Source organism: Micromys minutus, assembly GCF_963924665.1.
Source record: "Micromys minutus genome assembly, chromosome: 20".
In the NCBI taxonomy this organism is placed as follows: domain Eukaryota; kingdom Metazoa; phylum Chordata; class Mammalia; order Rodentia; family Muridae; genus Micromys; species Micromys minutus.
In genome coordinates, this window is record NC_137955.1 from 27,751,023 (window position 1) to 27,823,111 (window position 72,089).

Below are 72,089 nucleotides of genomic sequence, written 5' to 3' on the forward strand. Positions count from 1 at the left end.
CCACAGCCTCCGTGCTCGCACCACAGCCAACGCTCCCTCCTGAGAACTAGGCTCTGAGATTGCAGGGGTTTGGGAGTCTTTTTCCTCTCCAGACGAGCAAGGATCAGATCCAGTTCATTCACTGCCAGGGCCCACTCTATTCTATTGTTCAGAGTTTTCAGGGCAACGAAGAACACACACACAGATCTTTTCGGTTTTCGGAAAGCAGGGTTTGAATGATTTTTATGCAAGCTAAAGTCAGAACACCGAGGGACGGAATATACTAGAGGAAAAAGGTAACAGTCCTTTGAGTCTGAGAGGTTGGCGGCAGTAGAGAGATTGGCAAAAAAGGGAGATGTACTGGAGCAAGAGTAACAGAACTTGAAGACTTGTCCTAACATTTACACACCGTAGGATATGGTGTGCACATCTGACAAGCAGCAAGAAGCTCAGAGAAGTTCTATCTGTTCAGAGTTATTCAGCTGGAAGTTTCACTTAGAACAGCAACCCGCAGAGCCTTTGAATCCACATCCTAAGCCCAGGGGCTATAGAATGGTCAGCCTTAAAAAAAGACACCATTCATGGACAAAATGTACCACCAGTATGGGCTCCATTGAAGGCATGACGCCAAGTCAGTTGCTGGAGCACATAAAGCATGAAGATTTGAAAATGGAGTGAGGGAGTCTCGAACTATACCTGTGGGGCTGCTGGGAGTGGAAATCACCAACAGGAAGTGGCTTCAATTCTTCCCACTCTGCTTTTCTCACACAGGACAGGTCTCCTAATTTTAGGGCTGGAGAAAGGAGGGTATCTATCCAATAGGGAAGAAGGACACATACGTAAACTGAGTTTTGGTGGAAAGGCCTATAAATGAGAGGAGCCAGGGGCAGGAACTGCTCAGGGGTGAGAACTGCTCAGGGGTGAAATGAGAAGACATCATCTGTGAGATCCAACAGCACTTAAAAGCAGGAGAGGATAGAGGACAGAAAAGTGGCCATCTTTGAAGAAATTGAGTTTGTAAGGTAGGGCCACAGTAACTAAGTGGAGATTTGTCTCATGCCTTCCCTCTACCCCAGAGTCAGGCAGCCCAGACAAGTTCATCAGGCCCATAAAGTAAGTCGCTTGTTTTCAGAATCTCATTGTTGCCCACATGGGTCAAGCATGTGAGGTCCTCCTGCCCCTACACATAGGACTACACGCATGCACAAGCTACTGCACACGGCTGACCCAAAGTCCTGTATTTCATTACTACATTAATTAATACGCGCCTTTCATTTTCACATCCAGTTCAAGACTGCAGGAAGTTTGCCAGACTACTTCCTATGCACATAAGGCAGCAAGTACAGCAGGAAAAGGACAAACTCTTTCGAGTTTCACACACAAGACAGTAAATGTGTAGACTTGACACATCCACTCAAACTACGGATTGTTTTAGTGGTGCAGCAGCCACAAACAATAGCCAAACAGATGAAATTGTGCTATGATGTCACACATGGTATCTAAACTAATAAGCACAATTTGTCTATTATGTCCGAGAATATTAGAAATCAGTGGTTGCTTCTGGTTGATTTCATGCCTAAGGATAATCAAGTAAATATACGTAGAACCTGAGAACACGGAGAAGAAATGAAATGTCATCAGTTCCAATGGTAAATATGTATTATCTTGGTAGAGCTAAAACTGTACCAACAGAGCATGCTTAGGGCATACAAAACTAAGGAGTGTGATGAACTTTTAAAGCTGTACAGAGGCTTCTGCTTTATCTAACCAGCTAGATCAGTCTCCAAGTGCTCCTTGGCACACCAGCTCTTTCAATAAGGAAGCTGACTGTGTAAAAGCAGTCTGACACACCACACTGTAACTCAGTCACACATGAAAAAGAAAGTGAGCCAGTGAATGCCTGAAAGACCCATAGCAATCAACGGTGAAACCATTTGCCCAGCAGGCTCACGACATGCAGTTAGACTGGTCTGGCGGTCAAGCATGCACGGGCCTAGTATTCACCCTTAGCCCTGAACACTAACGTTTTAATAATTAGATTGAACAAAGAACAATCAATAAACAGACCAGAAAATGATGGCTTAACAGAATATAAAAATCTGTCTTAAATGTTTTAAGTTTTGTCAAGACACACAGAAATAAATAACAGGGTAACTGCTAAGGCACTTGGGAGTGTGGCATATGAAAAGCCAAGAGTAAAGATATTTCCTCCTTCATTAGAGGACTAACCTTGTAAAATAGCTTCTCTTTGATGATATAACCGGAACCAACAAACCTTTTAGGGTTGCTATAGGCTTGAACATCTTCATTGACTTCTGAAAATGACTATATAAAATCACACAGGAAATCCCTTTCTCATGTTATTCTCCATAAAATGATTTGCTGGTAGAGAAATTTGTAATTTATATCACAATATAAAGTATTTAACATGGAATAGTCTTTCATACACAGCTATTTCATTGAAGACATAGCCTCAAAAGTTTGTGCATCATTGTTTTAAGTTATTTAAAACCTGTCTTCCCCAAAAGAAATGAAAATGTTACTAACAAGCTAGTACCAGCTCCCATTTTGGTTAGAGAATCAGCACATGCTATGACCTCAGACAGAGACTGAGGGGTACAATCGGACCAGTGCTTCTCTAGAAATGTGAGGATAGAGGTCTTGATACCTACCTATAGGATTAAATTTAAATTTTTAACATCACAATTCAAGTCTCTTTTCTTTAGGCACATTTAAAATTTTTTTATTTTCTAATTGATTGAATTCATACAAAATAACTCAGGTACATAAAACATCCCTTACAATTTCCCAGTTCAGAAAGAAACATTTAACAAACAAAATACTTTTTATCCCCATCTAACAACATTCTCTAAGTCTTGTCCAGATCCAAAGGCTGATTCATGCAGACTCTGCAGAACTACCCCATGCCCATGCCGGAGCCACAGTTCCCAGTGTACAAGGAGACGCGATGGAGCACCGGTCTTCCTTTACACTGAGCCAGCTCGGGCCATGTGCCTGTTAAAACTCCTCCTCTGCCTGCTTGCTGCGTGACTGCTTGAGCTGCTGCAGCCGCTCCACAGCGTCCTCCACAGACCGCTCTCCGTGGACCTTATTGTCTCTCGTGCGGATGTTCACAGTGCCACTGGCTTTCTCTTTTTCACCAACAACTGAAACACAAGGTGCAAAGCTTTGTGAAACTTAAATGGTAGACCTGGATTTGTTCTGAACAGCAGAAATGATCCCAACGGACCCAAAGTTCCTGCAACTTAAGATACACTGAGATGTACAAATGACTGTATATATTGAGACTTATAAAATGTTCTAGTTGTTTTTAAAACACAGCTACTTTAAGTACCTAAAACTTTTGTCCTGAGTAGTTAAGGCAGAGAACCTAATACAAAAATCATCACATAAAAGCAATTCCATGTAGGGAGACACCGAACTGTCCTTCAGCAGTTTTCTCACCCACAAACTGCCTTACCATGTAAACTGAGCACACTCAATATTTAAAATCAATCTCATAGGAACCCAACAAGTGCAATTACTGGGCCCAATTCCCAGGACTAGAAAAGAGTAAGAAAAAAACACAAGAAGGAACTGTGTGGTTTAAATGAGAATGGCCCTAATAGGATCACATTACATTGCTTGCTCCCCAGGTAGTAAAACTGTGTGGGAAGGATTATAAAGTGTAGCCTTGCTAAAGGATGCGTTTTCACTTGGGGTTGGCTTTGAGCTTTCAAAAGCCAAGCTCAGTCTCCCCTCTCTACCACTGACTTGTGGATCAGATGTAAGGTTTCAGCTATTGTTGAAGTACCCTGCCTGCCTGCCTGCCTGCCTGCCTGCCTGCCCTTCCCTGCCCTGATAATCATGGACTAGGCCTCTGAAACAGTAACCAAGCCTCCAGATAAATGCTTTCTTTTCTAAGCTACCCTGGTCATGGTGTATTCTCACAGCAGTGACCAAGAATGGCAACTATGACAGGAACTGAATAGATTCATGACCAAGATTCATCACTCTTGAGTCTCAAAATTTCAGCAGCATTTCCTATGAGGTGAGGGACCTTTGATCCTTACCAAGGATGAAGTTATATTGTGCTAACTGTGCATTTCTGATCTTCTTATTCAAGGTACAACCTGGATCCAGGTCAATGTCTGCCATAAATTTAGCATCATGGAATTGTTGCCGTACCTAGTAACAGTTTATGAGGGTTAAGAGAAAATACAGTATACTTTGTTACATATTTGAACATATTTCATGAATTTAATTATGCAAACATTAAAGTGAATGCTAATATAAATACTGAAGCAGATAACACAACACTGTGACTCGGGTTTGCATGTTGAAAGCTAGTGGCCACACATGTGAAGCTAGGGATGAAACACAGCTCCAACACACACACACACACACACACACACACACACACACACACACACACACACACACACTTGAGCAAGAAGAGGGCATTTTTCTCTTGTGAGGTAAATATTTTAGAAAATCCTCAAAAGTCAGAACTCAGAAAGTCAAGTCAGCTTTTTCAAGAAATAAAACAAAGATAAAGAAGCCCCTTACAATTACATCAAGTAACATGACTGTACAGAAAGCAGCTGCACATGAGCTGTGTGTAAACCTCCCACACGCAGTACAGGGAATGGTTTACTGAGAGCTTCGCTTATCGGCTGATTTCATGGTTACTTGTTTCTTAAATACAGCTGAGATCAGAGTACACGGCCAGGGATGGCGGTGCATGCCTTTGCTCAAAGCCAGTCTGGCCTACATAGTAAAGGTCACAGAGCTACAGAAGAGAGTAAGAAGGAAGGAAGGAAGGAAGGAAGGAAGGAAGGAAGGAAGGAAGGAAGGAAGGAAGGAAGGAAGGAAGGAAGAAAATAGAAAAAAAGAAAGACAAAGGTTAAAGTACAACTCTAATAATGTAGAATCACAGTCTACTTTGATGTCTTATTTAGAAAGTGCACTACTGTTGCTGTATTTAGTCCTGTGCATGCATGGGGACAACTTGTGGCAGTTCTTCTCTTTGTACTGCAGGGGTTCCAGAGACTGAACTCAGGTGGTGGCAGGTGTCCTTAGCTGCCGGGCCTCCTTGCCAGCAACTTCTACAGGGTCTCTCTTGTTTCTGCAGTCTGTGCCCTGGAGACCGAGGCCTGCAAGCTTTGCAGGTAATTCTATCTCTACCCCCCAGCTCACCACAGGAGTGCCGGGATCACATATGTGTGCACCTGGCCTATTTTACGTGTGTTCCAGGGACTGAAATACTTGTTGGGCTTGCTTGGCAAGTATTCTGACTCACTGAGCCATCTTGCCACTGCCTACCCACCCCACCCTTTAAAGACAGAGTCACTGTATAGTCAGGGCTGGCTTCAAACATGCGCACTCCCATTTCACCCACTCAGCTACTGGGATACGGATTTACCACCATGCCCAGCCTTCTTCACTGACTGACAGTTAAAGGTATAATTCTTTAGAATGAAGCAATCACTAAAGCAGAAGAGATTATTCTGGCCTTTAAGTGCAAAGTTCACACTGATGTTAACAGACTTGTTAGAAGGGCAAACTGTTATATTAAGATTAAAAAAAAAAAAAATCAAGCCACTGAAGAAATTTGTATTAACAAATGAATAAATCAGCAAGTATCAGGCACCTCACTGGGATATGCAATGCTAACATAATACTACAGTTTAGGCTATGTTTCCTAACTCATTTGTTTATATAACACCAATTAAAATATGAGTGTATCTGAAACACCAATTGCATACAAGGGTCACAGAACCATACAAAACTCTAAAGATATAACAGTCAGCCTATCAAGACAGAAGTTGTCTTTGATACAGTGAGCCCTTGATCTGACAAGAACTCATGGCTTGTCAATTCAACAGCTTAAACGCAGTTACTAGAATGGTGTGTGGCAGACTGGCAGTCCGGATTATTCAGGGACTAGGACGAGAAGCGACTATACAAAGAGTCCCACTGCACAATGCTTAAGAACAGATTCAAACAATCAGAAAAGCTCCACTTAAGGATTACCTTCTGGGCATATTCATCACACGTCGGTCCCACCGGAACCACCATCACCTGGCGAGGAGACAGCCAAAAGGGCCTAAGGGAGGAATGACAACAGTGAGCGTGGACCTGGGCACACTTGGTAGGAAAGCCTGTGCTCGGCCTGCACTGTCTCTTCCTGAAGCATGTCGGTTACTTCCAGCTGTCATACCCTGGCTTTTACAGGGAAAACTACGAAAGGCAAGACGGCCTGGAAGATGAAAACCAGCCCGAAGTATGCAAGACCTGTGACAAGATTTGTGCTGCTCAGCACTCGGTAAAGCCAAGTAGGACAAGAAGGCCCCGCCGCAGAAGCCCTGTATCACAGCCGAGAGACACAGCAGCTGGCTGCTGTCTCAGCATTCAGGAAAGCCGGAGCGAGCCATAAACTCTTTATTACATGTGGGCTTTTCCCAATTTACCCGAGTTTGGGTTAAAAATGAGCACACAAAGAATGTGCACCAGGGCTCTATTTGATTTGTGTAAACTTTAATTGAAACAGGATTATTTTATTGACAGGTATGAAAGATGTAATTTAGGAGCTAAGAGAACCCACTCACTGAATGACAGCAGCAGGTAAGGTAACTTTACAAAGCCTGAACCACACACTGTTTGTACAGAAGGCTGTGCCACGGATGCTGATAACCATGGGCTCATTTGAACTGCACTGCGCATTCAGATGAAATCACCAAAAACCACCAACTGGCTTGGCTTTTTTTGCTTACTTCTTTTTCAATAAAAAAGCTGCTTGGCCTCTTAAATATGGCAAAATACTTGCTTGTTCTTATCAATAAAACTAAACAAGATAATTCAAAACCTACTCATCCATTCCAGTGAAAAAAACTACAAAGCCAGGAAGTTATCAAAACAAATTATGTATGGCTCTTACTGAATAGTAATTGCTTATTGCCAAGTTTTACAAACTCAGTTTTTAATTTAAAAAGTTTTTAGACTTGTATTAGTGCTTTGTAAACATACCGTACATGTACGCCTGGTGCCTGTGCAGGTCCCATAGCTGTAACCACTGTGTGACGCTAGAAACCCAACCCAAATCCTCTCTAATAACAGCCAATGCTTTTAACTGCTAAGCCACCTCTCCATCCTCTTATGCAATATTCAAACTAATCAAGTTTTGAAATAAAAACTAGTTAGTAATAGCACGTGTTCTGGTATATGTGTGTGCTGAGGTTAATGTGGGGTCCCACTCAGGACCATTAATACTCCAGCCTCAAACATGGAATCTTAATACTATTAATACAGAGGGTTGGATTCTGGCTGCTTTTAGTGAAGACATGCCATTGATTAGAAGTGACCGACTAGAATCACCTCCCTTCCAACTTCCTAAGTGTATTTTAGAAGGGAGACATTTCTTCTACATGATGTGATTGAACGGGAAAATAAACAGAAGGACCTTACCATTTGCCCCCATAGTTTTCCGTGAGGATGGCAATCATCCTTTCCACAGACCCAAGGACGGCTCGGTGAACAATCACTGGCCTTTTCTTATCATCACCATCATGGCTATGGAAGAAAAGGATTTTTTTTTTAGTCGTATGTATGTTGTTTGTGTGTGTGTGTGTGTGTGTGTGTGTGTGTGTGTGTGTGTATGTATGTATGTATATATGTATGTATGTGTGTATCTCCTGAAGAATGCTCAGAGCAGATACCAGAAGCTCACCTGACGTAAGTAAGGTTAAACCTGATGGGCAACTGGAAATCCAGCTGGATGGTCGCACACTGGTGATAACGGCCAATAGCATCTTTTATCTGTATATCAATCTACAAAGCAAGCACTGGGATATGATCAGGTGTTCTTAACTTTATTTTCCTTCCCAATTTAAAGTAATGCTTCTCAGGTACAACTAAAATCACGCTACTTGCTTGTTCCAGGATACTAACCTTTGGACCATAGAAAGCTCCATCACCAGGATTTAGTTCCCACTTCTCACCAAATTCATTCAAACTGTTTTCAAGTTGCTACAGATAAAGCAGAAAGGACTTGAACTTTTGTTCATCTGCAGGGCTCCCTCTCCCACCTGACTTGGATGTCGTGTCTTGGGTACTTCACAGCATCGTCCTAATCAAACCAGCATGCTTGAAAACTACGGCTTAGCAGCTGACCATGTATGGAAACATCTGGTCCACTCTGAAGGCCGGGAAGACCTTGCAGAGAACATTTGCCCACACAACACCAGAAACACTGCCATTTTCCTTTGCTCATGTCTACCTAAGAAGGCGTCCTGGTGCTGTGTAAGTTCTCAAACACACCAAAAACGTCACTTACTTTCTCAGCTTGGTTCCATATTTCAATATCTCCAAGGAATTTTTCTGGGCGAGTAGAAAGATTCAATTTAAAAGAAAATCCAAAGACACTATATACCGTGCGAAGAAAATCCAAACAACCTTTGATTTCATCTTCAATCTTAAAAAAGAAAGAGAAATGGTTATCTCCCTCCACTGCTTAGCCCTCTGTCAGCGTCTTTTGCTCCACACGGCTGTATACCTGCTCCATGGCACAGAATATGTGTGCGTCATCCTGCTGAAATCTTCGGACCCGGGTGAGTCCAGTGAGAGCCCCTGAGAGCTCATTCCTGTGAAGCACACCAAAATCAGCTAACCGCAGGGGCAGCTCGCGCCAGGACCTTGGTCGATGATCGAACATCAGGCTAAAGGAGAAAGCAAACCCAAAAAAAAAAAAAAAAAAAAAAAAAAAAAAAAAGCAATTTTAAAACTTCACAAGAACAAAATTCCTCAAATACTACATGGAATAACTTGAAAGGCTGTCAGAAAGCCACTGATCTAAGCCATAAGCAACATCTTTCAAGTCCCAAGCTTTAGAGCTATAGAAGTTCTTGTGTGAATTACAATGCAACCAACTGTGGCTAAGAGAGGATAAAGCAACGTACTGCCAAGGTCTAAGCCTTGTACTCAGCATCCCATTAATATGAAGACTTAATGAAGATTCTTAAAGAAATATTTTTAGCTGTGCACACATTACTTAACACTGGAAACTAATATCAGGCTTGCTCTAGTCGGGCCCAGGGTGCTTCAGAAACTTAATGCTGTGAAAACTAAGTGAACTGCTCGGTTTCTTGATGTGTACAAACACATTTTTTTTCTCTCTTTATTTTTAAAAAAGAGAGATACATATACAGATTTTTAAAGGCATTTTGGCATAACACCATATGGATATATTTTTGCCAGTACTTAATATCATGCATTGAAATCCCACTAGTTACCATAAGCATAAAGTACATGTAGGACAGAACGTAACATGGAAATGGTCAGTTTTCTTGGTGAGTATAGAATAAGCATAATGATCTTTGAATACCAAAAATTGCCACAAGGCTATATTCTGAGCTCTTGGATTATTAGTGATTTAAGGTCCAGGTAAAGGTACTTCTCCTCTTAGCACCTGGCCGGAATCACCGCCCACGGAGCTGCCACAAACATGAACACTCTCAACTACACCCTTGGACCTCCCTGGGGTCACTTTTCATCCACCTTTCACAGCCCAAGACAGAAGCCACAGGGAAGGATTTTCAAGGACAGTAACTCATCAACAGTGGGTTCTGCTGAAATATATTTCTTACCAAGAAGGAAGAAAAGGTAGTAATATTGGTCTATAGAATTTTCTATGTCCCACTTCAGTGAACTTTGCCTGTTTTCTGCTTTAACCTCAGGATCACTCCTGAATGTCTATAAAGGGTGGGATCAAATCAGTATGAAAGCTATCATGACACCAATCTTGCGTGTAAGTCTTATTCTGATCACTCAGTACTCTGCTGTTGCATATGAACGGGGTGTCTACAACACTTTCAAGTGTAGACAGCACTGTGCTGTGTTCTCCTTCCCCCCACCTCACCACCTTCCTCCGAGCACCAGTTTTCCCCTTCTGCTTTCATGGTGTAGACATCCCACTACCCTTCTTCTCTCTGCAGGTTCCTCAGGCCTCTTCTTTCTCTTAGTCTCCTTTCTACAGTTATATCATATATGTGCACACACACATATGTTATAGGGTTAAGAGCTTTACTCCTCTGCTACAGGTCCCAGGCTCAGTTCCTAGCACCCACGTGGGGCGGCTCACAACCACGCATAACTCTACTTCCAGCACATACTCTGCAGCTCCAGACACGTGGCATATACCCAACATAGACACATACAGGTAGGTTCAATAAACAGAAAGGAAAACACAAAGCTGCTTGATACCAGTGTCCTGGGCAGTTCATGGGCTTAAGGGCAAACTGCTCCTTCTCCACCTCAAAGGAGAACATGTTCTCACTGTAGTGCTGCCAGTGGCCAGAGGTCATCCAGAGCCGGCTATTGAAGATGTTGGGAGTGACGACCTCCTGGAATCCTCTTTTCCTATATTCACTCTGTTAGAACAACACACATACAAGGAGATCAATGCTCACCTCTGTGGATGGAAGAAAAACTTACAGAGCAACTTTACCCTACTTAGTGAAGTCACAGACACACATACCAGGACTTCGGGCATGAAAGGATACAATATGCAGCGAGTGGGCACAGCTGGAGCATGTTAGCCATCATACACACATAAGACCATTCTTGTGAACTGAAGCACACACAAGTACAAAACAAGTTAAAGATAGATATATAGGGAGATGTACGGGACACAGGATGGGAGCCATACCAACCTCGCAACAGTTCCAAAGGGGTCTTTCTTAAAACTACAGTATGTGTTCCTTTTTCTTTTTATAAAACCCATGGACAAACATAGCCCAATGCAAATATATTAAATCTGGAGGCAAGTAAACCTAGCACAGGTTACTCTGTTTTTCTTGAATATATGCTGGAAATAGTTCAAATTTAAGAAGAAAAGACAGAGGGTTCAAAAGACAAGAAACATTCCCAGGTGATAGGTTACAGCTCCCTCACACGCAGTAGCTTCTCTCCCTGCATGTCTCTATAAACATGCAGAAACCCAAGCAGTGGAATGACTCTAAATAATTTGAGATCTTTAACATTAAAACAATTTTATATTTGTGTGAGCTGGTGACTGGATGCTGGGATGGAAAGGCAGGTCTTCTGGAAGAGAAATAATTGTTCTTGACCACTGAGCCACCTCTCTGCCCCAACTTTCTAGAAGCTTATTTTTCTGCATGTGTGTTTACTGGGTGACTGCAATGTGTCTCTGGGGAGGTCTCCTCTGGGGAGGCCACCAAACGTGTCAGATGCTTTAAAGCTGGAGTTATAGGTGGCTGTGAGGCATCTGACGTAGGTGCTGGGGAACTGAACTTGGGTCTTTTGGAAGAACAGCGGTTACTCACAGCCACAATAACCGCTGAACATCTCAGTCACAAACTTCAACTTAAAAAAATAACCTTATATTTCTTTTCCTATCAAATGCGGGCTTATCTTTCTTTCACCAGACCCTGGCTAATAAAATTGTCTTATATGCTAACTCTTCAGAAGGCACTTAACAAACAAGGCTTACCCTGATGAATTCCATTAGTGTATTATAAATGTAGGCTCCTTTTGGCAGGAAAAAGCAACTTCCAGGGCTGAGTTCATGGAAGAAATATAACTCTTGGTCCTGGATAAAACAGTGAAATATTGTTTATAAACATTTAAATGACTGATGACTCTCAGTTCCGTGTTCTGCCACTGTCTCCCAAATGTCAAGTGCCAGCATTAAAGAAAACATGCGGGACAGGGAGCAGCTAAAATCCTCACTGCTGTGGTTCACCGTGAGTACTGAGCAGCAGGACAGATCTCGGACCTCCAGTAGTAAACTCCACTTATGGACATAAAAAATGTAAAGAGTCAAATGTAACTCCAACTAAAGAGGACAGTCACAGGCAGCTAGAGATACAGGGCAGGCGGGGCAAATGCACCGGTGACCTGCTGTTTGTCTGAAGGAGCGGGCTGATCCCTCAGATTCACACTTCGCACTCACAGGAAGGGGTTACTAGCACGGTTCTCATGGTGGGTGGCATAGACTGAGTGTTTCAGAAGCACACAGTCTGCTCCCAGAGAGCACAGTCCTCTTCAACATGGGTCCCAGTGCGGTAGGCTCAACTCGAACTACACAGTTCCTCACCTACCCTCCCAATTTTCCTATGGTCTCGGTTTTTGGCTTCCTCTTGGAACTTCTCCCACTCTTTCAGTAGTTTGGGGTCTGGGAACGAAATGCCATAAATCCTCTGAAGCGTTTCCATGTCTGCTTTGCCTTCCCAGTACGTGGAGGAATTCTAAAAGCGAGGACCAACAATGACACAGCCCTTAAATTTGTAACCATCTGAACACACAGTAAATAGCTCACTTTTTTCTTTGGTCTACCCTGAGTGGGTACATTCCCACAGCATAGTCTTCTCTGCTTTTCTCCAGAAGGTTCTTCCCGCAGATCACAATCCCATCAACACTGTTCCAACCACACGGGCTCCTCTTACAAGATGGAAAGGAGCCCATAAAATCACTGAAACGCATGTGGAATTGAGCTGGTGGTTGTCAGGACTCAGAAACACTCTCCTAAGTACAGCATGCCCACACTAGCATAAACCGACAGGATTGCTTAGGAAACCCTGACAAACTCCATTGAGTCTCAAGGCTTCTAAAGCTACCACGGCCTATGACTGCTGACTTTGTGACCATGTTCCCTGTCCCCATTTGCCGGATCTGGTAATGAGGGCTGGGGTACAGAGGACACACGCAGTATGTTTTACCTTGTGTATTTTCAAAGTCTTAATCTTGCCAGTGTGTCGGACGTGAGGACCCCGGCAGAGATCTATCAGAGGGCCACATCTAAAGATGGAACAAAAGGAATTTTAGCGAAGGCAGACCAGCACAGCAGTTGTGCTCCACAGGACTTCATGCTCTCACCGATAGACAGTCGTGGTCGGAGTATCTACTTTCTCATTCAATATCCGGCACTTGAACTTGTTGTACTGGAAATGAGAAAGAAGACATCCCAATGGCCTCTCATGTCCATCTCTAAATACGCAGCTAGTGTGAGTCAAACGCTTTCTAGAGCACACCAATGTTTCATGTTCTGAAGGCAGTTCAGCCTTTCTGACACACTACACACTGGTGTTTCATGTTCTGAAGGTAGTTCAGCCTTTCTAACACACTATACACCAGCGTTTCATGTTCTGAAGGCAGTTCAGCCTTTCTAACACACTACACACTGGTGTTTCATGTTCTGAAGGTAGTTCAGCCTTTCTAACACACTACACACCGGTGTTTCATGCTCTGAAGGCAGTTCAGCCTTCCTACAAGAAACCTTGATGCAGGACCTGAAGGACTGGCTAATAAACTCAAAGCGGTTATGACTGAGATTACCTTAAACATTTCTAGCAATGTTTCCTTTTTAACTTCCAATCTTTCGAAAGTTTGTTTCTCCTTAATGATTTTCTTACACAAAGTTTCCAGGGAAGAGAAATCATTGCTGGACACACCCCTGAAGGAGGAAAAACAGGCGTAACTTTGCATACTCCATCTGAGTCAATGCAGGGATTGTATTCCTACTACTTTGAAGTAGAACCTTGCATCGTATATTAGAATTTAACATTAAATCGTTCATCAATTATATTTGCATTTTCATTGGCTTCTACCTCAGCTGTTATGAACTTTCTCACAAGAGACATCTGCCCAAGCTCCAGCACAACAAAGGAAAAGAAGAACCCATGTCAATTCCCAGCATGCCTCTGGGCACACATCCACCCATCCCAGAGATTTCACTACACACAACTCTCCCTACTTCAGTTTGATCAGCAGCTGTCACTAGCAGCTTTATACTGAGCTATTGATGCCCCTCCTTCAATGACAGTGCTTTAAAAGTAACCAGAACCAGACCTGGAGCCATTTGGATTGTCCCTTTCAGTTTCTTAACTTACCCTTCTTCAAGGTACATATCATAATAGAAGCCATTTTCTATTGGTGGGCCGTAACATAGGCATCCACCATAGACTCTCTCCATGGCCTCACCCATTATGTGGGCACTGGAGTGCCAATATACCTGAAAATGGAAAGAAAAGTGAGTGCGCTTCCGTCTCAGTAAATACATGACAGTTAATGTTCCAAAGACACACTGGGAGCACAGCCAAAGCAGTGTTTTCAGGATTTACAACCAATGCTCCTCAGTCACAGTGAAAGATGCTCATAAGCAGTTGTAGCCTCCAGGTTACACCTGAAAACTAGGGACCCACACACAACACAAAGACACAACATAACTTGTCTCCCCTTGGGCAGCTCATAGCCCAGTTTTTACTGCAAGTCCAACTTACTGCCTGCGCTTCCTCATCCTCAAACTTGAGAAGCTCCAAAGTGCAATCTGTCTCCAGCGGGCGGTCCAGGTCCCAAACAACCTTGTTCACCTTAGCAACAACGGTGTTATCAGCCAGGCCTTGACTTAAAATATAAAAAGAACAGGGGGTTATTCGGCAAGACTCGATAAAGGCTTATAATTAAAAAGCTCTGGTGTTAGGAGTGGAGGTAGATGACTCCAGGGCTCTACAAATCCACGCTTAGCGAGCAGTTAGCATTTTTACATATTGAAGTAAAGCCCTGTCGAATGCGAGGCAGGCTACACCCCTGTCCTGTGAGCACAAGATCCCTATGTTGTGTGTACTTCATGGTTGTTCTGTTTACTTCAGTCACGTAAACGGAAGGCTTCTGCCTGTCATCCGTTTGCTGACAACTAGCTTTAGGCGAGTGACAGTTTTACCCTGTTCAGATGCACCTATGACTCCATCAAAAATAAGAAAGGTTTTCCTCTGTCACAGCAGGAGTTCAGTTCTCAGCTCTTCACGCTTCTTCCAGTCCAACAGCTTTTAGAATATATAGTTCGGCATTGCATTTATACACATACAGCTCAGGTTTCCATACATGTCAGGGTTTTTAACTTTCCCTGTGAGGTTACCCACCTTTATAAAACAAGCTCAAATCTGAGACACGTAAGTAAAAGTTAGTGAACACTGCCCTGCCTCTGCAGCCTTATAATCCCAACAGAGTGACTATCAAGCTACTTCCTAAGAGAAAAGCAAGGTGTACATGCACATTCACAAGTTAACATTGAGTCTTGACCACAACACGTTTAGCAGAACAGTAAGAATACTATCAGGATGTGCCTGGCAGGTCAATGAACATTTAGTTACTTTAGGAAGCACAGAAGATAAAAGGAGGCGTAGGGCTCACCTAATTCCACATGCAATCTGATAGGGCGTGGTTTTCCAGGACTCTGCGTCCACTTGTTTGCCGTCAGGCAGGGTGACTTTAATTGGCTTGCTATCTTTTGCTGCCCTTTCGGCCAGGATAGCATCATGCTCTGCTTTGAGCTTGTTATACATATCGAGGCGTGTGTTAATGTATTCCGGCCAAGGATTCAACTGTTAAAGAATGAATGAAGAGAGTCAGCAACACCTGCTCTTCTCTCACAGGAAATAATAATACATAACACAAAACTCGATGATGAGGAATTCAGATGGCTTCGTAGATCACAATAATCGCTGGCATTCATCCAGCCCTAAATTAGGGTAGAAGAAAACTGAGTCGCTGTAATGCTTACTCAAAAATAAAAAAGCATAAATAATAAACAGCTGAGCTGCCTATATCTTGAATTGATAACCATTTTGTAATGTGTTTGTTCCTCTGACCTTTTCTCCCTTAGGATGTCCTCCTAAGGTCTCAAGGAGGACCTTGATCTCATGATCGTCCTAATACCAAGGGGGCTAGGATTAAAGGCATATACTTCCATCCCTGGTTTATGTGTTCCTGGGGATCAAGGTTTCGTGCATGCTCAGCAAGCACACTAGCAGAAGAGCTGCATACCTGGCAGGGTCAGTTTCAATATTGTTTCTAACTAACTGAGCTTGTAGTTTCAGCTAAGAGCAACACTGCACAGAAACAATAAAGGACCACATGGTTTGAATCTTAATCAGGGGCCAGTCTGTGTCTACTCACAACCAACCAAAATGTATTTGACTTAGAGGATCCTACAAAAGGATGTATGTATCCAATTCAAAGATGCCAAGATCATCTTAGATTATTTAAATAAAATAGCACATATCACTATAGTCTATATATTCAATATAATTAACCAGAATATTTTATATAAAACACCAAAGTTCCTCAAAAGTTTGACCAAGATTAAAATAAACAGGATTTTGTCTATTGTCTAAGCAAATAGTGAATCTGTTAATTGCATCTCCAAATGACAGCAACATAGATCATTCATTTCAGCTTTGTAGCGCCACGCTCTGGCAATAACGGGGTCATTAACAGCAATAAGGAAGAGATGGCTTGGTTCTACTACGACTTTCTACATGTGTACATATACTGAAATTATCAGCTACTGCCAGGGCTTACGGCACATGCCTACAATTCCATCAGATCATCACAGTGGTCCATAACTACTGATGAAGGACAAACACACTAACAGTGGCCACAGCCCATCACTGTACAGAGACGAGCCCAACCCCAGTCTATCCAGTGTGCCTGCTTATCTCTTCCCAACCAAATGTCCATGCCTTACCACAGCTGACTTCTGCATATACTTGGCATTTTCTAAACAAAATAACTTAGTCAAACTTATTCAATATTAGCTGAACAAGGTGTTCCATGCCAGACTCTCAAAGTACAGACAGGGAAAATCTGCATTTTGTCCTTAGGCTCCAAGATAAGTTTACAAATGATTGGAGCAAAGTCTTAGACACATTATGTCCACTCTATATTTTGGTAGCTAATTTAAAACACACAATAAAACCCACTTAAAACTCTCTATTCTGCAGAGTCATTGGACTGCTCGTTTCCTTTTCTAAGCCATGTTTCAATCTGTAATGGCGCAATACGTAGAATTCCAACCAAAGTATAGCAAGGAAATTAAGAGACATGCATATTACTTGCAAATCTTAGGATTCACTACCAACAGTTTCTCCCACAATGACCTGAGTGTAAAACGAACAGCGATTGGCTGATCACAGGCAACACCTTCCTTCAGCACTTGTAAACTACAACAGTTCTCAGCTCAGCAACTTAGCATTAAAGACAGGGTTTGTGTTTTGTTTTCCTATAGACAGGGTCTCACTGTGCAGCCTGGGTTGACCTAGAACTCAGCATTCACCTGCCTCCAGCTCCTAACGTTGGGATAAAGGGTGTGCATCGAGACTCCAGCTTTATAACCCGCTCTTTCAAGTTTATTCATTTTAAAAAGCTTAGTCCTTTGTGCTCCTCCATCCCAGCAGCTTTCCAAGGTCCCCAATAAAAGTGCAATGACTAAATGCAAAACAGCCAAGCACAGTTCACAGCAGTTCAAATTCAAACCCAGCAGAACCAGGTGCACAACCACCTCCTCAAGGACCAGGAACAAAGTGCATTGTGGGATGCCTTTTAAACTACCAGTTCTGTGGTCATGTGAGCCCAGAAACGAAATAAAGTTCTGGATACAAGTAAACCAGACCATAGAAGCAGATCCCAGCAATAAAGAGGAACCAATGAACTGGATTGTTTGGTTCTGGTTGTACTGTAGGAATCCAAGATAGTCTCTACCTCTTAATCCCTCACTTAAAGAAGCAGAAAGTCAGTACCCAGTCTTGGCAGCTCAGTGACAACTGCAGTCCTTCCTCTACACTTTTCATGTCTTATGTTTCTATCTAAATCCAGCATGATGTCACCTTACTATCATACTCAGGTCCCTTTGCATTGGTAGAAACGTGCAAATCCTTTTTCCTTCTTGGGCTCGCTCTTTTAAAACCTTTTCCTGGATTTTCCAACTAGTGCTACCGTACTGCCTTCAGTGACTGTTAGAACCCTTACACAGGGTACAGCAGGCCTAACATCTGAGCTCGATCTGCAGTGTGCGGACTGCAGAAAGAACACCTGCAAAGAATGACTGTATGTGGGCACAGCACACACACGCATTCCTTACGTAGAGCACGTCTGAGACAGTCCCTGTTCCTCCACAGCCTTCCAGACCCAAGCCTCCATGAAGGGAGCTTGTATTACCTCTGCTCGACCGCCATCTCCACCTCCATCTTTGTTCTTCTTCTTGCCTCCTTCTTTTCGCTTCTCCTCACTGGCATCCACCTGAAGATGCAAAAGAGAACTTTCACATGTCAGCCTAACTTGACATCTGCTCCGAAACTTCAGCTAAAAAAGTTATCATCTTTAAAAAAAAAGAAAAAGAAAGAAAGAAAGAAAGAAAAGAAATTAAAAAGGACAATCTCATTTTGAAAGATTGGAAATTCCATTACTGGTCAAGTCAAGTTACACAACTTACAATAAAAACAAGCCCCAAGAAAGGAGAAAAGGCCACCTATTAGTGTGCACTTCCTGAAATTCATAACTGTTCCTGTAACTTTCCCTTCAGGAACCTTACCTGGACCTGTACTAAATATAAAGCAAAAAAAAAAAAAAAAAAAACCCGCAACCTACTCAGTAAGAGTTATTTGAAGGGGATGGGGAGAGGGGAGAATTACCTACCCACCCAGCCGCCAGCTGTCTTCAGGGAAACAAAGCAAGCATGTGAATTGGGTGATCACATGTTTGTCATTTTAGCTCTTCTAGACTTAGTTTTCCCTCTTCAAACTGAATGTAATTATGTTGTGAAGATTATGTGTGAAAGAAAAAAAAAAAGGGATTGTGGCCTGTGAGGCTGAGGATGGAGCTCAACAAGAGAACTTTGGGGTTGGTTCTGCACCTCACGGAGTAAGGTTTCAATAGTTTAAGATACCTGATTATTACAGAGGCAATAACACCACATTCTACGGATCAAGGGATTCTATTCACAAAACCCCAATCTGAAGTCTTAGAAGCCTGCTCAGGGGGTGGTTATCTTAAGTAACTTCCAGCCTCACATAAATCTTAAGAAGACAGTCGGGCTTGGAACTAACAGAGGGGGGTTTAGGAGTACATTAAAGGATAGTAGGGAAGGAAGCAAAGAGGTAACCAAGTTATAGAATTAACATATGGAAATAGACACAAAATCTTTATATAGCAGCCAGTCATCACCTTAAATCTGCAGTTTAAAATGTATACACAAGCATTTCAGTGATTTGTCCTCTCAAGGTGGAAATTCCTCTTGCTGAAGACCCTAGCAGTGGTCACCTGGACTACTGGAAAGGCCTGTCATATGGCCTCACCTCTTCCCAGTGTTCCTTAAACCCCCATGCCATGTCACTTTTGACAATACAGCACATACCCAGCACCCCCCTACTTAAAGCCCTGTATGTAAGAGAATACTGGTACCCTCAATTCCTGTACTTCCCTCCAGTCTCTTCCAAAATAGCTGGGGCACAAATCATCCTCTGTACCTGGACAGCCCTACCTGCTTCATTTACCTGACCTTATTTTTCCAAATCCAATAAAACAGTTCTGTTCAAGTTCCGTGCTTCCTCTATAACTCAACTAAGCTAATCAGAGAACTACGATCTTCCAGTCTTGCACATTAGGCTCTTTGGGAGCCCCCCAGTCAGGAATTGATCTTGTGTCACCACCTGCGCTGCCTGGCTAGGTAACAGGGAAAATACATAGTTGGCTGCAAAAGAGGGGTGGGGCAGAAAACACGTCAGTGTGAAAATGATGTTCTGAAGCAGTGGATGACAGCCCAAATCAAAGCTTAAAGGGGATGTGTGTGAAGTTATCTCGGAAGTTTCCAGCACCTGGCCAACAGAGGCTTTAATTTCAAAGCAGTCTATCAATGGAGCGTCTAGCCTTGTAAAGCACCCAATCTTGGGCAACCTGGATCTGATCGCGGGAAACTGGCTTTTCCTTTCTAACTGGAGCTTTTGCCCCGCGCAGTTTAAGGATTTAAAAGGTTCTTCAATGTTCTTCCCGCTTATTTTAGTGATAAAAATACAAGTGCTAAAGTCAAAGCCCTAAATGCTTACTGTGTGGCTCTGAGCAAACCTTTCAGTTCACTGCTCTCTAGGATGAGGATGGCCCCTGACCATTCTAGCCAGCAAGAGTTTGTAATGTATTACTCAGGCCCCCCAAACCGACTGCTCCCGCTACTTTCCACTTCGGCGCTGCCCCCAGGACACAAACCGCGCTCTGGACCCCACCGCGCCTGCTCACCGGTTTCTCGCCGTCCATCTTCCCCAAAGGGCTGCTAGCCTTCTCCTCCGACATAGAAGAACCGCTGAGAGACAAAGCCCGAGAGCTACACCGCAGAGAAGACCCTAAGCCGGCGATGAAGACCAGCAATTCCACACTGCGCGTGCGCCACGTGGCCCAGGCGGAACCAGCTGATGCAACGGGACGCCAGGCCCCGCCCAACATGGACACAAGACCAATGGGTCAGGCAGGGAGGCGGGTTCTTTCTTTCCTCAGCCAATAGGATAGCAGAGTGTCGAACCCTTTAAGAAATACGATTACTCAGTTCCAGACCGGATAGTGAGGCACGCAAGCGCACTCTTGCCCATTTGACTGGCACTTGCAGGTCCTTAGCGGCCACCGTAGTCAATATGAGCAGCTGGGCTGTGTTTCCGGGAACTCTGGGCAACCTGAATCTGGTCTCTGGCGCTCTGGATTATCTCAGGTGCACTCTACCTGGAGTGTTAGCTTGTCTGAAGCTATGACTCAGCCTTCCTCATGGAAACGGGACCGACTTGGCGTTTGTGTGACTAGCGCCGTTGCTTAAACTTTTCTCAGTGTCTCACGGAGTTTTCCCATAGACGGCACACTCCTTTTACTTTTTACTTGAGGAAATAACCTCAAGTCATTTACGTAACGGGAGCTCGAGATTAGCTTTTACTACTTAAGCAAACTGTTTTAACAAAAAGCTCTAGTTTGACCGCCTATTCTAATAGCAACTACCACCTTTTGGGTTGTTCTTTGTTCGTTTGGTTTTTGTTTGTTTCACTATGCAGCCAGAGATAACATCAAACTTGCAATATAGACCTGGCTAGTCTGGGAGCATTCTGCGATAGCCACCCAAATTAGAGGATTAAATGTGTCTGCCACCGTGTCCACCCAATGTCCCCCATCCCTATAACCCCCGCCCCCGTCCCAGCGGAGGCAGGGTGTAGTTGAGACAGGGTCTTGCTGTACGTATAGCCCAATTGTCCAAGAGCCCACTATGTAGACCAGTATGGCCTCGAACTCGGAGATCCACTTGTATGTGACAAATACCTCTTGTAACTTTTCAAGGAGTACCTTTCCATTTCCAAGGAACATATCTTTCGACTTGTGCTGTTAAATGTGTAAAATTTCGCATTTGTTCCTCGTTTTCTGGCAAGGCAACCTTGGCAATTTCTCAGAGTACTTGGATGCCATGGATTCTTCTCTCACTGGTGTCTATGACAGCCAGCTTTTAGAAAAGTCTCTGGATTTATTTTCAATAAACAAATGACAAATTGACTTAAATATGTTATTTCACTTAGGTCTCAAAAGCCGGTGGTCAGAGTTTTCTCAAATTCAGCAGTCATATTTAGACTAAAGTAACTGTTTGTGAGTGGTAGACTATTGTGTGTGCGCTGTAAGATGTTAAAACAATTCTCTGGCTCTAACCCATGCAGAGCGAATACTTTCCTTCTCCTAGTTTTGATGACCTCATGTGCCAATAGTCACTACCAAATGTCTCACTGGGCCAAAAATCAACCACAGCTGGCAATCTGAGCATAATGGACTAAGTCCCAGAGGTGCAATCTTTGGACATCATCAAAGGGAAAATGGACTAGAGGTGCCACTGAAATGTGGACCATGCATAATTGCTGATAAAGGAGGACCCGTCTTTTTTTTTTTTTTTTTTTTTTTTTTTTTTTGCATGGTCACATCATTTTCTCTCCTGGCAATTCTGTCTCCACACACACTGTTTCTGAGCATTGCTTCAGCTAAGGCATCAAGTGCTATATTAAATAGGTATGAGAATAAGTAGATAACCTTGTCTTGTTCCTGATTTTAGTGGAAATCCTTTGAGTTTACCTCTACTCATGTTGGTTGTGAGCTTACTGTAAATTGCCTTTATACTCTTGAGGTATGTCCCTTGTATCCCTAGAACTTTACTCTTAACAGAGGTGTTGGATTTTGTTGATAGCTATTTCTATCTCCTGGATGTTTGTTTGTTTGTTTTGTTTTTCAGTTTGCTTATATGATAGATTATATTTATCAATTTATTTGTGCTGAACCACCTCTGCATTTTTGGGGTGAGTCCACTTAATTATAGTGAATGACTGTTATGATGTGTTCTTGGATTTGGTTCGCAAGTACTCCACTGAAAGAATTTGCATCTATGTTCATAAAGAAAATTGATCTGAAATTCTCTGTCTCTGATTATTTTTGTGGTTTAGGAATCAGATAAATGGTGTTCACATAAAAATAATCAGTCAATATTTCTTCTACTTTTGCTATATAGAATAATTTGAGGAACATTGACATTAATACTTCTTTGAAAGTCCAATAGAATTCTGTACCAAAAAAAAAAAAAAAAAAAAAAAAAAAAAAAAAAAAACATCTGGCCCTGGACTCTTTGATAGGAAGAGTTTCAATTACTGCTTCTATTTCAGTACAGGTTATAGGTTTGCTTAAATTAATTATCTGATACTGATTTGACTTTGGTAGGCCATATGTTTCAAGAAAAATTATTCATGTCTTCTAAGACTTCCTAGTTGGTGGAGTACTGGATTTAAAGCATGTCCCATGATTCTCTGTGTTCCCTGGGTGTCTATTGTTATGTCCTCCTCTTCATCTCTAATCTTGTTAATTAGGGTCTTCTCTCTGCCTTTTAGTTCCATTGGCTAAGGGCATGCCAACCATATTCATTTTCTCAAAGAACCAGTTTTTGTTTCATTGATTCTTTGTGTTGCTTTTTGTTTGTTTGTTTCAATTGTATTGATTTCAGCCTGGAGTTTTATTATTTATTTCCATCTACTGCTTTTGAGTATAATTTCCTCATTTTGTTTTAGAGATTTCAAGTGTGCCACTAAGTTGCTACTATTGGAGCCCTCCAATTTTTTCATGTGAATTTGCCTATTAGAATAGCTTCGTGGTGTTCTACAATTTAGGTGTTCTGTGTTTTAATTCTCATTCAATTCTAAAAAGTTTTTAATTTTAGTTTTGACCCACTTTTTTTTACTAGTGAGTTGTTCAGTTTCTAAGCATTCTGTTGTTTCCCTTGTTGCTGATATACTCCTTTAATTTATGGTGGACTGACACAGTCATATATGCTGCAAATGGCAAGTCATTGTAGCTTTATGTTAAGGTGACACCTGATTGGACAGTGAAGAGATAGGTGGAGAAAGAGGCTGAAGGAGTAGAAGAGAGTGAGAGGAGGCAGAGATTGACGGAGGAAAGGAGATGGAAGCCGACGTGTATGTTTCTCTTGGTACATCTCTAGCTTGATGAGCTTGTCATGATAATTTCTAAGGGTTTCTATGGGTCTAATTTATCTTAGATAGATGCGAAGTTTATATCTTTGTCCATTGGTTGTAAGCTTATTGTATAGAGGGTTTGTGGACTGAGAATTTAACATATAAACCTGTTTGATATGTTAGTGGATGTGGAGTCATGATTGTACCAGGCGGTGAAGGAAAGTGAGTAAAAGCAAGATGCTGGAGCAGTCCTATCCACCCAAGACAGAAGCAATAGGGGTGGTGGAGTGAACCTCGCCTGAGTTCTGAGAGGCAGCATGGAGCACCAAGTTAGAAATCTCCACAGTGCCATATGGCCCCGTGGGAGCTGGCACTAGTGTGAGGTAAAAGGTTTCCACTTTTAAATATTTACCACCACAGGTCATGAAGCTGGCACAGCTGTTTGATACAGTTCCAGCAAAGCTGAGCCAAATGCTGCAATCTCTGTCCGTCTGTCTCTCACTTTTAGGTTTTGTTCTCTACATGTGGCATTCTTGGGGACTTTCTGCATTGCAATTCATTTTATATCTTTTCCTGAGAAAAATTATGTCTGAGACATTTTAGGAACATTCTAAACTTACTGTCCCTTCTGCTTTTAGTGAAATAACTATATCTGGTCATATTTGGAAGTCTTCCTTATTCCCTGGACATTGTGATAAATAAACACAGCTAGGATAAATAACCAAAAGCTAGAAATTTCTAAATTAGGACATGACTCCAGGAATATTTTTGGAGTATCTACCTGTAACCAAACTCAAACAATATAATTGGTACAGGGTAAATAGGGATAATTGGCAAGCTCTGAATGTCCACTAGAATTGGTAACAGATTCAAGGCCTCATTTTACAATAAACTTAGAGCTCTCCAAAATGTAGGTTAAAGATAGAGGAGCATATAGGGTACACCCCTGGAGGACAGAGCTCTGTAAATAAGATAGATTGACTAAATAAGCTTTTGCTTCTTTGTAGCACCGATGATGAAACAATGTAGTAAAAAGAAGTAGGTATCGGTATTTGCTCTTCACAAAATGACCAGCTCAGATATTTGCAGTTTGTCTGAAGTACTTTAAGACTGCAAACACTGCCAGCCTAAAATCAGGCAGCCATATAATAAATGTCTTCGCTTTGGTGGAGACGTTCTTTAGATTCTTTACATTTGGGTTAGAGGGCTGAAAATAAAAATAAAATCTACTTCCTAATTGTGACTCAATTCGCAACCCTGCATGTTATTAAAAAAATCAAACACATATCTAGAAACAAAATAATATAATCTGTACTTCTTGGATAACCATTAATCAGTCTTTGTTCTGGGAAACGTGTATTAATAAAGGGATGATCTGATGGTTACTCATCCAGAAGTTCAAAAGTCTCCTGACTACCACACGTCACTCACTCCTCCCCTGCTGTCAACAGCCAGGGAAGGTCCCCATATGAGGTCAGGTAGACTAAAGAGTGTAATTTCAACTTTCCTGTATCTACTTGGACTTGTTTTATATCCAAATATGTGATCAATTTTGGAGAAAGGTCAATGAGATACTAAGAAGAAGGTATATTCTTTCTTTTGTGTTTGGGTGTAATAAGCTCTAAGTGTATTGTAAAAAGAGATCTTGAATTTGTTACCAATTCTAGTCAGTTTGACAATTACCTCTGTTTACTCTGGACCAATTAGATTGTTTGAGTTTGGTTTATTCTGTCATTTAGCACCTCCATTTCTCTATCTATTTCTAGTTTGTTTATTGGTGACAGTGAAATATTGAATCCATCTGCTATTTCTGTTTGAGGGTCAATATGTGATATTAGTTAGACAGTGTTCCTTTTATGAACCTGAGTGCCCTTGTGTTTAGCACATAGATTGCAATATCCTTCTGGTAGACTTTTCTTTGGTGAGTATGTAGTATCCTTACCTATATTTTCTAATTAGGTTTGGTTTGAAGTCTATTTTGTCAGACATTAAGATGAATACAACTCCTTGCTTCTGGATCCATTTATTGGAATATCTTTTTCCATCCATTTACCCTTAGGTGATGCATATCCTTGATGTTAATGTGTGTTTCTTGGATGCAGCAAAATGTGAATCCTGGTTTTGAAAGCAGATATTAGTTTGTGACTTTTTATTGGGGTATTGAGACTACTGACATTGGGCATAATGATCAATGTTTGTTGATGCCCATTATTTTATTGTTATAGTAAGAAGGTTTTTGTTCCTTTGATTTGGTTTGACATTGGTATGCTTGCCTTTTTAATTTTTTGTCTTTTTTTAAACTTTCTTTTGATATTCTGGTCCAAGATTACTCATACATTGAATTTTCTTAATTGAGTTTACTTAACTCTTTAGATTGAAGTTTTCCTTCTAGTACTTTCTGTAGAACTGGATTTATAGATAACTCTGATGGTTTGAATATGCTTCGGCCAGGGAGTGGCACTTTTAGGAGGTATAGCCTTGTTGGAGTAGGTGTGTCACTGTGGGTCTGGGCTTTAAGACCCTGACTCTAGCTGCCTAGAAGCCAGTATTCTGTCAGCAGACGGAGATGTAGAACTCTCAGCTCCTCTTGTACCTACCTGGATGCTGCCATATTCCTACCTTGATGATAATAGAATGAACTTCTGAACCTATAAACCAGCCCAATTAAATGTCCATATGTCCTTATAAGAGCTGCCTTGGTCATGGTGTCTGTTCACAGCAGTGCAACCTTAAGATAATAGCTATTGCCTCAATTTGGTTTTATCATGGATTCTCTTATTGTCTCCATCTACTGTGACTGAAAGTGTTGGTGGATATAGTAGTCTGGACTAGCACGTGTGCTTTCCTGGAGTTTGTAGAACATCCATACAGGCCCTGCTGGCTTTTGGAGTGTCCAATGAGAAGTCAGATGTTATCCTAAGAGGCCTGCCTATATATGTTACCTGATCTTTCTCCTTGTAGCTTCTAATATTCTTTCTTCATTCTGCATGCTTAGTGTTTTGAATATTATATGTCTTGGGAATGTTTTTTCTGGGAAATTTTATTTAGTGTTCTGCATCTTTCTTGTACCATAATAGGCACCTCCTTGTTTAGATTAGAGAAATTTTATTCGCTAATTTTGTTGAAAATATTTTCTATGCCTTTGACCTGTTCTTTTTAAAATCCTTCTATTTCTTATTATTGTTTGATTTGGTCTCTTCACAGTGTCCCAGAGTTTCTGGATGCCTTGTGCCTGGAGATGTATGCACATAGTGCATATGAATGTATGTATGTATGTATGTAAATATTTTATTCGACCAAGATACTCATTTTGTCCATCCTGTCTTCAGTGCCTGAGATTATCCCTTCCATCTGTTGCATTCTGTTGGTGAGGCTTGCTTCTGAAGTTTCTATTAGAGTTTTTTATTTTTGTTTAGAGTTTCCCTTGTCTGGATTCTCTCTATTGATTCTATTTCTAGTTACTAATCTTGAACTGTTTTCTACATTGCATTCCACTATTTGCTTGGGTTTTCATACATTTCATTAATGGACTTATTCATATCCTTGTTAAGGTCCCTGGTCACATTCATGATAGCTATTTTTGTGGTCCTTGTCTTGTGCTTTTGCTCTATTGCATTTCTCAGGGCCTGCTGTGGTAGGTTTGCTGGGCTCTAGTGGAGTTGATCTGGCTACTACTGATTGTGTTTTTATGCTGATGTCTAGGCATCTGGGTTTGAGATGATTGTAACTCTTTGTGTTGATATCTGGCCTTGTTTTTCTAGGGTGATTTCTCCATTCCTTGGCTTCTGTTGTTCTCTCTGGATCCTAGAAATATATGGTAGTAGTGGATTCCCTGGTAGGAGTGCTTCCAGGTCCCTGCCAGGTGTGACCACTGGGAATCACTCAATTCTAGGTATCAGGAGTGGTCATTTAGGAGTGGGAATGGGCTGGAAGGGCAGGTGGGAGGGGTAGAGGTTCCACCAAAAGGAAGAAAGCTAAGTCTGCTGGGAGGGTCTGATTCCCTGGCTACCATAGTCTGAGGGTTGTCCTGCAATGGAGGTCTTGCTTGTAGGCGGTTGAGACAAAGGTATGGGGTGAGGAAGAAGGCTGTAGGAGAGGCAAAGCTTAGTTCCCTGGGAGTGGGGCAGGGAGGAAGGAAAGGTGGCAGCAAATGCTCTGCTACAAAGCTGGGGATAATGGGGACTCCCTCAGAAAATTTAGTAGGATGTATCAACTGCACCGCCCCTCCTCCTTTGAGGAGTACCACCAGTCTTAAACATTCCCCAAGGCTGAGAGACCCACTCCACCTTTGCTGACTGGGCAAAGCTGGAATGTTGTAGGACCACAGCGAATTATCCTGGGCTATCCTTTGCTTCTGGATAGCCATTTTTTTTTGAGCAATTATCTGTTTGTTCTGTATGTCCTCGTGAATATCAGATAAGATCCTGTCTTTGCAATGTACAAGCAGGTTGTAGGCAAAGCTGAGGAACGCCACAAGACAGTGCCCAGGTCTGTAACAGAGACGAACCTGTCTTGTTCTATCCACTCTACTTGCTACTGCCACCCCTGCATTCTGAAGTATCTTCATTTATAACTTCCCGTGTTCTTTTACAAAATCTTCATGAAGCTGTCCTGTTGAGAACTTCATAACATGGTGTTAAGAGTATATTGGATCTTTGTTTCTGAGCCACAGTTACCCATATGGAGGTCTAGAATAAATTGTTATTCCCTTTGAGATTGGAGCTGTGTTTTTGTATGAACATATACACACCTGCAGACATACAGACTCAGGTGTGTGTATTTATATATTATTCATGCCTATATAGATAGAAGTGTACACTGTATATAATACATTATATGTAATATATTAAATATAATATGTAATAATACTATATTATATAATTAATATATAATATGAGATTGACATGTGGGATGTGATATATGATATATATGAGAGATAGTAATAAAAGAAATTGGCTCATATAACTATGCAGTTGAACAAGCTGGAAACATGGAATCTCATGGTACAAGTTGCAGTACCAAAGCCAGTACTGAAAACCCAAGAACTTCCCTTTCAATTCAAAACTCGAGGTGAGAAAAGCAAGGTTTCCCGGCTCTGTTTTTCAGAATGAAATTTCCTCCTGTTCAGTCTTTTTTTTTTTTCTCCACTAGGGGATCTTCCTTTGATTGTATGAAGCTCAGCTATATTAGTGGAGACAATTTCTTATCCTCTACCTGCCTGATCGCCTAAGAAAACACGCCCTGAAAAATGGTTAAAAAACTGCCTGAGAGCTGTGGCCCACTGAAAAGGCTCTAGCAGGCCAAGCATAGTGAAGATGGTGCCAATCCTTTCCTCCTTACCAAACTGTTAGATTACGATCCTAAAGCCAGCCACCAGGGTCTAGCCCCTTATGTGGCCACTGATTCATTCCTAAGACTGTTCACCAAGGGCCAGCTATCAAAAAACACTAAGGTTCAGCAATCAAAATTCATTAGTTTGACTACCCGAATTAAATAGTCAGAACTTGCCAACACACACCAGGTCACTCTAATAAATACCTTAACCTTTTCCCTTTAAACACTTACAAAATGATTTGGTGCTGTTTCTGCCTGATTCAGATTCAGCTTGATTCAGATCCTTCCCAACTTGCTTCTTGGTCATGATGTTTGTTCAGGAATAGAAACCCTGACTAAGACAAATTGGTACCAGCATAGTGGGGTATTCCTGTGACAACCTATATTTTGGGGAGGACTGTGGAAGGACTTTGGAACTTTGAGCTAGAAGTTTGAGCCATTGGCATATTAAGAGCTCTGTGTGATGATTAGTAGGAGCTTGGAAGATAATATTGAGAACAGTGCAGAAGATGGAGACCTGGCTTGTGAAATTTCAAAGGGAAGATTAAAGATTCTTTGATCAGAACTATTTCTGTTTTGGTTGTGAAGATTCTGTGGTTTTGGTTAACTGGGGCTGAAGAATCAGCTGTGATTAACAAGATACCAGAACTACTAAAGCAAAACCTTTGCATTACTGTGACAATTGATGCTGGTCAGCTGGAGCTAAGAAATTAGTGGTGATTAAGAAGAGACCAGCATCATTGAGGTGAAATCTTCTGGGAACTGTTTTGTGAGAGCACAAGGAGGATGTGTTCCAGAGATAGCCAAGGTTGTACCTCGTGCTGTGGCTGGATTCGTTAATGTGTAAGAGTCACCCAGGTGGTACTGGTTTTGAAGGAATGAAGGGGTCATGGAGAGCAGTTAAGGCTCGGCACTGTGAGAGGCCATGAAAGGCCATTGGTAAAGGTGCATTCTCAGCGGCAATTAGTGCTCCAGGACTGACTGGTGTTTTGGAGATGCCAGTACCATGAGATGACCATCAAGAACAGCAATGGCAGTGGAGAACAGGCAATGTAACCTAGAAGACAAAGTGTGTGCCACAAAGGGCAGAGCTGGAGAAGTGACTCAAGCCCTTGAAGAAGCCCTGAAGCAAGCTGAGCAAGCCAATAAGTGACATCCCTCCATGGCCTCTGCATCAGCTTCTGCTTCCTGACCTGCTTCAGTTCCAGTCCTGACTTCTTCCTCCCCAACTTGCTTCTTGGTCCTGATGTTTGTGCAGGAATTGAAACCCTGACTAAGACAGACACTGTCTTTGTTATTGCTATGAAGAGACACCGTGACCACAGCAACTTTTATAAAGGAAAACAATTCATGGGGGGCTGTCTTACAGTTCAGAGAGCCAGTCCATGATCCTCACGGAGGGAAGAATAGCAACACGCAGGCAGACACAGTACTGGAGAAGGAGCTGAAAGTTCCACATCCTGATCCGCAGGCAGCAGAAGTGAAGACTGAGGCACACTAGCCAGACAAGTGCTTCTTAGACCTCAAAGTCCACCCCCACAGTGACATACTTCCTCCAATAAGGTCGCCCTCCTAATAGTACTCACTCTATGGCCAAGCATGCCAACACATGGGTCTATGGGGTCCATTTCTACTCCAACCACCTCAGCTATCTTGTCTGCTTGCCTTGCTTAATCAAGCATGTTATTGTATTTGGTTTGTGCTTGGAATCGGTGTTAGGGTGCGGTCTGTGCCTACTACGGGGTCCAGAGAAGAGCACCAAGCAGTAAGAGGGTCTCTTCCCTTGTCAAAGGGGTACATGAATTAGCCTTCAGACCCCACTCTACTTTACTCCCATGCCACCCCCCCCACTATTGACTTTGAACAACATTTAACTACTTCCCTGATAACTAATTTTAGCAAAGTTGACATGAACTTCAGTGGAGGCTTGATGTTCTTCCAGGAAGCAGGTAGTTGGGGAAATTCATTAATAGAAGGCAAATTGGAAGATTAAGTGGCGCCCTCTGCTGGTGGGCTACACAGAACCCAACAGCACCGTGGGTCTACATTCCCGCAATCTCCTGGCTGAATTAGCACCTAGGCAAAGAGTTGTAAGACACACAGAAATCCTGCTCATAAAATGTGAGTAGCTAAGCCTTGCCATAGGAAAGGGGTTTCTACATAGAATATATTAAGGTAGAAGTTTAGGCTTTTTGCTTGTCATTAACTAAAATGATCGTTTTACTAACACAATTTCCTTTCTATTTCTGTGCCACCTTTATGCCCTTACTATCAGAGGGGTTGGCAAGCTCTTTTTCTGAAAGGGATAAAAATAGTTATTTTTGAGTTCTAGGACAACACAGACTGTTATATTCAACTGATGTTAGTGCACAAGTAGCTACAAATACGTCAATACAATGAAAGTAGCTATGTTCCAATAAAGCTTTATTTACAAAATGATAGCTGACCAATCTCTCTGTCTCTATTTCTCTTTCTCTCATGAATGAAGGGGGGGAAAGTATAGTAGTATTTCACACCTCAAGCATTTTAAAGCTCAGACTCAGAAGGACACACAGTCACTTTGTATCTCCTTTGTCAAATTTGGTTGTTAATGGTGCTGAGGAAGACAGTCTCTGCCTAATGATTACGTACCTTCCATGGTTGCTTTCATTTTAGTAGAACAGATTTTGGGGGGAGGGTGCTGTGAACCATTGCTCAGGGGAAGCAACTCTGCAGCAGACAATTCTGCAAGTTGCTTGGTTTTATCTCTTATTGTTAATTTCAATCAATCAAGAAGTTCCTTGCCTTTATTCTTCATAGCTTGGTGAAGTCGTGGCTTTAAATGAACAAACATTTACTAATCCTTTGTCCAAGGCTTCTCTGTAATTTGTACTTAAGGGAGTTCACAGTACACTTGAAGAAATAAAATATTGTAACACAAAAGGCAGCCATGCATGTTCAGTTATAACTCAGTTATTATATTTGTGTTTTGGAAACCTATATATGTTTTTGCATATGTGCACACACATATGCATGAGCGTGTGTGTGTGTGTGTGTGTGTATGTGTGTGTGTGTGTGTGTGTGTTTGTGAGGAACAAAGAAATTATAAACATCTAGTGCACCTGATTCGGAGTCATTAAGCAGAGTAACATCAAGGTGGATATCTATGTCACCTGAGTTCTCAGTTTTCCCAAGCACAGCATGAGAAGGCGAGCTGTGTATTTTGCTTTATGTTCATTTGTCTTTAGTCAAACGGACGAAAACCATCTGGGAACCTTCACTGAAAATATGCCTCAATCGGATTGGACTGTAAGTTGGGGGACACGATCTTGTTTAATGACTAATATGGGAGGACTCAGGTCACCACCCCTAGGCAGGTAGTCCTATGCTGTATACCAAAGCAGGCTATGCAAGCCTTGGAGAGTATTCTGCCATGATTCCTACTTCTGCTTGAACTTCTGCCTGAGTTCCCTCAGTAATGGGCTCTGATTGGAAGGCGAACAAAACCCTTTCTTCTGTGTGCTGCTTTTATCACAGAAATAAGGAGAAAACTGCTACAGAAGTTTAGACTAGATCCCACAGATACTCGTTAGTTCTAGTCCAAAATATTTGCCTACAGTAGAGGTAATTGGAGTGGATTATAATGGTAGTCATTAGTCAGGCCAGGAGTTAATGGGAGAGGCCACTAGATGGCACCCTTGTCACAGGTTACTTGGCTGTTCAGCCAGCATTTTAAATGTCAAAATACCTGACTAGTTGAATAAGAACTTACTGTTTTTCAGTGGTATGAGTCAATGGTTAGAATATGTGCTATTTAGATTATGCAAATCAAATGACTTTAACTTCTCGGAGCTAGTTAGCATCAACATTTGGTTCTTTGTACACGACTTTGACTTGTATTGATTTCACTGGCGTGCCTTTCTTTAAAGGAATGATGCTTGGAAGTGATTTGCTCTGTTGACTAAGTTATCACTTTCGGTAATTTTACTCGTTCACTCTCAGTAATTTGGAAAGGGATTGTCTAAAGTGTCTGTGATTAAAGGCACTGTCCAGCGGTGCACAGAGGTGGAATCTCAGCATCCCAGCATTCTAAAGGCTACGGTAGGAGAATTGACAGTTTAAACCCAGTTTGGGGTTCATGACAAAATCCTGCCTCAAAAAAGCAAAGACATCATTCCAATGGATTAAAAAAAAAAGAAGAATGAACGAGACAATGCTGGATACAAAGGTCATGCTACTTGGAATTACTTTTTCTCCTTGAAACTTGTTAGAGGTAAACTCATTTGAAGATGTTAGAACTTGACCAGATCGAGTGAAGGCTATAGAACCTCACAAACACCTGCTTAATCTGAGCTCTAAACTTTGGTAGCTTCTTGTAACTTTTCTGTAACGAGGCCATGGATAGAAACTTGGAAAGGACTTTCTTCGAGAAAGGAAACTTTTGTAGGATTTCTTCATCAAACTATTTAACATTAGCTTTTATGCTGTTCATATTTTTTTTTAAAAAAAAATATGGGTACCTAATTTTGGTTCCCAGTAATCCAGTGGCATGAGGGAATCTGAGACAGTAACAGGCAAAAGTAACCTCAAAACATTAAAAGCACATTCTATCACTTAAAGAGAACAGATGCTATATAACTACATTGATATTGCAGACGTGTTTAAGAATGTATGCATCTGCACTCTGCCTTTTGTGATATGTGAGTTTTTATTTAGAAGGATTTTATACAAAATGGTTCAATTGACGCTTCTGTATCCAAAGCAGACAGTTTTGCTTACAGAGAGTCATATAAACGCTGCCTGCACGTGAACATCGACAATAATTCTTTTCCCACGGTGGGACTGAGAGTGGACCATGCATTATGAACAATGAAGCTAACACTGGCTTTGTTCTCTCGGTATAGTGAATAGAATAGGAACCTGTGCAGGGCTTTATGATGAGGGGGTTGTACAAAATGCACAGTGCTGCATAAGCCAAGCACCCCGGAGATGACAGGCAGAAAAGGGCGTGCACACATCCTCCCGGAAGTCCTTCTATGGGAAGATGAGTTTAGGAAACTAAAGTGTTTAAAACCAGAGAGATAAAATAAAGAACATCAGGGAAATCTATGAGGGGTCTTTTCCTTCCTTCCTTCCTTCCTTCCTTCCTTCCTTCCTTCCTTCCTTCCTTCCTTCCTTCCCCTCTTTCTTCCTTTTGTGACGGAGAAATGGTTTTGCTCTGTAGCCTGGACTGACTTAGAACTTACTATATGATCTAGGCTTACCTTGAACTCATGAAGGTCCTCTTGCCTTCACTTTGATGTGTCTGGGGCACCATGGAACTGGGAGGAGTGGGTTCAGAGCAGGAGTGGGCTAGAGGCCAGTAGAACACGCACACCCTCCATCCTACTTTTCTCCCCCGCTGCCACACCCATGTTCCTACTTTTGCCCCACCAGAGGAGTTCAAGTATCCTCAGCCAGGTTAAACTTCCTTTCCCCTTATCAAGTCATGCCCAGCAGCACCTAGAACTCCTCCTCGTGTAGATGAGGCATCCTCAGCACTCTTGACCCCATAGTCCCTACTCAACACCACCCCCACCCCCATAACCTTTGTTCCCTCCAATTAAATGAGCTACTCAATAAAGTCTGTCTCCTGGGCAGTCTGTTTTGCTTCCTGCTCACTAGCTGCCTGCAGTCTGGATGGCCCAGCCATTTCTGCCTTGATTTCCCTCTCAGACCACAACGAGCAATCATACCATTAAGGGAGAGGGGGCAGAGTGGGCACAACGGACTTCCTGTGCTCTCAAACTGCAGACATGAGCCATCAGGCATGGTTTCTTGTGGTCAACTTCTTCATGGACTATGAAATTATAGCAGGTCCCCAGAATTTAGAAGATCCTCACATCCTTAGCACACCGACTCCATGGTAGAAGTACCATTCAGGCTGTAAAACTCAGCATGTATTCAGCATCACCATCCAGAACAAAGCAAAGCCCTGATCCATCAAAGACCGGAGTTCTGGGAACATTTCTAAATTCCTAAACTCTGGCTTCTTTATCTTCACTTCTGGCTGTCTGTTCTTGTTCACTGAAGTACATTAACTCAGGGCAAGGTTTTTGTGTTTAAAACCACACTCTGTGAGAGCTTAAGGGGTACACTGGGATCTAGAACACCCAATTTAGTCGCCAGTCAACTAGTAAAGACTTTCTACCAGTTTAAACCTGTGTCTGAGTTGTCTTCTCTGGTGATACCCACAACAGAATAAGACATTCTTCCACAAGTGAGAAAGAGAAGGATCTCAAAAGCAATGCTGAGTTCCAGCTATGACTGTTCACAAGTGCATTTAAGAGTATAGCTCTCCAGCTGCAAGGGGGTTTACAAATCTAAGGGACCAAATTTTGTGTTTCTTCTTCCTTTGTTGACCAGACCTTGAATAGCTTCACTGAGCTGCAGTTTTATTATCAGTCTGTTCCTGAGGGGGGAAACAGAGATGCTCAACTCTTTCCCCCCCTCTATGCCATCTGGCATTAGGACTTTCTCCCTCTTTCCTTGATCCTCTCCATGAACTTAGTCTTTGGACAAAGTAATTTGCTTGTAGCAGGAGGTTCCCCGTTGGTTTTAGAGAAAGGGAGCAGGAAAAGTTCTCTATCATCTGTGTCCACACGTGTATGCCGATTGAATTTCTATATCCCCCCTCAAGCCAACCCTGTGCTTTGTAAAATCTTTAATGGAGTTAGAGACAATAAATAACCAGAACATGTGCATTATTACAATGTGAGAATTTCGTGTTTACTTGTTCATTGCTGGGGAACACAATACTTACATCCCTTTTACTTTGGTTACATCATGGGGTCACTGGTCTTGTTAATTGTGTTCAGGTGGTGTGCCTTTCCTTAACACTGTTCTGTTTCAGTTGTAAAACTGCATTTCAGGGCTTCTATTTCTCCCTAACCCCAGACATTCAGGGAGGAAAATTAGCTTATTTTTAAATGAAATAAAATGTTCAAGAATCAAAAGAGAGAGGAGAGAGAGAGAGAGAGAGAGAGAGAGAGAGAGAGAGAGAGAGAGAGAGAGAGCTCCAATGCTCCAAATCTGACTGCTGTTTGTAACCCCAACACACAACCCAACCCAACAGTTTATCTCTGAAACTCAACAACCAGGGGAGAAAGTTGTATGTTGTTAAAAAGTTTACCGTTTTAACAACATAGTTTCTAAGGTTACTCAGCCAGAGAGAAGAAAGGACAGAGAGGGCTCCAGAGGAGTCAAATGTTTATTTCAACATTCTTTGCTTCATTCTCAGAAAGAAACAAACAGGTATCTATATCCTTTACTTTTGGCTTTTTTTTAATATGAAATATGTTCTGCCAGTAGAAGACAACAGAAAACACCTATACCCTGGAGTCAAATTCGTAGTGTTTATCAGTGAGCAAGCCAGGATGTAGTGGGAGTGAACTACTTTCTCTTGTTTTGAATGCCTTGGGGCAGTGGTTTACACTCTTCCTAAGCTGAGTGCCAGCCCCAGGCTGTTGGTGAACTTTGAGTCAGGGACACAAGTCCTCCAGGCTGGTTCCCCATTCTCACCAACTCCAAAGAAAACTGAGCTCAGACAGAAGGAGGTGTGATGAGGGTAACTGGGCCAAGGTTTTTGTTTTATTTTGTTTTGTGTTTTTTTTTTTTTTTTTTGAAGGAAAATTTTGAGATAGCATTTTTAAGATGAACCAGTGATAATGTATGGTTTTCAGCAAATTTATTTTTAATTTAAAGACCATCATGTGGGGGAAAATCCATGTGGAAATCCCCCTCCCTGACAAGCATACTCCTTGAAGTTCTACTAGCATAGTTAAAGATTTTGGAGTTAATTCGAGAAGAATAAAAGCAATCCCCCCGACACACACACCTTACTTGGTGATTCTAAGTTGCTGTGCACAAACAAGACAGTAATTATAATATCAGTACCTAAAAAAATTCCCTCCCTCCCTCCCTCCCTCTCTCTCTCTCTCTCTCTCTCTCTCTCTCTCTCTCTCTCTCTCTCTGTGTGTGTGTGTGTGTGTGTGTGTAGGAATTAGAAAACCCTATTCATTTTCTGTTTTGTTGAAGCAAGGGCTCATTGTATAGCCCACGGTGGTCTAGAACCCATGACCCTCCTGTCTCAGCCTCTCTGCTGTGGGATTACAGCTACTACGGGTCACTCTTCCAAGCTCTCAGAAAACTTTTCTGGAAATGAGAAGCTAGCAAACATGCAGGCTTGTAGAGCAGACTCTGTCACAGTAGTTGGCTCTGCTCTCTCGAAGCACAGAAGAAGCTCCATGTGAGATGTAAAGGGTAGAATGAATTTCAAAATAGTTCCCAGGCCATTGTTTAATGGTTTATTGTTTACTTGCATTTTTAACATATCCCAGTAACTGAACCAACTGCTTTAGCTCTAGTAACAGACTTAATGAGATAATTAATGAGGACAGTCACCATTATCCATTAATGGATGAGGAAGATGAAGCTCTGAGAGATGAATTAATTTGCTTAGAGTCACACAGGAAATACAGAGCTGAGCTTTGTCATGCACACCATCTGTCTCAGACTGTGTCACTCTATGCTTTAAACTTGCTTTTCTATCTAAGACCTTCCACAAGAATTCTGGGAAACATGAAAAATTTAATCACTCTAACGGTGAGCGTTATAAATGATTTGGCAAAGAGCAGGCTTTCTAAATGGTTCCTGTATTTAGCTTGATAATATGGGTCAAAATATCTTTGAATATAATTTTACTATTATACTTTTATATTTTTGTTAAAGGTAGGATTTCCAAATGTATTTAGTAGCATTTTTCATTTTATTTACTCCTTTTAAAAGCAAAGGCAGAAGTATTCAGGGACATTGACTACTAACATCCCAGTCTTTGTTTCTGTCTCTGTCTCTGTCTCTGTCTCTCTCTTTCTCTCCCTGTCACCCCACCCCCCACCCCATAGTGTCTGCCTCTGTGTTTCTGTTTCTCTCCCTCTCCTCATCTTTTTCTTAGGAAAAAACAAACCCTCAAAGTGTTTATTTCCTGTTCCCACTGTCTTCCCAGCAATGAAATTAAAGAGTAGTGGTTTGCAAATGGAAACAGAAAATTTAGGAAAGGAGCATCAGTGGAGAATCAGAATGCATTGCGAATGCCATTCCCCTACTCTCTATAGAGTTGACAAACTCGTGAAGGCATCCTTAGCTGGGTAAGGCTGACATCACACTCATGAAGACATCTTTAGCTGGGTAAGGCTGACATCACACTCATGAAGGCATCTTTAGCTGGGTAAGGCTGACATCACACTCATGAAGACATCTTTAGCTGGGTAAGGCTGACATCACACTCATGAAGACATCTTTAGCTGGGTAAGGCTGACATCACACTCATGAAGACATCATTAGCTGGGTAAGGCTGACATCACACTCATGAAGGCATCTTTATCTGGGTAAGACTGACATCACACTCATGAAGTTACGCACTGGGACAACTCTTTTCCAAGTATCCATCTTTCTTTCTAGCAGCTCTCATTTCTAGGAGCTCCCACACTTTTTCTGTACCACACTCTGGTTTTTACCTGCCTTTCAAGCTCAGGTTCTCAGGGATTGTATGTCTCCGTGTCCGTTCACTTGTCTCTCCCCGGGGTGCACACACCACTTGTGTTTGAATATCATTTTACTGCATCACTTAAAAAAAAGAATCTTTTTTTAAAAACTGCAATTAGGTCCAACTGAGGGGGAAACTAGATCATATTTCAGATAATATGTTAAATTATAGTTCTCCTGGACAACCAATTAAATATATAAGATTAAGATACATGACTACATGGGGATTAAACTAAATAAAGTTTTGAAAAGCACATATTTCAAGGGGAACTCTTGCCAATGAAGTAGAAAGTACAAATGAGGGACAGCAGTATCTATAGCATTCTACACATGCAGTGACTACAGGATCTACATGCTACACATGCAGGGAGACTGGAGGGCCTACAGCATGCTACATGTGTAATCCATTTCATCTCTCTTTAGAGACACCAGAGCAAAAATATGTGACATTTGAATCCCCAAATTGTCTGGAGAGTAGATCAATTATCCACTTATTGAATTAAAACTGATATTCTAGGAAACTATAGCACTAATTTTAATGATTATTCCCAGAGAGAGGTAATTATGGTCTCCTTTGTCATTTCTGGCAAAACAGACCTTGTTGGAAAGAGCAAATCATTAAAAAATTGCAATTTTATACCAACAGTATAAATTTGTCAACTTGTCTCCTGTTTTTTTTTTAAACTTGTTTTATTATATTTTTATTTACTTAGCTGTGTATGCACATGTTATGTGTGTAAGAGTGTATGCTTGCTTGTATGTGACACACATGAATGTGTCACAGTGAAGAGCTGAGATCAGACAACTTGGTGGGTAAATTTTCTTCATCCCACAGTTTAAGTCTCCATGATTAAACTATGGTCCCCAAGCTTGGCAACAAGAACCTTTACTTGCTAATTAGAAACAGATTTCATTGTAGTGTATCATTTTGGCCTGGTGATCATCAAATCCACTTTTAGATACAGTACAAAGCTAACATTTCCATAGAGGATTCATGCTGTCCAAAGCAAATTGATGACAGTGTGCCTCCAACCCCCTTCTCCCTCCAAAAAAACAAATAAATAAATCAAGTTCTCATGCTTCTAAATGTTGTATGTGTTCACTCTAGAACATTTGGAAATAGATAATAGTCCATGAAATCACATAAAACTTGGTTCATCCTAAAGCCATAAAGAATTGCTGTTATTGTTTTGGTGTTTTCCTACCAGACTTATCCACACACAATTACATCACTATGCATATACCTTTGAGGTCACAATGAGAATACTTACCAAAGTAAATCTCTTCAGCTCATCTGGATTCTGTTGGGTGACAGAGGGTAGAGCTCCCCTGTGCTCTTCCTAATGTGCTCACAGTAATGGAGGGATGCCTTACACTCGGGAGAGAGCAACACTCCTGTGCTTTGTGGCATATTTCCTCACGCAAATTATCTGTCACTATGTCCCATAGATTTCTTCTGATAAAATGTCCCCGAGCCTGTATCCCTCTCCCCTTGACTCAAATGTGAGTTTCTTGAGACCGGGTTAGGGACTGGATATTGTCTCCTTAAGGTCTGTGACCTTGTACTCCTTCTCTCTAAATATGTTTATATACGTGAAATTTGGCTTCTGTAAGGACAGTTACATAGTTGGTGTTCAACATACATTTTTAGATTATACAGACAGCGGGTATGCCTCAGAAAAGCCAAAGAAAGTGGTGAAAGTAAGGTGTCTTACTTGAACTGGAAATAATGGAGATATCAGTGATAGTACTTGGCATATTGAGTCTGATTGTAGATATTTGGAAAAAAACTTAAAACCTCAACTAGATGGTGTAAAGCTTCCTCCCCTTCTTCTCCTCCTCCTCTTCTCCTCTTCTACCTCTTTATTTTCTCCTCGTTCTCTCCTTCTTCCTCTTTTTTGTTCTTCTAGAATGTATGTTTGTCCTCAGTCCTAAAATATCTTCTCCCTACTACCCGAGGCTCAACATATTTCTGTGCATACACGTGTACGTACAGACCAGGTCTTTCTCCACCCCACTTTTTTTCCTGGGCAACCATTCTGAGAAGCTGACATTACCTTTGAACTTTCTCCTCTCTGTTCCTTCCTGAGGAAGACTGTCAACAGCGTTTTGGTTTTATTTACTTGTCAATGTCATGCAGCGTGCTCACCAATATATCACTAATATCAAATGTGTCTTTGGAAGAAAAAAAAATTAAGATGATCAGGTAAAAGGAACCTGGTCTATTTTTACATTTACAGCCAGAGGCAAAAGGAGAGTCTGTGGGTAAAATCTTGACTTTTGTTCATTTGTCAGCTATGGTTCTGTTCCTGTGACTTTTATATGGGAATTCACAATTTCAGCGTAAAGGCAGTGCCATTAGAGGATAGACAGCTGAATGAGGATTGAACATGCCTTTCCAGCAAAGCCTCTCCCAAGGGTCTTCTCTGGGTCAGCAGGGAATTCTGTAGTTGGAGAATGAGGTGCAAAGTAGAAACAGTAGCCGGGGAAGAAATCTGGAATCCATGGGAAAATTTTGAAAATGATTCCAAATCCTATTTGTGTTTTCTCCACACAAGAACCTCACTGCTAGTTTGCATCAGGCATGTCTTCAGGCTTGGACTCTCCTCAGGTCATCTCTAGCTGGCACCAGACATAGGATGTGTCTGTATCTTAGAGTTTATTTAAAAGATAGTTGTCATATATATATATATATATATATATATATATATATACATATGCTGCAACAGTTCCTTATGTCGTAGTGACTCATAAGCACAAAACGATTTCATTGCTACTTCATAACTGTAATTTTGCTACTATAATGAATCTTAATCTAAATATCTGATATTCAGGATATCTGATACGTGACTCCAGGGATCACAACCCATGCTCATTTCTGTGTATAATTCATGGAGAAGGAAATATCTCCACTTGTAACATTTTCTTTGTAGAGAAATACACTGAAATTTCAGAGTTTCAGACCCCTTGTTTTAGAGTTCTACCTGTACCGGAAGTACAGGAAGCTCTTGCTAATCTTGAAGTTAGTCCAAAGTATAACAATAAAAGTTCAACATTAAATCCTCTGGGCATAGAAGAAGTAAAATGTGAAGTATTTGTTATCAGTGAGCATTTTAATCAACCAGTAAATATTCATGTATTGTTCTCTTCTTTGCATCCAACCCTTGGGCATGAAGAAAATAAACTGTCAGGTGGAAACTTATGTAAACTACAAATACATAAGAATAGAATAACAAAGTCTAAAGCTGCCTTTGTTCTACTCACTTCTCCACAGTTTCTGAAGTAGTTACTCTCTGTAGCCCAGGCTAGGCTTGAATTTACAATGTAGTCCAAGCTAGCCTGAATTCTGGTATTACATATGGGTGCCACATACTTAGTTCTATTGGTTTTTCATATAAACCAACATAAAGGGTTGCAGCATTAGGAAGGTTGAGAACCACCAACTAGACCTTTTCAGCGCTCATAACTGGAAAACTGAAGCTTGAACCTAGAGGGTACATGGCTGTACCCAAGTGCCGGGCATGGACTCTCTCTCCTCCCTGCACCTGGCTCTTGCACAGGTACAACTGTCTACACTTTCAGAGTGCCCTAGAGATCCCTATTGGAGGGACACTCCAAATGCCACACACTATGCCCCTACTCAGCTCTAAGAAGCTAGATAGAATGGAGCAACGAGAAGAGGAGATCGAAATTGGACAGGCAGCTCAGTTAAGGGACACTCTCCCCTCCCTTCCTCAGAGCAACACTTTTAGAAATGTTCTAAATGTCAGAAGGGAGATTTGTTTTAAAAGAACATCCTACCTTGAGGTTGTATGTGAGGCTGGGGAATGGAAATCCTGTCCAGATGCTAATCTCTTCTGGTATAACAGCTTTGGAATTGGATCTCTAGGTTTTCATGGTAGAGATGGGCTACAAATGTTAACCCCCCAATGAACATAGAGTTACCTGTTCAGAGGTACAAATATTGAGGTAAAAATGGAGGTCCATTAAGGAAAGAAATCTCGGCTCTGGGTGCAGATCTACTGTTCCAGTTGTGCAGGCCAACCACTTAGGAAGGATAATACACCTTTATGGCATTCAGAAGAGACAGGAGGAGTAATTAGCCATTTAGTGGGATAATTGATATTTTAGCCCCATAAATCTGCCTAATTTTATGAATTAGAAATTTGTAACTTTTCCTCACCTTTCTAAATCCATTTTCCTTAACCCTTTGGTTTTCATTTTTTTCCTGTAAAGCTCCCCTCTATTTCATCTGACTGTTGCCCAACATGTGCCCGACCTCCTTGCCAGCTTAAGTCTCTCCTCTTCATCTTCCTCCTCCTGTAGCTACCAAGGTTTACAGCTTGTTGCCCATTTTCCCCTGAAGTAAATTTGTCCTTGAGTTTAAAAATGAATAATCTAGATGTAGGGTAGTATATCTTGCTAAACACCTTCCAATATACAGCACTTCCTCCTCCAACAGAATCATATGGCTCCTAATGTTAACTGTGTAAGGTGGGTAAATGCCACTCTGACCTTATAGAAGGTACAAATTATGGCTTTACCCATAGTTTCTCCCTAGAGATCAATGCCTGTTTGTTGTATCTTCCAAAACCAAACCTGATTCTTTACAGCATCCTACTGTCAATATTAGTTATATTTACGTATTTTTATTTTTAATAGTTTTACATGAGTACTATATTAACATTACTTCTCCATGTTCCTGCTCAAATAAATGACTTCTTCTGTAACCACACACACACACACACCTTACCTATTGCATTTAGAGTTGCAAATATGTACATATGTTTAGGAATGACCATCTTGGACTGGATATCCAATAATACCTAGTATTGGATGTTAGGAACATGTCTTTGAAGAAAAGTGACATTGGTTACATTTTATGGGTTTCAAATACATTAATAGTAATCATTTGTATATTGCTTTTATTTTGCAAGTTTTAAAGCATAATTAGAAGATTCATTGAATAACCATTTTAGCCAATATATTTTTGCACTGGACTCTATACCACCACATTTGTCTGACAAGTGTTATTCATAAAGTCATACGATCACACTATAAGAAATTCCTTGAAATCGACATTTTCCAATGAAGTCAAGTTTAATTACAGTAAATGAGTCGCATGAACATCTGCAACACAGTTCCAGATGTGACGATGAATGGGAAATGTTATGCAGTTTCTCAGGAATTGTCTACTTAGCAAAGACACAAGTAGAGACCAATGGTGTGTCCACATTTACTATTTTTACTTGCTAAACTCTAGCTTTGAGCACTAGATTTAAAAAAATAAATGACTTAAGATTTTTTGTTTTTGCAAACAACTGTACAGACATTTAAAAACTACTAGTACATAAACCTATTGACCTCTTTGTTCATGCATCGAACACCTAGAGTTTGCTCGCATGTAACAGGTCCCCTATTTGTGTTGAGGACTGAGGAGCCAGGATTTTGTTCAGTAGCAGTATACAGAAAATTGAAAGAGACAAGACCCCCAAGTAATAGCAAAATATACCTGTAGACATCTCTAACACTAACAGAGAATCACAAAGGCCTATAAGCAAATGCAAACAAAGAGCTAATGTGGTTCACAGGAGGAGAAACCATGGTTACCTGTTTGTTTATTGTGGTGCAGGGTTAAAAACCAGGGAGCTAGGACACCAATCTATGAGTAGAGTGGAGTATCGTCATTGTGAATCATTTTATTGACTTTCTTTCCCAAGCTTGTTTGGTTCTACTCTAGGTCTCTGGGATATCTAGGCTCTGACTCCTGGCTCTCTGGGCAGTGTCAGGGGTGGGCTTCTTCTCATGACATGGGGCTCAAGCTGGTCTGGCCATTGGTTGCTCACACCCACAATTTGTGTACCACCTTTACTCCAGTGTATCTTGCAAGCAGAACAAATTAAGGATTAAAGATTTTGTAGCTGGGTTGGTGTTCCAATTCCTCCATCGGAAGTCTTGCCTGGTTAAAGGAAATGGGCAGTTCAGGCTCCATAGCCCCTTTGCAGGTCCAATTGTTATCAGAGAAACTTCATCCAGTGACTGATGGAAACAGATTCAGAGACCCACAGCCAAACATTAAGTGGAGCTAAGGGAATTATGCAAGCGATGGGGAGGAAGGATTGTAAGAGCCAGAGGGGTCAAGGATAACAGAAAATGTACCCCACAATATCAACTAACCTGGGCTCATAAGGGCCCACAGAAACTGAAGGGGTAAATCAAAGAGCCTAAAAGGAATTGACCTAGACTCTTTGCACATATGTTACAGTCATGTAGCTTTGATCTTTGTTTGGGACTCCTAACAGGGGCAGCAGGGTTTGTCTCTGATTGTGTTGCCTATCTTTGGGATCCTTTTCTTCTACTGGCCTGCCTTTCCTAGCCCTAATAGTCTTACTTAATTGGCTTAGTCTTACCACAACTTGATGTGCCAGGGGCTTGTTGATATTCATGGGAGGCCTGCTTTTTTCTGAAAAAAAAAATTGGAGAAAGAATGAATGTGAGGGGGTGTGTGTAAAAGGAAAGGTAGAGGGGAGGAACTGGGTGGAGAGTAGGAAGGAAAAATGGCAGTCAGGTTGTGAAAATAACCAATTAATTAATTAATTCAAATTAAGTCAATCAATTTAATTTTAAATTAATTAAATTATCCAATTATTAATGTAATAGCTCCCTGCTGCAGACTCCACTTACATTCTTAGCAACTTGGTAAAATCAAAACTCTAGAAGCTTATAATTTATCAATCAGATTTATATCAGTAAATTCTCACTTTACAAAATGTCCACAGAATAAACTCAGAGCCAATTGATATTGTTATAAACTTCCCAATTAGATAAGACAAATTGCTTTGTAATAATCCATCTCTTATAAGACATTCATAGCTACCTGTAGCTATTTAAAGCCACACAGGGGGGTGGTTCATCTTTCTCCTCCTCCATCTTGGCTTCTTACCCCCTCCCCTATCTCTCTGGTCTTTCCAAAACCCTTTCCACGCCTTACTTTTTCACTGTCCAATCACAGACCTTGCCTTATCTTGTGCCTGCCTTCACCTGCATATCAACCACAAGACCTATAGAAATTGTTGACATCCTATTAGGGAACAAAAAAAATGTAATAATTCTTCTGTGACAAAAATATGTTGTGTCCCAGATACATGAACCACCACGAAGCTCCGAGAAAGGCAGATGAGCAGGTCCTGGTATTTCACTGTGGCTCCCCCCTTTAGAAATCCACATAGCTCTGCAGGAAGATGCACATCAGCTTACTTACTCAGCTGGTTCACTTTCTGTTTTCAAATAGCAACTGCCTATGAAGAATAAATCCCAGTGCAACCCCTTTTCCCACTCTATTTCTCCTGATTAGGAATTCAATATGTGGGCTTTTACTTTCTCCTCTTAGAAATGAGGCCGTTGTCTTCATTTTGAAAGAGGTATGAAATGCTTCTTTAGTTGTAAATAATTGTTCCGTATCCTTGGCAAGGGGGCCTACTTGGAATTGAGAGGTCCCTAGGTCAAACGTGGAACTCATTCAGACATCAAAGCCTTCCCTGTCCTCTCTGGGGGGCAGAGAGCAGACACATCAGCTTGATCCAACACATGCTTCTCTTGCAATCCCCATTTATTTATTCTTGTACATCTGACAGGCTGTGAGACAAGGAGGGGACTGGGAAGGCCTGATGCCAAAGAGTAAAGCCTGAGAATCTGTGAGGAAACTTGTAAAACCAGAGAGCACTAAAGCTAAAGAAAGTGGCATCTCAAATAACCAAGGCACGGAAACGGACTTGGGCACAAGATGTTACCCACATTCCTGTAGCATACGTGAGGGTTCCTGTTTCGGGTGTGTCATCCGTGTAGTCCACGCTTAGCTTTTACACCTTGAGCTTGTATAAGGATGGCTTGTCATTCCCTGCTATGACTTTTACTAAACACAAGACTTTGGGGTGTTTTAGTTATAACCATTCGATGGTTCTGGCATTTGGAGGAAGCAAAATACCAGCAGACCTGCGGCAAGAACTCAACACTGCTCTGTGTTCACTGAGTTTGGAAAAGTGAAATATCAAAACACCAGAAAGTTGCCAGATACAGTGGCAAATCCCGTAACCCCAGCACTTGTGGAGTCAGGAGGATCACACAGGAGTTTGAGGCCAGCCTATATGCATGCTGAGACCCTGTCTCAAATCACAAACAAACAACCTACAGGCTGCCACGTAAAAATGTTATTTGGAGTTTTGGAAAATTTATATTGTTGAAGAAAGCTGAAAAGTTTGGATTAATTTTCTCATTGGCTGGCTAACACAGCCCTACTGAGGGATACGAGAAAGTTTAGTGGGAAAACACTGGATATTATTAATCTATGAATAGTCAAGCAATAATGTGCATTAATATAATCACCCAAACCCCTGGGCATCTGAGGTTCAGCTACTGGTAGCCTCATGCCTTTTGGGTCATTCTCTGATGGCAAATGTTATGTAAGGATGATCTAGTTGTCTAGGCTTACATGTCATGACAGAGTGCCCTTTGTCAAAGCATGGAAGAAAAAAACTATCTGCTCCCTAACTTCATCTTCTGCAGTGGAATGTGGTGCCTACATCCTACATGGAAAATGTGGTCAGATTATAATCCAAATAAAACTAAAAACAAAACAAAGCAAAACAAAAATCAAACAAGTCATGGGGCTTCACACTCATATTAAAAAAACAGTCTATGTATGCATGCATGTATGTATGTATGTATGTATGTATGTGTGTGTGTGTATGTATGTATGTATGTATGTATGTGTGTATGTGTGTGTATATGTATATATGAGCATGTTTGTGCACACATGTGTGTGGTTGCAGTCACCTGGGTGTACAAACATGAAGCCTAGTGGCCAGTGTTCCTTGTTTCTCCATCCCCTCTAGAAATGAAGTCCCAGGTGCATGCTACCACACCTGGCCTTTACATGAGTTCTAGCGATGAGAACAAAGGTCCTCACACTTGCAAGGAATCGTCTCCTCCAGTCCTCATCCTCATGCTGTAGCCATCCTCCACAGGCTTCTTCTCTTGGCACCATCACATCGAGTCTGAGGTGACAACATATGAATTTGAGATAAGCATATACTTCAAACCCTTCCCATCTCTCCCCCCACAGGTTCTCTTCTTTCCCCCTCCCCATCCTTTCTCTTTCTTCTTTCCTTCTCCATCTATTTTTCTAATTATTTACTTTATAAATATAAGCAATTTATTTTTATTGTTAAACTTTAATTGTTGTATTGTTATTAATTTTTTTAATTTTAATTAAAATATAATTACAATATTTCCCCCTTCTTTGCCCTCTCTTTGCCCCTTTCATGCTTCTGTTGTCTCTAACCCCTCACACGTCCCCTCTTCATAGTCTCAGATATATATATATATCTTTGCTTGTGTGTATATCATTTAAATTTAGTCTAACTACCCAGTGAAGCCTTTTGTGATTGAGTGGCATGGAGTATACAAAGTATCATTACCAATGAACTGTGCTTTCTATGCTACCATGTCAGGGCCCCTTCTTTAAGGACTTATCTTTTCAAAAGACTTTTCCTATTGTCATCTCACTTTTCTACTTAGGCCTTCAGTTCCCAGCCTTTTCTCTAACCCAGTTACTCACTGCTTTCTCTAGTGACAGGTGTTAGGAGCACAGCAATTATGACTCACAGGCCAAAAACTAATGGGAAAAAAAAAAAAAGAAAGAATTAAAAAAAAAAAAAAAACCTAAATTGAATTCTCTCAAGGACATAGGCATCCAAGCTACGAGAGAAACACAATGTTTATTGATGCCACAGAAAGGTCTTGTTTTCTCAGTTACCATTTATTTCCCCATCTGTCTGGCTCTTCTACAGCCAGTTTGTAACATGGGAATTTAATACATTTATTTAGATCTTTCCTGTTGCTCTTAGCAACAGAGACTTTGAGTGCTTCCTGGACTAGGGAGGCCCACAGAGCATCAAGACAGAGCTATCATTTTGGAGAACAGTATTTCTGTAGTAAAAGGGTCACAATTCCCTAAGAACAGAGCGATTTACAACAAAACTGTGAACACCTAAATTTCTATGTATCCAAAGTCGCAGATACATTAAAAAAATAATGTGGCTTTAAGAATTTAGAATCCACCAAGTGTAATGGTGCACTGGTGCCTTTGATCCTAGCACTCAGGAGGCAGAGGCAGGCAGACCTCTGAGTTTGAGGCCATCCTGGTCTACAGAGAGCATTCCAGGACAGCCAAGGCTACAACAAAGAAACTCTGACTTGTATATCTTAAAAATCAAAACTCAGCCCAACCCAAATGAAACCAATCGATCAATCAAACAAACAAACAAAGAAAAAGTGGAATTTAGAATCCTACCTGCAAGAATCCTATTGGTAAGATAAGCTGGGTTAAGTCACTAAATTAAAAAAAAAGATATTCCTAGTGTGAAAATTTTTAGAAGAAAAGTTAACATACATAAGGCACAATATAAAATGCTATAAGTAATAAGTGCTAAAATAATATTTTGCTACTTTCATGGTTGCTAAGAGACCAAACAAGGTCCTTTGCAGGGGCAGCAAATGCTTTTAGGTGCTAAGCCATCTCTCAGCCCTGTTCATTTCTTTAATAAAACTGTCTTTCCTTGTTAAGATGAACATTCTCAGATAAGAAACTGAGGCTCAGATGAGTTCTACATGTTGCCCAAGCACTACTGCTAATGTATGCCATACCTGGATTAAACATGCCACTTTCTTATATGTGATTGTTATAAAGATAAGTAGCTATAATAATGTAATGGAAATGACCAGGGAAAAAAGCTTTAGAAATGTAAAATCCAGATAAAACAACATCAACAGAAACTAGAATTCCAATAGTGGGTAGTAGAGAGAGAAGCAATTTGGTACATTAGGTATAACATGCAATAAGAACATTGCTTTCTCTTGCTGTAGACATCTTTCCCAAAGTCTTATGCTCTTTTGTGTAGATTGTACATGTGCACATTGTTATAGTCTAACATAGTTGTTTTGTTATACTCACCCTTGTAGGCCTAGGGTATAGGTTTTTCTCAAAGTAATATGAATATATTGTCTGTGGAAGGAATCACTTTGCCAAACTGAGGCTAACACTTTCTTTGTGTCTTTCATATTGCCTTTATTGAGTACCCTGTTAGCTAATACATAGTTTGCTCACTTTCATTGTTTTAAAATATATTCTTTGAAAGTTTCATTCTTCAATTGTGAAACAATTAGGTTGTTTCCAGCTTCTGGCTATTATGAATGAAAATTCTATGAACATAGTTGAGCAAGTGTCCTTGTGGTATAGTGGGGCATCTCTTGGATATACGCACAGCTGGTTCTTGGGGTAGAACTATTGCTGATTTTCTGAGAAGCCACCAAATTGATATCCAGAGTGGTCGTACAGGTTTGCACTCCCACCAGCAATGAGAGGCATGTTTCCCTTGCTTCCCATTCTCACCAGTACGTGCTGTCACTTGAGTTTTTGATTTTAAACATTCTGATGGGTGTAAGGTAGAATCTCAAAGTCACTTTAATTTGCATTTTTCTGATGACTAAGAACTTTGAACATTTCTTTAAGTTCCTCTTGTCCTTTAGAGATTCCACTGTTGAAAATTTGTTTAGCTCTGTACTTCATTTTTAATTGGGTTATTTGGTTTGTTGGTGTCTAACTTATTGAGTTTTTTGTGTATTTTGGAAATTAGTCTTAAGTTCAGTGTAGGGTTGGTTAAGATTTTTTTCCATTCTGTAGGCTGCCATTTTGTCCTATTAATGGTGCTCTTAGCTTTGCAAATGACTTTCAGTTTTGTGAGGTCCATTTATCAATTAGTGATCTTAGAGCCTGAGCTACTGATTTCAACATAACTCTTTACAGATTTTGAAAGAACAATTCTCAATTTTATATGGAAAAACAAAAAACCCAGAAAATCTAAAAAAACAAATCTTTACAATAAAGCACATCTGGAGATATAACCATCTCTGATTTTAAGCTATACTACAGAACCACAGAAATAAAATCCACATTGTATTGGCATAGAAACAAACAGGTTGATTGATGGAATAGAACCACAGACCCAGAAATAAATCCACATACCTATGAACACTTGACTTTTGACAAAGAAGCCAAAAATATACAATGGAGAAAAGAAAATATCTTCAATGAAGGGCCTAACTGGATGTCTCAGTGTAGAAGATTGCAGATAGACCTAGGTCTATCACCCTACACAAAACTCATGATCAAGTGGATCAAAGACCTCAACTCAAAGCTGGATACACTAAATTAAATAGAAGAAAAACTGGAAAACTTCTTTGAATATATTGGCACAGGAGACAACTTCCTGAACAGAACACCAATAGCTTAGGCACTGATGCCAAACTAGCCTAATCTTGGTCCCTCTGGCCTTTGTATGAAAAAAAAAATCAGTTTATGAAGAAAATCTTCTGGTTTAATAATTTTCTCAAAAGACCCTACTTCTTTTTTAAAATTAAAAAAAAAAAAACATGAATTTTACTCTTTCCTTGTCCTTCCTCCATTGTACTGGCTGGTTTTGTGTCAACTGGACACATGCTGAAGGTATCACAGAGAAAGGAGCCTCAGTTGAGGAAATGCCTTCATGAGATCCAGCTGTAAGGCATTTTCTCAATTAGTGACCAAGGTGGGAGGGCTCAGCCCATTGTGGGTGGTACCATCCCTGGGCTGGTAGACCTGGGTTCTATAAGAAAGCAGGCTGAGCAAGCCAAGTGAAGCAAGCCAGTAACTAACATCCCTCCATGGCCTCCACATCAGCTCCTGCTTCCTGACCTGCTTGAATTCCAGTCCTGACTTCCTCTGGTGATAACAGCAGTGTGGAAGTGTAAGCTGAATAAACCCTTTCCTCCCAAACTTGCTTCTTGGTCATGTTTGTGCAGGCATAGAAAGCCCAACAAGACATCTATGTATACTACCTTGTGTTCTCTCAAATTCATGTTCTCTATTTCTTTACTTGTTGTTGTTGGTGGTGGTGATGGTGGTGGTGGGATGTTTGTGTGCGTGTTCCTAAGTATATAACTACAACCTATTCAATCTATAAAAAGTTACACACACACACACACACACACACACACACACACACACACACACACGATTTCAGGGCTGATCACTTGTTATTGGATAACTTCTTGAGAGGATCTTCCCTGGGAAAGATTACTCTCCTGCCCTCAGGATTTCTGAGCTCCATATAGTTCTTTGCCCAGAAGATTTCCCCCTTCCATATTAGGATACTGTTTCTTTTGGTGTTGTTCAGAAAACTACACATATAAAGTCTCATCAATATAATGGCCTCACTTCTGGCTACCACCAGGAAAGGAGGAAGTGAATTTCCCCATGAACTTTGGAATGGAAACAACCATTGAGGTTATAGCACACTCTACATCAGGTACCCATCTCTTACATCTATACTACATCTTTTCGTAGAGCTATCTCCCCACTCACCCACAACTCTTCAGCATATTCTTAATGACCATACACCCTGATATCCACCTAAGAGGGCCTGCCTTGCCCCTATGAACTCATGTGTGACAGCTGCTGAGAAATCAGAGAAAAGCTGCAGATATTTGCATGCTTAATTACTGTGATATTTAAAATTGGAAAAAGGCCATGGAAATTGCTGCCATTCCTGGCTCTTGGTTGTCATGGCATTCAAAAGCTTTCTGTTTTTCTGGTGGCCTAGCAAACATCAGCAACACGTGACTGTACACAGCAGTCATAAGTTGCAGCACTGAACAATGGTCAGTTTATTTTTGTGCAGTGGAGCTGGCAGGCAATCCTAACTTTAGTTTAGCTACTCATTTGGTATTGTAGCCAAAGCTGCCTTTTTCTCCCTCTAAGTGGTATAGCAGAACTATTGGGAGGAGACTAATAACAAAGACTTTGCTTGGTCAAATTCTTAATTAAATGAACAAACCACCTACTAGGCTCATCTGTGTACTTCTTTGTAACAGTTAGGTTTACCAAAGAACCTTATTTAGGTTGGCAAAAAATGGTCAACCTTGGTTACTGATCTCCGTCAATGTCTGGTCAGATTTCTCATGTCCTTTTACTCCCTGGTGATAACTGTTGTTGCCTATCTTCAGTAACAATCTTTTTAGGTCACATTGCCCAGAATCCCCATTATCTCTGAAGTCTCCTTCAGGAACTTTGTATCCACTGACCTACATCCCACCCTGGGTTCTTGGCTTCCACTTTCTCCAGCTGTGTGGGGTCAAACACAGTCTCTTTCTCATTCTGAGCCAATATTGAATGAGATTCCAAGACCTGCCATGAGATACCTGAATAGTCAAGAACTAATGAGTTTCATTGGACATCCTTCTCATTTATCAAGATTCAAATTCTATATTTAATTGTATTACCTACAAGTAAACTGTATGTCTTTGGTCAACCTAATTTCACTCCCTGAATTTCAGTTTTGTTGTTGTTTTGGTTTTTATTTGTTTGTCTATTTTTTTCTTTCTCTTTTCTTTTGTTGTTGTTGAGATAAGGCTACTCTACATAGTCCTGGTTGTTCTAGAACTCACTATGTAAACCAGACCTGCCTCGAACTTACAGGAATCTATGTGCCTCTGCCTCTTAAATGCTGAGTTAAAGGTATTTGGCCCAAATTTTAAGTTTTTAACCTCTAAAATATGGGTAAGATATGCCTCTATGACTGCACACTTTGTTGAGCATTGGCCCCTCTTCTTTTGTTTTTATTGTCATAAAAAATGGAAGTCTAAGAGGTAATTTTGTCTTTTTATGACATACTTCTCACTGTTTTTCTTTATGTGTCTCTCATATTTTGTGCTCCAACTCTACACAGGACTTACTTTTCTTTGCACAATGGAGTCCCTGACCAATCTACTACATAGAGCTTTGTATACAAGTTGGGGATTACTTCAGGAAAGAAGAGGAATTAAGTTATGGCTGACTTTCATCCACCCGAAGTGAGGCTAAACCAAATTTTATCTGAATTAAAAACTGAAAGTATAGTAACATTTGCATGCTTTCATTGCGAGGAGCCCTTGAACATGTGGTGCTGGTTCAACTGCAGGTCAGCATGTAGAAGAATGCAAATTGATCCATTCTTATCTCCTTGTACAAAATTCAAGTCCAAGATCAAGGACCCCCACATAAAACCAGATAAACTGAAACTAATAGAAGAGAAAGTGGAGAAGATCCTTGAACACAGGATCTTAGGGGAGAATTTTCTGAATAGAACACCAATGTCTTATGCTTTAAGATCAACAATCAACAAATGGAACCTCATAAAATTGCAAAGCTTTTGTAAGGCAAAGGACACTGTCATTAAGACAAAATGGCAACCAATAGATTGGGAAAAGATCTTTACCAATCCTACATTTGATAGAGGGCTAATATCCAATATATACAAAGAACTCAAGAAGTTAGACTCCACAGAACCAAATAATTCTATTAAAAATGGGGGACAGAGCTAGACAAAGAATTCTCAATTGAGAAATACCAAATGACTGAGAAGCACCTTAAGAAATGTTTAACATCCTAAGTCATTAGGGAAATTCAAATCAAAACAACCCTGAGATTCCACCTCACACCAGTCAGAATGGCTAAGATCAAAAACTTAGGTGACAGCAGATGCTGGCGAAGATGAGAAATAAGAGAAACACTCCTCCATTGTTGGTGGAATTGCAAGCTGGTACAACCACTCTGGAAATTAGTCTGGTGGTTCCTCAAAAAATTGGACATAGTACTCTACCTAAGGATCCAACTATACCACTCCTGGACATATACACAAATGATGCTCCAACATAAACAAGGACACATGCTCCACTATGTTCACAGTAGCCTATTTATAATAGCCAGCGGTTAGAAAGAACCCAGATGTCATTCAACAGAGGAATGGATACATAAAATGTGGTACATTTACACAATAGATTACTACTCAGTTATTAAAAAAATGACTTCATAAAATTCTTAGGCAAATGGATGAAATTAGAAAATGTCATCCTGAATGAGTTAACCCAATCACAAAAGAACACACATGGTATGTACTCACTGATAAGTGGATATTTGCCTAAAACACAAGATAAAACTCACAAACCACATGAACCTTAAGAAGAAGGAAGACAAAAGTGTAGGTGCTTCAGTCCTTCATAGAAGGAGGAACAAAATACTCTTGGGAGGAAATACAGGAACAAAGAGTGGAGCAGAGATGGAAAGAAAGGCCATCTAGAGACTGCCCAACCTGGGGATCCATCCCATATGTAGACACCAAACCCAGACACTACTGTGAATGCCAGTAAGTACTTTCTGACAGTAGCCTGATATAACTGTCTCCTAAGTATGACAAATACAGAAGCAGATGCTCTCAGCCAACCATTGGACTGAGTATGGGGACTGCAATGGAGGAGTTAGAAAAAGGACTGAAGGATCCAAAGATCTTTGCATCCTCATAGGAAGAACAACAATATTAACCAACCAGACCCCCAAGAGCTCCCAGGGACTAAACCACCAGCCAAAGAGTGTACATGGAGGGACCCATGGCTCCAGCTACATATTTAGCAGGAGATGTCATTGTCTGACATCACTGGGAGAAGAGGCCCTTTGTCCTGTGAAGACTCAATACCCCAGTTTAGTGAAATGCCAGGGTGGAGGAACACCCTCATAGCAGTAGGTGGAGGGGGGATAGGATATAAGTTTCCAGAGGGGAAACCGGGAAAGGGGATAGCATTTGAAATGTGAATAAATAAAACATCTAATAAAAAAAGAAAAGAAACTACAGCTGAATTGGGTTCAGAATTAAAAAAAAAGAAAAAAAAAGGAAAGCAGTGTAGGGATTGAAGTCAGGCAGTGTGAGAGAATACCTAGCCAAGTCCTTACACAACCTAAGCTCCACACACTGCTCATTTCTCTCTTTACCTGCTCATTTGTACATTGCATCTACGAACCTTGGATACATAGTCGATGCATTAAAAGCATTTATTCATTTGAAGCCCTTGTTCAGACCAGCTGTCAATAAATGTTTATCTTATTACAAGCATGACAACAAACTCTTTAAGCAGTTCAATCGGAAAAGGAAATGTCTAGATTCCTAAGATTTCTGGATCTATGTTTACTATGTTAATATAAAATTATTCAAAGAGAGGTGGATATTGTGCCCACCCCCAGTTCTTTTTAAAATAGTTTTTCAAATGTTGTTCTACCACTTGATAGATGAAGGGCACCTTTATCAGCATTTCTGATTTTACCAAATTAACATTGTTGGTTTGGAAATGTAGATTTAGCACAGGGACAATTTGAAATATTGAAAACTGTAGTTTCCTTTTATGAAAGGCTTTCTAATGTTTTGTGTCTCTTTATTATATTAGTCAAGTGTGTGTGCTTGTGTATGTGAATGTGTGCGTGTGTATGTGCTTGCATAACTGTGTGTGTGTGTGTTTGGTTTCACATTTTTTCAAGCAGGTTTTTCTCATTTCAGGGTCTCTAAGATGTCACTCTTCCTATATAGATCAGTGAGATTCGAATACATTTTTATGTTGTGGACCAGTCACAATGTTCAGAGTGTGGAACATGTCTTCTATATCAAAAATCTCCCCCTTGCACCTCTCTCTTCCAATCCCTGCCACACACTGACTGGATTTCTGTTCTTGTAGATATCCCCTTATTTCTATTGACTTTTGTGCAATAGAACAATTAAACATGAGGCTGGAGCTAGATGTTTTGACCTATGCTTTCCTTCTAACTATGCAGCAGAGTGGGTGTGAAGAACAGCCTTTCCATTCTTCTCTTGGCACAGTTACATGAGAGCAAAACACTGGGGTGGAAACACAAGTCAGTATTAATCTAAATGAATCAATATTGTTAGTGTTTAGCTGTTTAAGTTCTTTAGACCACAGTCATTTTTCTCCATTTTATGCTACCAACACCTCCCCCCACCATTTCTCTTTCCTATCATGTTTTTATACCAATAAAGATCACAACTCTCACTAAGTCTACTTTGTGCTTTTGTTCAGCTGGCTAACACACTCTTGCTTAATGCCAATGAGTCCCCAGTGTCCCCAAAGACTTCATGCCACGTAATCCACTTTTTCTTAGTTTTTTCAAATTCTCATTGTCCCAAATGACTGTTTCATACTTTCTCTTAGTCTTCAAATCACTGGTATCTTCCTTATTCTCAAAAAAAAAAAAAAAAAAAAAAAAAAAAAAACAAAAAAAAACAAAAAAAAATTAACAAAACAACAAATCAAAACCCCAAAACCCCAGTGATGAGACTGCTGAGTGAATTTTCATAATGAGTTCACTGTGGACATATCTACTGACATCATTTTGCTGGTGTGTCACTCTTCTGTCACTGCTGTTAAGTTCTACACACCCAAAGGGAAGACCAAAGGCTTAATCTGTGCAAATCTAATGCTCCAAGAATCCTCTCTTCTTTGAAACTAGATGACTAGTTTTCACCAGTCAGACTATTCCTAATTAGTATGTGAATGAACTTCTATTTCTGATGCTCTAAACACTCAAAGGAACATCTCTGAATTCCTCATTTCTTACTCGGCTCTACTGCATTCTTCAGCTCCCTTTAGTAACTTCTCAAAAAACTGTGTTCATTTATTGTCTCCAATTTCTTTTCTCTCGTTCCCTTAAGTCACTCCATTTAATGTTTTCCTATGTGAGGAGAAAAAATTAAAATGTGTTTCTCATTCATTTCTATCCAATGATCAGCTACAATTCTAATACGCACACACATATAAATGAGAAAGTCATACAAATGTAAAGGCTGTTTTAAAGGGTTTATACAGTTTTAGAAATGAAGACCTAAAGAAACGGGGATATCTGTGTATTGTTTGGATAATACAGAAATGTGGTTAGAGGATGAAAATGTGTTCCTGTGGTGATAAGCCACAGGTTACTTAGGAAAGATGGCTGAAATCCCTCTGTGTGCTCTGTGTCTTCAAAGAAAAAGACATCCTTCCCTCCAGGTTTATTGTAGATACCCCTGGAAACACCATTACTTTTAGAGGAAAGTCAGAGAAATCAGCTATGGTGTCGTTCAAGGCAGGAGTGAAAAGTACACTTAGAAACCTTTCTACTTTCAGTTGGTTCCTTGGATGCCCAGATACCATGCATTGTGATAGAAACCCTGAACCCATTCCCTGTGCCATCTGAAGTTGTTCTTGTCAGTGTCTCTCAAATCCTCAGTTTACGGAAGGCAGAAGCAGTTCTAGCTGTTGTTCACTTGAACTTGAAATATATGACCTAGATGAAAACCACTGCCACTGCCATCTGGAAACTTTGTGTCTACTTGTCATTATGTCATGTTTTCCCTTTGTCTTGCTCACCACACTTCATTAGTCTCTAGTGTCTCCTGTCTACATTCATCCTGTGATTTCATCCAGAACAATTTTCCTATCTACAAATCAACACTGAATTTTTTTCTGAGATTCTAGACTTCAGTTGGGTATTTTAAGCTTCCCTTGAATGTCTAAAAGTTATCTCAAACAACATGTCCAAAAGACAACTTACTTTTCTTCCTAAATTTACTTTACCTATAAACTCTGCCTTAGTTAGTGTTCTATTACTATGAGGATACACCATGACCAAGGCAACTCTTATAGAAAACATTTAATTGGAGGCTTGCTTACAGTTTTAGATACTTAGTTCATAACTGCCACAGCAGGGAGCAGACAGACATGTCACTAGAACAGAAGCTGAGAGATTTACATCCTTATCTATAAGTTGCAAATAGAAAGAGATAGATTGGGCCTAATGTAGGCTTTTGAAGCCCCCAGTGAAACACCTCCCTCAAAAGGTTCCACCTCCTCATCCTTCCCAAACAGTTCTACTCCCTGATATGTAAACATTCAGGTAAATGCGGTGTTTCTATATTCAGGAACTAGACTCTGGTATGGAGCAAGTGCTCAGTGTATATGCTCTAAATGAGTGAATATTAAAGACAGCAGTACCCATAGCAAAGGTTTCTTTCTTCTTCCCCCCCCCTCCTTTCTTCCCTTCTCTTCCTCACATTTAGAGTATATAAGTGATAGTACCAACAACTTAAATAGAAACCAGTCTTACTTGACTGACTTACTTTGACAAGATAAAACCTTACCAGTGCTTATGGCAGATATGTTTTACTTGTTGACTGATGAACTTTTAATTGCATTTTGACATAAAGAAATATAAAAATCAATTTAAGTAATATGTATTTTTGAGCCAGAATTATTTTTATTTTCTCAGATATTTTAGATTTCCTAAAATTCCAATAAGAACATCAATTATTCACTTGCTTTGAGTAATTTTTTTTGATGTACTGCCCAGATTCTAGAAAGTAGATTATTCTGACAGACTAAAAAAACTGTTTTTGCTACTTCAGATGGTTGGTTGCCAATTCTTTCCTTTCAACACAAAATAGTCAGTCCACAAACCCTCTACACAAGATTTCATCAAATAGACAAAGATACAAACTGCCCTTCTATATGAGATATTAGACCTATAAAATCAATGTTCATAGCTATTTAATGCCAATCAATCCCACCTGGGTCTAGCTGGTCCTTGGGAAACTCCATGTTGCCATGACCTTCACCCTCAGTCCTCTCAGTTCCTCAGACCTCTCAGCCCTCTCCACCTCCCTCGCCCCGCCCAGTCACTGGCTTTCCTTTATTTTACTAATTAAAATGGGAAGGTTCAGTTGGAGTCACATGACTAAGCAGAAAGTGGAATTAACATGGAAATACAAACAGCTTCAAGTCAATCTACAGAAAACCAACATTTTCTTTGACACTTTGGGTTCTCTATGATTTTCCTCCACCTGCTGCAATGTGGATCCAGACTTCGGAACAACCATTGCCATACCAGAGAGAATGACATCTCCGAGGGGTGCCATTCCAGCAATACATGCTTGACTTGAAGTGACACGCAGCTGTTCCCACAATGCACTGAGAAGAACTAGTCCTGGGTCACCTCTGACCCTTACAGGGACAAGGGAGCCTTCTCTAACATGGGACTGGAGATTAAAGTCAGGCTGTGCGGATGGCTGCCAGAGCTAGCAAGTGGAAGACTTAGTTTCTGAGTCCACGATGTCTGACTTCAAAGCCAGCTTTGTTTCATCAACTACATGGCTTTGCTCAGTTTGCCCAGAGCACCGAGAGCAGGGAATATACATGTCATTTGCCTTTCTGTAATTCTTCAGTGAAGGTTGCCTTCTGCCTGGGTCTTCGCAGACTCAGAGCAACCCTCTTCCTCAATTGCCAGGCATGGAAGCGTGATCCCTTTGGCCTCAGATGGAGGGATTGCAAGTAAGACCTCAACTGAGTACATATGCCATTGGCTCCTGCTCCTGCTGGATCTGTAGCAGAAATTGCCTCTACGTCTTTCTCTGCTCTTCCAGCCCCAGAGTAGCAGAGTAACTTGTAACCCCAGAGCCGATGAAGCGATTTAAAAGTTGGCTAGGTGCACTTTGAGCTGCAGACGGTCTGTACTAGATCGGCAGTAAGACTTCCTTACAAACTTGGACAGAGCTGGTGACAGCGACCTGCAGGCAGGGCTGTGATTTAAGGTTACTCATATTTCTTTTGCTGCTGGAAGTGTATGATGTGAGTTTAGAGGGTATGTAGCAAAAGGCTCTGAAGCAGAAATCAAGAGCTTTGAAGGTTTTTTTTTTTTGAAGAATTTGAAGAATCCCTGCCTCAATATTCACTTGCTGTGTGACTAGGAACAGATCATTTAATTTCTTTTTAAAAAAAAATCTCATTTTTCTCATCCAGGAAGAGACTTTCAGCTTCAGTTGCCATGGTTTTAGAGGAAAATGATGACCACAAAAAAGGGGGGGGGGAGACTAACATCTTTAAAAGACCTGATAAGCACATTTGATTTCCACAGTAACCGGGAGTGAAGCCAGCCCCCCCCCCCCATTTTACAGGATCAGGGGAATTATCCAAAGTCTCACAATAACTAAATGACAAGTGTAGGGCTTGAACAGACGCCTTCTCCTGCAAATACGGCACTTGTTTCTAGGTCTGAGTCAGTGAGTAGTGTGGCCATGCATATGGAAAAGAGGGAAAAAAGACAACGGTGACAGAGAGAAAACACTTCAAGCCTCTGCTTATCAAAGACCAGATTTGAATCCCTGTTTTGTCACTTAGAGCCAATAGGCTCAGAAAGAACATCTCTACCCCAGCTCGGCAGACACAGTCAGGCATGATAATCCCTGCCGGAGCCATAGTGGTTATTAGACTGTTAAGATCATCCTGCCCTGATTGGTAAACAGCCATGCCAACTGGCTGCCCTCCTCATTGTATTAGCTTTTGCCCAGAAAATCATCACTCTTTCATTCCATCTAAAATCTCTACCCATCCCCCCACCTACTTGTTCTTTTGCCTTATTTACAGATTCCTTTATCACTCAAGCCTCTTCTGATCTCCCTAACTGGATTGACACCTCACCAACCATAGTCAACTTCAAAACACGTGGTGCAATTGAAGTTACCCACTTGTTCATATGATCGTTTGTTTAATATTCACCTATTTTACTACATTTTATGCTTTAGGGAATGCAATGGTTATATCTGTCAAACATTGTAAACATAGTATGTAGTACATAGTACATTCTCATTAGGTATTTGGTAGGTTTAGGTGCATATAACTGGCTGGATTAGTGGTTCACCCATGCTCAGTCTTTATTGTTTGCAAGGCACTATCTTTTATGACTATGAGAATACCTAAAGAACTAGAGATGTGGGATGTTGTAAGGTAGGGAAGATGAAGATGAAGGAGTCATTTCTACAGGAGAGCTATTGGGAATTGGAATATTATAAACATTGTAAATACAATATGTAGTACACAATATGTTCTCAATAACTAAATGAATATTTGATTAATATATAAATGCATACATGAAATCAAATATTTGCCATGATTCAAAGGGTAGATTTCAGTTTATGTTGTATCAATCAGGATTCCTGCAGGACATAAATAAAGTCTCTGAATGGACTAGAACAGGAATATTTAAGAATTGTTTTGTAACTACAATTAACTCTATATCTGACAAAGTTTAGTGATCCCTTTCTATTATATAAGTTTTTAAGTTATCCTGTGGCATTGTCTGTCTTAGCCATTATTTTATATTTGGAAACAGATGGATTTAGGCTTAAGGAAATGTAACCAGAGATACTAAAATGTCCTGGCACTAGAAATGGTGGAGAGAACATGGATCTCATCCTAAGAGAGTAGCTGTGGTCTTAGACAGCTCTGTGGCTGTTTTAGACCAGTGGTTCTCAACCTTCCTAGTGCCGCTAACCTTTAATATAGTTCCTCAAGTTGTGGGGACCTCCAGCCATAAAATATTGTCATAGCTACTTCATAACGGTAATTTTGCTACTGTATGAATGGCAGTGTAACTATTTGATGTGTAGGACATTTGAAATAGAACCCCGTCCCAAAAGGGTTGTGGCCCACAGGTTGGGAGCCACTGTTGTAGAGGAACCCACTATAGTAACTCAGCTGTATCTAGGTGTGCTTGAATGAGAGAACAAGATAAATATTATCATCAGCAGTGTCTTTCCACCCTGACCTCCATCCAGTACCTCCCATTTGGCTACACCAGAGTGAAAACCAGAGGGAAGAGGTCTGAATGATGTGGTTATGAAGGCTGGTTTAAAGGGTATAGAGCTGGGTAGAGAATAGAGCAAACAGACTCGCCATTTGTCATTGAGACAATTCTCCACTCTAAAAGAAAATTTAAAAGAGACAGTACTACTGCTTTTCCCAGAAAGTTTTAATTTAATATTATAGGAAGGAGTCACAGAAGTCTGACATTTCTATAGATAGCAGGAGTTGTAAACATTTTCTTATCATGGAAATTTTGTGGGAAGTGTGAATTAGGAAATGCGCGCAGGACTTTAAGTTCAGTGTGGGATCATAGCTCTGTCCTTATGCATCTAAGATTGCTAGCTTTGCTTTTATTTTTTTGCTGAGGAAGGGTTACAATATAGAGACTGGTAAGGTAACTGTAAGAATCCAGTGTCTGACACACACAACATATTCACAAAATGGTAGCTATTATTGTTGGAAGGTGTGCAGTGTGTAGTTATTGCATTTCAGAGACCAGCACTGTGAGAAAGGTTTCTCCTAGGATACTTTCATGTAATCAGGACACAGAGACATCAGGATGGCATGGGGGTCAATGGGCCAGGAAATAATTAAAGCATAATATTCAGAACCTCTGAAAAGATAAGCATCCCAATTCCCAATAGATCTTCTGTGCAAACAACTCCCTTGCTTTACCCCTTCCCTACCTTACAACCTCCTACATCTCTAGGTCTTTAAGGAATCTCCCATAAAAGGCATTGCATTGTATATGACAAAGAATGAGCAAGTCTGATCTACCAAGTCACCCAGTTATATGAAGCTAAACCCCAGCCTCCTAAGCCAATAAAAGCCCCAGCGGTTTTGACTCCCCTAATGGTGGTTAGTGCTACCTTCACAAGTAATGTCACCTTCTGATCCAGCTCAAACGCATTGTGTGAAAGGGATGAATTTCCCTTCTCTTCAACACACCTTTATCCACTTCCCAGGGCCACATGTCTCCAATGTAACCACGAAAGGACAAATGAAAGATTTTGAGAGAAGAAACCATGTCAACAGCTTAGTGTTGAAAGTCATTTATTTTGTTTAGATAGTTTTCAACCTAAAACCCTTCTTGCCTCGAAAAGGGAACAATAGCCTTGAAGGTCAGAGCAGAGGTATATCTCTGCTTCCTGTCTCACAGAACGAAATGGGAGGGCGCATTTTCAGAGAACAAAGTATAATCCACCCAGTTTCTCTCATTTCTTGGGCTCCTCATCTACCATCCTAACTCATGTGTGACCCTTTTCTGGTGGTCATGTTCTTCAGGAAACATCAAAAGGTTACCATAAAGAGGTCAATGGAGTTTTTTTGTTTTTGTTTTTGTTTCTGTTTTTGTTTTGATATTGTTTTTTTTTTTTTTTTTTTTTTTTTTTTTTTTTTTTTTTTGGTGGGTGGTGGTGGTGGTGGTTGCTTTTTGTTTTGTTTGTTTTGTTTTGTTTTGTTTTTGATCTTGCCAGAAATAGAGGGCATGTCACCACTGACAGAAATCACTATGAGTAGCCTTCCACACAACATCTCCATTGTACTGAGGGCCCAGTCTCTATGAGAAAACTGACCTTGAAGATAGTCTTTGTGTCCTTTTCTTGGAGCAGGAAGAAACAACAACAGGATGTCTGTATTGAAGGAAGGAACTCGTTGGATTCCAGATTGGCTCTAGTAAACTCAGCCTCGGTGAGGTACAAAGACTTAGACCTTCTGAGACTGAGCATGCATCCAGAGAGCTATGTCCTTTCTGTCTATGGTCTGGATGAATATGGGACATCTTCCTAAGGAGTAGCTGAAATAATGTTAATGTACCACTAGAGAAGGCTGGCCCATGATTTCAAACTATATGCCACAGGAATTCACAGGGAGACATTTTAATTATTCTGCAAGTGGTTGGCTTGAGTTGCATTAAAAAATGTGAACCATTTTTGATTATGGTGCTCATTTTTATTTGAGTTTTGTCTACAGTCTCTCTCTCTGTCTCTCTCTGTCTCTTTCTCTGTCTCTCCCCCCCCCTCTCTGTCTCTCTCTCTGTCTCTCTCTCTGTCTCTCTCTCTCTGTCTCTCTCTCTGTCTCTCTCTCTCTCTCTCTCTCTCTCTCTCTCTCTCTCTCTCTCTCTCTCTCTCTCTCTTAGAATTCAGTTTCCAATAGACTTACCCCAAACTAAGTAATAAATAAGCTTCATGACTATCAAGATATCTCTGAAATGATTTTCATACAGCCATGGAGAAAGAGCACAGTCCCTTTTCATTTCTTTTCTTACAAAGATGAGGTCTCACTGTATACAGTTGTTGAGGTTACAGGTGCACACCATCATGCCAGATTAAAATAAATGTTTGAAAATGCTGCTTCTTTTTTGGGGGCCTCAGTAAATGAACACTTTGAAATACCCTTTTGGTTGATGAATATTAAGTCTGGAAAGACCCATTTTGGAGTTAAGATGTTTGCATGGAGTAAACAGAGATTTTACTTGTATTTATGTATGAATGATTTTAAAAATCAAAATCACCAATTATCTAATTAAAAACAAAACAAAAGTAGCATCATATATCTTATATGGCTATGTACATATGTATACAAATTTTATAAGTATTGGAGAGGGACACACCTAATATATCAACAGTAATTTTGAATAGAACAGAAGACCAAATAAAGATGACTTTGTTATCTGCAACATTCTGCTTTCTTTCTAATGGGAATTTTTCATTTATAATTGTGTTTCTTAATTATTAAGTTTGATGTGATAAGTTAAGGATTTGTTAAATATTGTATGGAACAGTTTTGGAGAGAGGAAAACAGCCAAGGCATGTGTGTGAGGCAGCAGTCCCCACCTCATGCTACACAGGCCCCTCACTCCTATCATGGAATCTGATCTACTCACCACTTCTCTTAACAAACAGCGTCATCCACGTTGACCTTGACAAGAGATTGAAATGAAAATGTAAAGAAACTCCACGGTGTATGGGTGGTGTGTTGAGGCCGTTACTGAGCAGGTCTAAAGATGAGTCCTGGCTTCTTCATGGGCTGCCTTGGAACTGTGAATGAATTACCAATCTTTCAAAATTTAGTTTTTTCCTATCTCTGTTTCAGATCTATCTCATCCCTAGATCCTTCTCAACTTTCTCTCTCTCTCTCTCTCTCTCTCTCTCTCTCTCTCTCTCTCTCTCTCTCTCTCTCCCTCTCCCTCTCCATATATCTATGTACTGGGGACTTTACAATTTTACCATAATCTATGATTGAGCTATGCACCCAGATCCTTAAATAAATATAATTTAATCCCCATTGTAAATCTCTTTCTATAAGATACAGTAATATATGAACCTTGTCTTGGAGAAATCTAAGCAATTAAGTTCAGTAAAGTGGTTAGAGTTCTCTAATACAGGGTTCCTGAGAGGACACGAAGAAAGAAATAATACTGGATAGATAGAAGCTCCAAATTATCAGATGTTCACTGTCAGCTTGGCTTTTGTGCTCCAATTTAATCATTCACTTAACCCCCTGGGAAATAAATTCTACGGTCCCAGCATTAGAAGTGAAGGGTCAGAGTTTACTTACGTTACTTTTATATTTTTTACCCAAGGCCACACTCACATATCTAATCACAGAATTAGTACTTGATTTTGAGGGTCTCGTTCTGCAGTGCTATAAAACCTGTGCTCCAAAGTCACTCCCTGGGTGTTGAGACGGGAGAGCAGAACGTTTTATGAAGTAATTTAATAGTGTGAGATCATCTGCACATCTGTCAATCATTCACCCCTCCATCCATAAAATTCAGAAAGGGTTTCAGGTGACTTTTAAAGGTGTGTCATGCATGCTGAGTTTTGGATGACACCTTGGTGAGCGAGTAAGGCTGGGAAGGGCTTTTGTGGTGAGGTTAAAACATGAGGAGCCGTATGAAAGGATTTCTTGATAAGTAGCCCCTTTCTGTCTACAAAATGAGATACTACCCATGTATAGCCACCTAGGTTTCTACAGATGCCTTGTACAAAGTGCATTAAAATTTCACAACTAAAAACGTTAGTCTGTAGGCAAAGACGGAGAGCAAGAATAATGAGAGTCTCAAGGACACTGGTTTCATCAGCACGGAGCTATAACTCATGTTGTGGTCCCCAGTGAAGTCATTGCAGGTCACTCTCTCTCATTTGGAAAACATGGCAGTTTTCCAGAAATGTAATCAAATCTGCAAGTTTGAATACTTCACCCTACAGAGATGAGGGAAAGGATGGTCTTCATCTCCTGAATCCATTCCCAATGAGAGAATTTAAAAATTATTTTTGTTGTTGTTGTTGTTTTATCTGAGCAGTATGGCTAACAACACTAAGATCAGGATTTTCAGATAGAAGAAATTAGATATGGAATATCCAATTAAATCTGAATTTTAAATATATAACCAATGATTGTTATGAAATAATTGGGATATACTTGTATTAAAATAATTGTTATTTATATGGAACTCAGATTTATCTGAAATTTAAGAAAGGCACTATTTTTCTTTTAATCTGGTGACTTTATTGAACTAGCTACTTAAAATCTCAGATTTAGTAATTTATAGTGACTCTTCTCATAACCTCCTTCTCAGCGTGTCACAAAAGAGCTGCAGTACTCGGTGCCAGGAGAAACACAGGCTGTGACCCGTGCCTGCTGCCCCTTCCCACATATGCTGGCCACAGAGAAACAAAGGAGTTGAACCAAGGCATGAGTTCATGTGAATTTCCTTCAGGGTTGACCTTGGATCTTTTGCCACCTTCCTGTGACCTGGCTTGAGTGATTTTCTGAAATTTTCTTAAGTGATTGTGTTAGCTTCCTTTGTATAAATCTTATCTCTTCCTTGGAGTGTGTTTTAGTTTGTCTGGATAAGGCTGAGTATTCCCTGGATTCCCTAAGGCACCACGTTGTTCTTAGTTTCTGTGGGATTTCTTTCTTTGCTTATTTGCTTTAGGAAAAGGCTTATTGATAAGAGAAAGCAGCCTTCTGGGAGCCAGAGGATCTACTATGGCCTACTTAGGGCCCTGCATCATCCTTAGTTACAGAGAGTATACTTGTAGTATTAAAACCCAGAAGCATCTCTTTTTAATTATATTATTTGTTTATATTCCAAATGTTGCCCCCTTCCCAGTCCTCCCTTTCAGAGTACTTCAGTCCATCTCCCCCCACTTTACCTCTGAGAGGGTGCTTCCCCCCACTTCCCTCACAAACCTACCCACCTACATCTCATCCTTCTAGCATCCCCCTTCCCTGGGGTATCAAGTCTCTACAGGATTATTGCCATCTATGCTACATATGTAGCCAGAGACAATCCCATGTATGCTTTTTGGTTGGTGACTTAGTCTCTGGGAACTCTGAATGTTCCAGGTTAATTGTTGCTGTTGTTCTTCTGGGGTTGCCATCCCCTTCAACTCCTACAGTCCTTCTCCCAGCTCTTCCATGGGGGTCCCTGACCTCAGTCCAATGGTTGACTGTAAGTATCTGCATCTGTCTCAGTCAGCTGCTGGTAGAGCCTCTCATAGGACAGCCATGCTAGGTTCCTATCCACAAGCACAACATGACATCAGTAATAGTGTCAGGGTTTGGTGCCTCCCAATGGGATGGATCCCGAGTTGGGCCAGTCAGTAGATGGCTTTTCCTTCAGTCTCTGCTCCATTTTTGTCCTTGTACTTCCTTTAGACAGGAACAATGCCAGCAGCATCTTGACATGTCCCATGGTAGTAGAGCTTGTAGAGTGGCTTGGCTTTTTATACCTGGTACATTATTGGCTTCCCTGAATGACAGAAGTGATAAAAGAAGGCAGAAGCTAGCAATAAATTATAAAACCAACTCACTGTTATATCTTTGACCCACTTTAAAAGAATCATAGACTCAAAATTAACCATGGTGATACATACCCGAAATCCTAAGTGGGAAGCAAAAATGTCATGAGAACAAGGCCACCCCACATCTTATGTCAAGAAAATAAAACAATAAAATACAGGAAGAGAATTCTGTTTCCTCTTTAACCTTCTCCCTGAAATATCCATCATTCTATACTATTATTTTTATCTCTTTTGCCTCTTGATTCGTACATTATTTATATAAAATGAACAAGGAATAAATTTCTATTTTTTTTTTAACCACAAAGGTGATCTCTCTCCTTATGATAAAATTCTACAGTTATTCTTAAGGTGCTGTGACAAAGATATCTGACAGAAAAAAAAAACCCAAAACCTTAAAAGTAGGGAAGTTATGGTCTTAGCTCAAACTTTCAAAGGGATTTCAGTCTGTCATGGGCAAAACATGGGATGGTTATGGAGAAGTTTCACCCATGGTAGTTGGAATAGGTGACAGGGCAGTGGATTGGGAAGCTGAGTGCTAGATCAGAGCCAGGACTGGGTAGAACTTTCCGAGGACCACCCCTGCTGATATCCACTAGCTAGACTCTACCTCCTACAGGCTCTAAATGGTGCCTCTAGCCGAGGCCCAGTGTTTTGTCCCTTGGGTAACTTCCATACTCAAGCCACAAGAATTACTGAAAATATATTTCAAGAGCTGGAGATATTTCTCAGTTGTTTAAGTCCTTGTCACGAAAGCATGGGGACTGGATGGAGTCTGATCCCTAGAACCTATTAAAACCAGTAAATGAGGAGGCACTTGTTTCTAATCCCAGTGCTGAATAGGCAGAGACTGGAGGATTCCTCGGACTTGCTGGCTACCTAACCTCGCCTTTGTGGCTACCTCTAGTCCAACAAGAAACCCTGTCTCAAAACAACCAAAGACAACCACACTTAATGAATGACACATGAGGCTGGTCTCTGGTTGCCACATTCAAGATTCTAACAATTAACAAGTGGGACTTCATAAAATTAAAAAAAAATAAAAATAAAAAAACAAAACAAAACAAAATTTCTCATACTTCAAAGGAAACAACAAATTGAAGAAGGAACCCACGGGATCGGAGAAAGTCTTTGCCAACTATATATACACATCTGATAGATGATTAATATACAAAGTGTATAGAGAAGTGAAAAGACAGAAACAAATGACCAAATTTAAAATTAGACCATGGGTCTGAACAGAGAGTTCTCAAAAGAATAAAATTGATTAAGAAACACCTCAAAAAGTGTTCATCATTATTATAAATTTGAGATTTCATCTGGCCACAGTCAAAATGGTTGAGCTCAATGGAGCAACTGACAATAAATGCTAGTGAGAATGGGGGTGGGGAGAGCCCCCATTCACTGTAGGTAGATCAGTGTGGAGAATGTTCAAAAAGCTGGAAATATATATCAACTGTGAATAGCTCTTCTGTTGGTTTAGGGCCTCTGTGTTTCCTACCCATTCAAGTGGGAGTTTTTACTCTTGAATGGGTCTTGTACAAGTAAACACAGCTACTCTAGACAATGTGTTATATCCAGAAGTCAACACTAAACAGCTTTTCTCCCCATTCACTGGTTCTTACATTCTTTCTGTCCTTCACCCCCTCAGTCTCCTGAGCCTTGAATGGTGGGATGACCCTATAGATGACCGTCTACATATGAGCACCCAGAGTTGTTTGATCTCAGCACATTAAGTAGTCATGAGTCTCTGCATTCACCACCACCCACCGCACATATTGGGAACACTAGACATCTATGAGAACAAACACTAATATTTAGAAAGCATGTTTATAGCTATAGTTTAGATTTGGTGGTGTTAATTGTGTTGTAAATTAGTTAGTGATGGCAGAATTCTCATTAAAATGTGTTTTAAAATGTTGCCAAGAGAGGTAGTCTGATTAAAAACTAAGAGACTTTTGCCTTTTAATTGCTTACTATCTTATTAAGAAAATTATAGAAATACAGATGAAATTAAGGGAAGTCAGTACATAGTAGTTAGTGATACACTGCACAATCAATCATTGTATGGGCAAAGAATTATGTATTAAGTGCTGGATAATTCTACCTTGTGGCTCTTGATACACTTGTTAAATTAAATCACTATGCTGGTATGTTTCTGGACTTGCTAGTTGACTGTAAGCCAAATTCCTCCTACCACATATTAGAAATTCCATCTGTAATTTTTATTTTGAACATTTTTTCTTTTTTCCCTCAATAACATAATTCCACCCTAGCCACCCACAAAATATACAACATAGGATTCTTTGTGTAGTGATGGTATTTTTGAGAACAAAATAACATTACTTACAATTGATTGGAATATCTGGATTTCTGCATGATTCTGTAATGTGCTGTTTGGAGAATAGCTGTGTGCCTCTGTCTTTAACATTTAATCTTGGACTGTTTGACCAGTCATCTTTGACAGGACTTTAACTTAAACGTAGAGATGGTAAATCAAAGAGTTCCAAAGTGTCCTTTCCAACATGCATATGGGAGAAGCTATTTGTTATTTAGATTTAAAATTATCTACAAGACATAAACTGCTCAAACTGGCCTGTTGTCTGTAGTATGTCAGCTGCTATGTGAAAAAAACTTGCTGTCTTTGAATCACCAGGCTAGGCTGGACGGAAGCAATCAGACACAGCATACAGGAATGGCTTCCAACAGCAGGTGAGTTCTTGTTCTCACTCTTTATCCACCATAGGTCACCAAAAGACTTTATTATACCACAGAATTCCCTATCCTCATATGTATGTGTAAATGTGGGCAAAATAAAAGGGCAGGTGTTGAAGGCTTGCTGTAAATGAGTGGACAGTATTTAAGACAGCAAGAAGTACTATTGATTTCATTGACTGCTTTGTCCATTCAGTTTCTATGATACTCACTTTTGAATTGTTATGACTAATATAGTTGGCAGGAGGGATTTAAGGGAGGAAGGGTATATTTTGATTTCTGGTTTTAGAGGATTGCAGTCCATCATCATCACGATATGCAAGACAAGGAACATTGGCTGTCTTTGGCAATGCAGCATGAGACAGAGAGGATGTTTATTCACACCATAGACTGGGAAGCAGAAGAGGTATGTGAGCACAAGGGGAAAACTCTCAAAGGTCCATACATTCATTCCTTTGTTTATTTGTTTTATTGATTGATTGTTTCTAGCAAGGCCGTCTCTTAATCTATGTACCCTTCCAAATACTACCACAAGGTGGGGACCAAGAGTTCAAAAACTTCAATATATAAGCACATAGGAACATTTTAGATTGAAATCAAGATATTCTAATCCTATTCTTTCAAAGATTCCTGGCCAAATGCATTTATTTCAACCTCAAGTGTCCCCAAATCTTTACATCACCAAGATTGTTTAAAAGTTTTTAGTTTCTACAGAAACTCGAGACAATTTCTTCTCTATGAGTTTGTAAAATGGAAAAAAATGTACACACTTCCAATGTGAAATAAAAAAATAAACATTTTCATTCAGAAAGGGAAGACTGGACCAAACCAACACAAAACCTCTTAGGACAAACATCAGGCCCTGAAGCTCTATATGTTCAGGGAAACATTCAGGGAAACAATGTTTTCACAACTCTAAAAGAACAAAAACAAAACATTTAATTGGGATTTATAATTTAAGGTTTAGTTCATTATCCTCATAGCAGTAAACGTGACAGTACAGAGGCAAACCTGGCAAATTTTCTACAACCAAATTTGAAGGCAGCAGGAAGGAAAAGAGAGGGGGAAAGGGGTGGGAGGAGGAGAGGCAGACACTGGGCATGGTGGTGTGGTCTTCTGAAGCATCAAAGCTCACTTCCAGTGACACACTTCCTTCAAGAAAGCCACATCTAGTAATTCTTTCAAATAGCATCACTCCTGAAGAGTTCAAAGCCTATGGGGCCCACTCCTTTCTAAACCATCCCATTCCAGTCCCTGGCCCACATAGAGTTGTAGCCATATCATAATGCAAAAGTGTTTTCAGTCCAATTTCAAAAGTCCCCATGGACTATAACAGTTTCAACACAGTAAAAGTTCACAATTCAAGGCACTATCCTAACTGTAACCCCTATAAAATGAAAAAGCAGATTACATACTTCCAACTTGCAACGGCACAGATGATTCACTACCATTTCAAAAGAAGCATAGTGAGGAAAACCTGGACTAAAGAAAGTCCAAAAATCAGCTGGGCAAAGTTTAGACTCTGAGTCTTCATTTCTATTTCTGTTCCTAACTGATACTCTGGATACATTTGGCTGTTGGTATTCTCTTGGGCATGCTAGTCTTATTCTTAGACATTTGCACATACATCCACGTAGTATTTGTATGTGACCATGAAGTACACAGGTGTATCATCTATTGCTGGGATAAACAATTATGAGCAAGGAACTAATTTAATTTGTCTTATAGTTTTAATTTTGGCTTATAGTACATGGTGGTAGAACAAAAGGCTTGGTGGAAGGAAGAGCTGAGA

General features: G+C 40.6%; 1 protein-coding gene across 1 annotated transcript; it reads right to left on the reverse strand.

Moving 5' to 3' along the window:
- Positions 1-2,702: 2,702 nt before the first annotated feature.
- Positions 2,703-20,190, reverse strand: TARS1 (threonyl-tRNA synthetase 1). The gene is made up of 19 exons (XM_080933813.1): positions 20,062-20,190; positions 17,992-18,072; positions 15,187-15,377; positions 14,277-14,400; positions 13,887-14,008; positions 13,333-13,450; positions 12,874-12,938; positions 12,717-12,795; positions 12,099-12,245; positions 11,489-11,587; positions 10,240-10,406; positions 8,534-8,696; positions 8,315-8,452; positions 7,930-8,007; positions 7,709-7,809; positions 7,447-7,551; positions 6,016-6,088; positions 4,053-4,167; positions 2,703-3,146 (listed from the first exon to the last, which is right to left on the reverse strand). The coding sequence occupies exons 1-19, from the start codon at positions 20,113-20,115 to the stop codon at positions 2,998-3,000; spliced, it is 2,169 nt and encodes a 722-aa protein (XP_080789939.1). The 5' UTR covers positions 20,116-20,190; the 3' UTR covers positions 2,703-2,997.
- Positions 20,191-72,089: the final 51,899 nt, after the last annotated feature.

Bases quoted from the DNA above. Each gene is read 5' to 3' on its own strand.
- TARS1 (XM_080933813.1), bottom strand. From the start codon at position 20,115: ATGTCGGAGGAGAAGGCTAGCAGCCCTTTGGGGAAGATGGACGGCGAG. The intron at 12,246-12,716 runs GTAAAACATACT...CCTCGCTTTTAG, and splicing joins AGACTTTGAAAATACACAAG to AATTCCTCCACGTACTGGGA. The intron at 6,089-7,446 runs GTAAGGTCCTTC...TTCCTCCCTTAG, and splicing joins GAAAACTATGGGGGCAAATG to GCCCTTTTGGCTGTCTCCTC.